The sequence below is a fragment of the Neltuma alba genome, unplaced genomic scaffold (assembly GCF_004799145.2).
Source record: "Neltuma alba isolate B1F8T4 unplaced genomic scaffold, ASM479914v2 tig00012254_pilon, whole genome shotgun sequence".
NCBI classification, from domain to species: Eukaryota; Viridiplantae; Streptophyta; class Magnoliopsida; order Fabales; family Fabaceae; genus Neltuma; species Neltuma alba.
The window spans coordinates 156,833-207,612 of NW_021636780.1; the positions used below are offsets into that span (position 1 = coordinate 156,833).

Below are 50,780 nucleotides of genomic sequence, written 5' to 3' on the forward strand. Positions count from 1 at the left end.
TTTTTTTAGTAATTTATATATATAAAAAGTGCTTCTGATTACAGCTATCCAAACACTTTCACTTCTCAGAATCACTTTTTCACAAAATCTATTCTCCTCGAAATCTATTTTCCAAAAGCTATTCTCCGAACCATGGTTTGGTTTCATCCAAACACCTCCTAAAAAAATTAAAAAAGAAGTTAAATTAGTTATTTATAATAAATAGGTGTTGTATTTCTCAAAATATCCTTACTAATAAAAAATGTTGGTTAAAACTATAATTATTAGAATGACTATCTTAGAAAAAATTGAATAAATATGAGAGACAAAATGAATTGGAGTTTTATATTTAGGATCAACATAAAAGTTAAACGGGATCTTATATTAAGGAGGGAGGTAGTATGTTCTTAACTTTGTAAGAAATTTTTATCCAAAAACATATGTTTGAGAAATTTGGCTTGATTGAAATTTTTTTCTCTCTGGTCAAAAAAAAAAATTCTGAAATTTACTTTCAGGAACAATCTTTAGAGTGTGTTTGGATGAAACCAAACCGTGGTTTGGAAAAGTGATTCTGGAGAATAGATTCTGGATGAAGAATAGATTTTGTAAAAAAGTGATTCTGAGAAGTAAGAGTGTTTGGATAGTTGTTATCAGAAGCACTTTTTATATATACAAATTACTAAAAAAAAGACATAAGTTAATATGATAATTACAGAAAAAATAGATTTTATGATATATTTTAATTTGAAGGAATAAAATTGTTAATAATATGTTTTTTACCAACATAATTAATAATACATAAGATAATATAATTAATAAATAATTAATGTGTATATATATTTATAAAATATAAGATTAAATATATTTATAAAAAAATATGTTTATAAAAAAAATAACAAGATACATATCATATAGGCCCTCACACTCTCCCTTTTTTCTCCAAAAGCAAAAAAAATTTGCTTTTTCCAAAACCATGGTTTTGGTTTTTGGAGGGGGTGTTTGGGTAGATTATTCCCCAAACCATGGTTTGGGGTGTCACCCAAACACACCCTAAATAAAGGAAGCAGAAGTGGTATAGTTGATTCTTCTTTTTTATTATTCTTTTATCTCATTTTTTTTATTCTTTTATCATTTAATCTTATTAACATTTTTTCGCTAATTTAATTTAACATATTTCGATATAATGAACTGATATAAAATTAGGAAGAGTAATATAAACGGAATGAAAAAATTTCTCTTAAGAGCAGGCAAAATCACTCGCCCAGATCTTTAGTCAAACCTTGTTGTATTCAAAAGATTTCAAATGTATCATTAACCAACATAAGCATGCTTCTGCAAAATGTAATACTAGCTAGTACATACTATATTTCAAACAAATCCTGTACTCTACATTTTTATTCACTTTTCCAGAAACTGGTCTGAGCTATACAACTCAACGGCAAACATCTTTTTGTAATCTTTTGATGACATACATATAGCAGGAAGAGCAGACAGCCTTTTTATTTTATAATATGGAGAAATATTATTTTTTACCCAATATATGCTACAAACTTGTCCATCTAATAAAATAATGTAGTATTCTTCATTATGCAATTCCTTTTTCAAAAAAAAAAATCTGCAATTTAACCAGCGGGCTTGCAAGCAACAACACACAAGAAATTTTCTCATAAACATTATCATAGTTGGAACTATGCATTTTCCAAGCCTCTAACAACAGAGATTACAAAGGAATTTAAAAGAAAAAAGGAAGGGACTTCAACTTTGTATACACTTTTCCTACTGGAATTTAGGAAAAACTCCAAATGCATAGCACAGCAATTTTCTCCAACATAATATATATTCACTGGAAAGCTACTAAGAAATAAATAGTCGATGACACGAAATCAATCATATAGATATATTCATATATTTATAGCTCATCAGCTCCAAGAACACATTGATGATTATTCTTTGCCCATGCAACACTCACGTGCTCTTGCCCCTTCATTCTCATGGCCCATGCATCAGACAATGCTTCCCTTTTACCGACGATGTAATTACATTTCAGAAATTCTTCTCCTCTGTTGCAATGTTCAGCAGACCAAAAATGCAGACAGAAATCAGCTTCCATACCTTCCTTCTGATTTCATTGGCTCCAATCTTTTTTAGAAATAACCTATATAGTCGACTATATATGCACCTATATGCTAGGTAACTACTAATATTCAAACTAAGATATAAATATATATTTAAATTGCATCATGGAGATTTTACTCCAATTGTAACTTGACAAGACTATAATATATTTGCTATGATTAATTAACTAAGCTAATTAAGTATCATGCCTAGTTTGCATGAGAAATCTTGGAAGGCCAATTTTAGAACCCAAGTTTTGAACATCTTCTCGAACTTGTTGCCTATATTCCATGAAGCTGAACTTCCTGTACACAGCGGGTTCTGTGCAGCTCGCTATCAATGTGTCGTTGGAAGGACAAAAGAAATAAGCCGTAGAGAACCTCTCCACTCGCATGTTCGTCATTACTCGGTGCTCAACACTCTTATATACTCCATTGCTCCATGCCTGCACCACAATATAAATATATTTATATAAAAGAGACCTCTCGAGTAATCAAGTTTTTCTAACAACGGAATTCATATCAAAGTAAATTGGAAATGTGAGGGCCAAGAAAGTAGGTACCTGGAATAAGTCACCAATGTTGATGATAAGGGCGTCAAGATTTGGTTTAACTGCAATCCATTTGCCATCTTTCACCAGCTGCAACCCTCCGACTTGATCTTGGTGCAATATGGTGAGGAAATCGCTATCAGTGTGAGGCATCAGACCATGAATTTCTGAAAACAAAGGACATGGAGGATATCGGTTCAATCGAAGATAGCAAGTGCTGGGCAAACAATTTTCCTGGAAGAAGTTCGACTTGTGCCCCATCTTCTCTTCCAGAATTTCAGCTAATCTCTGCGCAAGACTTGACACTGTGCTAGCAAACTGTTCTATGGCTGAGCTGTATGCGCATGTATACACCCAAAAAATATTATATTTATGCTTCATATTTACAAATATTACCTAAAAAAGCATTTTGTAAATGGACTGCCATGAAATAATCTTTGTTCACTTATAGCCTGAGGGTAAGTTGGAGTAGATCACACATCACACAACAACTTTCAAAGAAAGTAGCAAAGGCTAATGTACATAAACCATGTGTTATTTTCTCAGTAAAACCAAGTATCCTTGATAAATAAAGGCCTCTATAATTATCCAAATTGAAAACTTATACATTAGGTAATCATTCTATGCTTTTCTCTTCGTTAATGAGCAATTGTCCCTTGTTTAATCATTGGAATAGGTGCCGTTCATATCAGCGAGCGCCGTCCTTTACTAACAAGCTAGGGAATCATTCATCAGAATGACTACAGCCTATTAATCTGTCAGGTTCTTCAGCAGCTTGAGACGTTCACGTGAGGAACAATATGGGGTAGACGAAAAGGAATGATGGAAATGGCAGGCCATGTGTGCATACTGAATTTGTGTAAACAAATTTTGGGGGATGGAGACTTGGAGGAAAGCAAAAAACGTGTAGTATCTGTGTGGCATGTGGGGTTGGTGGGTGTGAATAGTTGCAGAAGCAAAAAAGTCTGATATGGCATATCTTGAGTGCTGTGCTGACGGTGGCACCAGAAATTGACTATACATAGAATCGACTTTTCTAGAGACTGAGTCCAGACAGTGCCCTGTGAAAGCAGAAAGGGTCTCATACTTTCCTGTCTTGAGACTGACACACTTGAGCTGCATAATGTAACCAAGTCTAAAGAAAGAAAAGCACAGATGTGATTCATGTGAACAAGTTGAACCGAACAGGATTACGTTGCATTCTAGCCTGTGTGAATGCTTGAGCCATATGTAATGGCAAAAGACGAAATATGGTAATGTTGGACATTAAAAATAACCAAAAAAGCCAATTGAAGTGGGAATGTCTTGTCTAATGTCTGAGCCCGGGTTCGAACCGGGGACCTCTAGTGTGTGAGACTAGCGTGATAACCAACTACACCACCCAGACAAGTTGAGAGCCTGTGGCCAATATAATTATTTCATTAGCAAAGTAATTAAATCTAACAACCTACATCGAAGAGTAAAAGTGACTTTTCTCCCGTCAAAGAATTCTAGAAACATTGGATGCCAAATGAATTTTGAAAAACCACATGCCAAATTTTTCTTCTATACAAGAAAATGAGTCTAGGGAAATGTCACTCACATAGAGATGACCAGAAAGGAAAACAAGAGAGGAGAAGCCACCCGAACCACCTCCATTCCCTAGCTACTTTAATTCTTTCTGTATATCCTCATTTCTCATAGGGTATGGGACTTGCAGAGAACCCATAATAAGAAAATGAGGTTTTTTTACTTTTTCTTCCTGCTGTTATACTGATGTCCTCCCGGGGCCACTTCCACTTAAAAAATAGACATATCAAAATCTTAACCCCTCCCTATCAAGAGGGGGGACCAATATTATAACCAACACCATGTAACCGAAACTGGATTGGCTTAAATCCTTATACTTTGAAAATGTGATACACATACAAACACACAAACAAATATTATATATTGAGTAAACAATACAAAGAGGCAATTAAAACTGGAGACTATTTTTAATCATGAAGCCATGCTTTTATATATATCCAGAATGAAAGGAAAAGAGCTAAGCATGGTGTTGTTATACCTGAGACTGTTGGATCCAGTTGAACCCAGTATATCAGTAAGAGGAATATGAAAGGCTTCAGACCAAGATAACTGTCGAATGCAGGTAGCAGAAGGCGCTCCCCAACGGTAAGTACCCGCTGAGAAGTTGAAGAACTTGTCTTCCTTCACTTTCTGCGCAAATGGCTGCTTGAACACCTTCTCCTGCTCAACCCTAATCTTCTTGAGAATCTCACTGGAAACCCCATGATTCACCACCTGAAAGAACCCCCACTCCTTTGAAGCCCTAGCTATCTCCGTCTTGCACTCCTCCCTCTCCCTCTCGTCCTCCCCATCCAACCGCCTCAGGTCGATCACCGGAAGCTCCCTCTCCTCCACCACAACACCTCCACCAAGCTCAGCTGCACAGCTAATAAAACTGTCATTAAGGCTTTGGTTCTTCTCGAGGAGGACCTTGTAGGCCTCGTAAAAGGGTGGGTCTGAACTAGATTCCATGCTAGCTTGAGGCTGCAAAAAGAAGAGGGAAGAAGGTGATGAGATTATATAAACGAGTGTGAACAAGGGATTGATGTATAGAGAAAATATAGCAGACAGGGACAAGCACTTTTGGTTGCTTTGTGTCCTCTGTTCATTTCGCCCTTGATGAAAACGTTTCACACTTTGGAGACTAAGGCAGTAAACACGTCTTTATATGTTGAGACAATCGATTCTCTTCGTCTGTTATCTTTTCTGCACTGTGCTTAGTTGTTTTTAGTTACACACCATTGCGTAACATCCACACGCATTTCGAAGGATTTGGTGTAAAAGTTATACAGGAAGCTGTTAAGACCTTGAGGATCCGTGATTTGGTCTTTCTATATATACTATGCGGAAGTTTTTTAAATGTGATCACATGCGATATTTTTATAATAAATGGATAAAAATTTTACTTAAGTATTTCCCCAAAAGAAAAATCTAACTTAAAAATGGGTGCACCAGTAGAAAAAATCTAACAAAAGTGAAATAACATTCATTTCAAATTAATGGTAACAGTGTCTGATAGGATTTTGATTTTAAGTTCTTCCTTTTTGGCCTGAATTCGAATTCTTATTTAAAAATAATTAGCATATATGAAAATAAAATAAATACATACACGACGTCAAATAAATTTAAGTAATTATTTATAATAAGAAGTAAAAAAAAATCCAAATCTAACTACTTTTAATATCTTTGAGCAATGAACTATTTTTTGTATCTTTATTTCCAGATTGTCTCATAAAAACATAATAATTGTATGAACTTTTTTTGCAACTCAATGTATATCACATAACTTTCAAAAGAACACGCTTATTATTATAATTATAAAAAAATAGTAAGAATCTAAATAATTAACTATATACATAACACATACACTCGCATAATGTTTCTTCATCGTGCATATATGGCTTCTGGGGATTAGTTGATATCTGGGAATTCAACTCGGTTGGGTTACCTCCACAAAAGGGAAAAAGTGGAGCCCATTTCTTTGTCATACAAGACCTAGTACATAGGAAAAAGGAAAAAAAATCGAAACTTACGGAAGCAGAATACTTCAATTATTTGCTGAGAAAAGAACCCTTTTAGTATTATATTCCAACATCAGTATTATTTAATTCAAACACGATACCCATTTGAGACTGGCGACTCTTTTCAGTCTACATACATATACCCCTTGTTATGTCGGTGCATATAGATCAAGACACGCACTTCCTTTGACAAATCAAAGTTTACCAGAAATCATAAGCAACCCCACGTCTTTCAATGACTTAATCATCTGAAACTGTCCTATAAGAGATAGTATTCTTTATGCTTTTTGATATGAATCAACTTAGGATGGTCTATGGTGGATGATATGAAGGAAGAGAGAAGATTTGTCTTCATCAAGTTGTGGCAAAACAGTACAAAGAAACCTCGACAAGGCACGGTAACATTAAAGCTGATATTGGAGGCTGAGTCATTCGGACATTTCTATCTTGACATCCCAGAAAAAAAAAACTGTGACTGTTTCGGAAGAGTCTAGATCATTGATCCTTTTTAGTATTTTATTTTCTCACTCCACCTGGATTTCAAACAAATTAAAGCTTTGGCATGTTACATGCAAACCTAGGATCTTCTCCTCATTTCAATCCAGACCCAGATATAAATATATAGACAGTAACGAGTATATCTAATAGCGTACATATCTACATATTTATTCATGATTAGCTTGGTCGTCTAATTAAAAATTACTCTGCTGTTCTCAAAGCAAAAGACAGATGGTATCATATAGTAGAGTTGAAAATATGGATTCTTAAACAAAAGATTTGTTTAGTATTCTCTCTTTCTAGGTTGATCATGTGGTAGGAAACCACATGTATGTTGGAATTTGAGAAGGGTTATTATATGGCAGCAAGCATTACTGAAATTTGAAACGCACAATAAATAAATCTGCGACTGACATTCACATGGTCACATCCCTAGAATCAGATCAGATAGTCAAACCTACTGACTCGATCTGTTGACTTATACATATAATTAATTAATGATCTCTAAAATTCCATCACAGGGACAAATCGAAGCATAATATAACTAAGTGTCCAATATATACTCACTGTAGTTTCTTAATTACTCACCGGATTGAAACTGCTCAACGAGCTATGAGACTCCATCGTCGTGCATCCTTTAACTTGAGAACAGATGGTCTGCATAGTGCACTCACCAGTCCTGCGTATAAAAAGCTTCACTGAAATTTGAAACCAATAGATAAACACAATCTTGTTTACATCATGGAATTTAATGCTATTTATTTTGGATGTCCTTTATCTGACTATACTTGTTTCTTTCACTAGAAACTGAAAAAGACATTTCCATGTCATATATTCTTAGCTTCTTGCAGGAACTTTAGATTTAAGGAGATTATATATATGCTGATGGAGAAATGAAGAATGATAGATACAGAAGATGAAAAGTACATAAATGCAGAATGGTTGGAATTCTAATGAGAAATGCAGAAGATATTAATAGCACTCACCTAGAGAAGAAGAATGATATGAAGTGGGCTTTCAGCTTATTGTGAGAAATTGAGTTAATCTAAAGCATTGGGAGAACAATAATTTATAGGCAGAAAAGCCCATCAATTATTGTCATCACACAGATGTACCTAAGGAAATAGTTGAGGATTGAAAACTTCTGCTCAAGAGAAGGACCACGCGGCTCATGGTGCTATCAGAGAAAAATATTGCAGATTGATTTTTATATTTATGCCAAAAAAATTTCGGCATCAATGATATCTAATTTTTCTTTTTTTTCCCAAGTACAAATAACAGGGGACAGTGAGAAAAGGGCTTGGCGACAAAGGAAGGGATGGAGAAAGAGAGACTTGGAGGAATGAGAACCATACTTCTAGAAGAGTCCTATCTGATTCAATGACAATATGATGAGTGCTGGGTTTACATTGTGTTGTTCAATTTGACAGCAAACTCAACAGAGTTAACCCAGAGTGAAACTAAAATCACATGGGAAGAGAAATACGTACATGGATGTTTAGTACACTGAGAAGCACCAGTGACTCAAGCGTAATCTGTGAGTCCATGTCGGCACAGAAACGTGGCTCCACCTTGGGGGTCACATGCATGTCCTCCTCCTTATTTTTCGTTCGTTAAATTGGTTTGGAATTCAAATCTCTCAGACGTGAGAAGAAGTGAGGCTAATTAGTGCGTAGAGGTTAAATTTTGAAAGTGAGTGAGGATGAGAGAGATTGAGACGAGAGGCATGTGCTTTGCTTACATGAGAAAGGACATGAGAATCAGTCTCAGAGCATAAGCGTCTCAAAATAATGAAAAATATCCCATTGAGGCATTTCATCAATCACCATTGGTCCCTCACTTTGTCCCGACAGTGACTGAACATGTTCATTTTTTTTTAATTTCTTTGGAAAAACCAAGACTTTCCCTGTTACTAGGCATCTTGACTGGCTTGATGCAAATGGTCATCAGCTTTTTGGATTCAAATCCTCTCAGCTGATCAGATTACAAAGTATTATGAAGCCAGAGATCAAGAACAGAGAAAAAATGAGAGTAAATAGTAATATGGTATTCTTTGAAACAGGTGCTAGGATATAAATTCCAAGTTTTATTTTTTGAATTAAAAAGTTATGAGCAAGATGATGCTTTTCTTACAAGAGCACTCTCATACCATTAGATTACGAAAGTCATTGGCTTTCTAATATTGTTTAAGAAAGGTGAAATAAATACGACACTAATAAAGGTAACACTGATTTACATGCAATTCAGCCTCAGAGGAGGGCCCATCTTCGAAAGGATAGGTGTTAAAGCCTACACAAAGAACAGAGGAAATCAGAGTCGGCACTCTGATTGATTTCTTCTTTTTGCACAGTAATGTGAAGGTGAAAATGATAAGATATGCGCTAGACGGTATGAGATGACAAATAGGGTGGCTCGGGCAATGATTAATGAATACGTAGTGACTAGCAAGAAGCTAAGTCTAATAATGGTGTATGATTAAAATTTCTAATCTTTCTCCATCATTGAGACTGGTGAGAGGACCGGGAATCAATGAGGAGGAAGTAAATCTCCACTACAAAAACCTGCGTCTCATATCCTTCTCCTAAACTCATCGTTTTTAGATTCTATTTATAATTGTAATTTTTATATTAAAATTTTATCGATATATATATATATATTGGGAGAATTGCAATTAGGTCACGCTCAAAAGAATTAAATGTAAAAAAATTCCTTAAAATCATAAAATTATTCTGAAGTTCTAAGAAATCTTATTGTAATAAATTCTATTTGTTTAATTTCTAAATTGTTTTTTTTTTTAAGTTTGCATTGACAACTGAAAGAGCAGTTATTGACAACTTAAGGTACAAAGATTGACAACTATGACGACTGGTATTGACAACACATTTTCTCAACACATCACAAAATTTAATGCATAAATTGTCAATACCAGCTGCGATAGTTGTCAATTCTTGCACTTTAAGTTGTTAATGCTTTTTTAGTTGTCAATATAAACTTTAAAAAAAAGAAAGGTAATTTGGTAATTAAACAGATAGAATTTATTGCAAAGAAATCCCTTGGGACTTCAGAGTAATTTTATGATTTCAAGAGATATTTTTGTATTTAATTCCCTTGAGTGGGACTCAATTGCAATTTTCCCATATATATATATATATAAAACATAATCTAAACTAAACCATCTCTATATATTATCTTGTATAAATCTAATAAAAATTTGATGCTGTGATTCTTTTGACTTACAAATTAGTAGTGTTATAATTTTGATATTGACTTACAATCATACTTTGTGTTTTATTGTTTTGTAATCTATAAGGTGTTTGTAATTTTTTTATTTTTGAATGTTAAAATATAAGTCACCCTAAATTTTATTTCCATGGGTTGAAATTTTAGTTATTCATAGTTTATAAATAATATTATTTATTTTACAGACTTTGTTTAGTGGGAAAATATTAAATGAATTCTAAAACTAACTCAATTTTATTCATTAATGTAGGCTTATATTTTTTATAAGTTGCTTTTTAATAAAAAAAATATTTTTTCTATAACAAAAAATTATGTTAAGAGAAGAATACGCATTAACTACAAAATCATTGATTTATTTTTTTAATTCTCTTTTAGTCTAATGTATCATCTTTAATTTTTTTTTGATATTTTCATTTATACAAACCAAGGGAAGAGAAATTCAAAAGGGATTTCACGTCCGTATATATTCATCAACTTGAATATCATATTACATATATAATTTGATATGCACATATACGCTAATGAATGAAGAATTATGAGTAGCACATAATATACTAACGAGTGTAGTGTTCACCGGAAAAAAAAAAGAAAAAGTAATACACTAACGAGTGCATTATTAATAACTTATGGGTAATATAATTTATTGAGAACCTTATTATATACTCCTCCAGTCTTAACGGGAGGAGTATTAATTACTAATTCGATTCTTAATGTAAAACGTAATTAACTAATTTGAGTATATTAGAGATGTCAGTTAAATTAGTAAATATGATATTTTTTTAAACACTTTAATCATCTTTTTTAATTTTTTTTTCTTTCTCCCCTACTTGATTATTTTTAAGGGAATATCAATATGGTTAATTTGAAAAAAAATTAATAAAAATACGAAATAAATCTTACATATATAGTACCAATACCAACTCTCAAATTAAGTCTTAAAGTGAGTAATAGATATGTTAATACTCCTCCGGTCCTTAATATAAAATCTATTTAACTAATTTGATTAGATTAAGAAAGTTAGGTAAGTTAGTTAATTATAAGAAATGCGACACATTTTTCCTAAAACACCATAATCATCTTTTTTAATGTCCCATCTCCCTCTTCTATTTGATTATAGTTGAGAAAGTATACATATGGGTAATTTAGAGAAAACTGATAAATATAAAAAATGAGTCTTATATTTAGAACCAAAACCAACTCAACAATTAGGTCATATATTAAAGACCGGAGGAGTACACTATAAATATGATGGATATTTGAGTCTTGAGAATAGATTGTTGAAGTATGACAAAATGCAGCTAGGTTATTGGTATGAGTTATTAGGACATATATACGTTAAAAAAAAAATACTCTGCAAGCATTTATATATTATTAACGTTTAATTAAATATGTATATATTATTTTCTCTTTTAATTTACTTCTTTAATTTTACTCTATTAATATTGCTAGCATTCTAATTTAATTAGCTTCATTAGCATCTTTAACCCCTCTATAAGAGCTAACAATGCTAATAAAGCTAAGTTAAAGGATTTAGCAAAGAGAACGAAACATGGATGTTAAATTAAAAGTTGAAAAATATAAATACTTATATAATAATTTTTCCAAAATTTCAACTTTTGTATGTACACATATGAAGCAAGTACAAAGGAAGTATAAGAATAATGATATCATAAAATCATAAAAAACATGAAATATAAAAATTCATTCTCTCTAAGCTTCGTGAGGATGCACATTTTTATGTTTTTCATGGTAGGACTTGTCATTTATGTTTAAGGGTTTCTCTTTTGTTTCTTTTTTAATTTTATAGCTCCCTCTCCTGTTATATAATATTGTAAATAACTTTCCTATCTTTTTTCTATTATTATGGTGTTAAATATTTTTATTATTAATATGACTTGGCGTTTCTAAAAAATTGGGAAAAAAAAAAAGAAGAAGAAAGAAAATTGGTGGGGACACCAGGAGAGGAGGGGGCCCACACGAGTTAATACGTTGAATCAAGCCGAAAAGGCGGTTCAGGGAACAGCGGGGAAGAGACACAACATGGAAGTCGGCATATCCTGATAAAAAATCAAAAAAATATGGCGGAATGAAGTGTTAATAAATTATGAATAAATAGAAAAATAGGGAAAGTTTCGTAAAGTGCAGAGAATTGGGGGCCAAAGAAAAAAAAAAAATGATGTCTCTTGCTGAATGCCAACATTAATTGCCGAACCTGCGTACCCTCCTCTTTCATGTTTTATTGTCTGCCCCTCCTCTGTCCACCATACCTTCTACCTCCTCCTATTCTATTCTTCTTGCCGCCCAATTCTTTCCCCTAAATGGATGCTTCATCACAAAAATTAATTGTTTGATTATATTTAAAATTAAAATATGTTTGATTCTTTAAATTTTGACGACGTCGTTGTCTCCCAAGTTTATGCGGTGTGTTTTTTTTTTAATATTAAATATAGGTATCTTTATATTAAAAAGTTGTTCCGGATACTATCATATGTGTTTCTTTCGGTGAACATTCGAGTGATTAGTTTCTTTCACTAACTAGATCGAATTCTCCTCAGTTGTAAAGTATATGTTTAATCTCTTAGTTTTACTGGATTTGGGTTCTTTCCATTTCCCCCTCCATTTACTCTTTATCTTTATATTAATGAATTTTTAGATAATTAAGATTTAAATTTCTACAAAATTACTATTAAAATGTAAAAGAATGAGAACAAATAAATAAGCTTCATTTGTGAAAACTTAAGCTAAGTAGTGTAGACCTATAATTAAGAACAAACTATTTTATAGAAAATTAAATGATAGCCATTATTTGATCCGGGGGTTGAGAATTTGAGGTGGGAAGTGGGGAGGAAGTAAGGGGGGAAAAGGAGAGAAACCAAATTCAATTTTAATATTATTAGTCATATTTAATAAAAAAAAATGTTGACGTAACAAATTTATTATGCATATTACTTTGTAATTAAATGCTGATAAAACATACCTTAAACATTAATTTTTTTGCTATAACTATTTTTTTATATTTTAAAATTTAAACATACTTTATCAACATTTTATTATAAAGTCACTTTGCAAATTTGCTGGGTCAGTATTTCTATTAAATAAGAATAGCGATGATAACATTAAGAAATTAAAAATACAACTTATAAACCTAAAAGACTATAATAATAAAATTTGATATAAATTTAAAAATAAATCAAACATATATACTTTAGCTTATAATAATTCAGCTTTCAGGATTTTGGAAAGCTATATTTTATACTGTTTAAATTCGCTCTAACATAAAGATGCAATTAATAACAGGATCATGCTTGGTTTTCTACCAGAGTGATTTTAAGGTCGCTAATTAGTACTCCAGTTTTAATTATAAAATGTTGTTTATAATCTATAAATGAAGTTTTATAATTAGAACTAAAAATGATATTAATCGTTAATTGGCCAAGAGGTCACCTAGCATTGAAATCTAGCTTTTCTTGTTTAATTAGTAATAACCTTTTCATAATACGCTAGACAGTTGATCGTATTACTTTTTCTTTTTTTTTCCAATACAAATTATAGGTAAGTTATGTTATAACTTGAAAATTATTACATAACACAACTCAAGAAAACATAAACCATAAAGCTCCTGTAAGAGAATTACATGTATCCCACACCTAATTTGATTTTCAAGCAAAGAGTGATTTAACTGCTAGCCATCATATAATAGGTTAGATCGGTCGATTGCATTGCTTTTACTTCTAAGTACAAAAATAATTATTATGAGTTGAAAATTACATAGCACAACTTAGCAGAAACCATAAAATTACAATGAGAAGTCCTGTCTAATCAAGCATAGCAGCTGGGACGAGTTAAAAGTTAAGATATATCTTCATTCATTCACACGATGAGCTTCTTTGGTGAGATAATGGGTACATTTAGTAGTTTTAGCTGATGTGTAGATTAAATTATTCCCCTGGTTTTCTAAGCTAAAACTTGATATAAATTTAAATATATACTATCTTTAGTTCTAATTATAAGATTTTATTTATAATCTATAAATAAAATTTTATAATTAAGATCAGAAATAATATTTTAATTCGTAATATTATCAAAATTATACTAGTGTAAACAAACTGCCTGTGGGGAGGAGGGGAAAAATATTCAAGGGGAAAAAAGGAAAAATAATATGGCGAAGGGAAAGGCGTGGGGAGTGCCACGTGTCGGGAGTATTTAAAAGGAAAAGGGGAATCTTCGAGGACTTCATAATGATTGACCTGTCGCTTCCCTGGCCCCATTTTCCTCCCGATTCCTTCCCCCTGGCCTCTGCCACCTAAATTACTGTTTAATCACTCTTTTCAAAATACAAGAAATACCCCAGTCAATGGCCACAATAATCAATAAACTACGTTAGGTTGTTAAAACTTACAAGTTTAAACAAATTTATAATAAAAATATAAAGGAGAAATCTCCAAAAAAACCTTGGAATATAAAAATTTCAGATTAGGTCCTGAAATTTTGTAAATGACAGAAAGGGTCAATAACCTAATCTTTCATTTATAAAATGAAGAGGAATTGACAACTTTGTCCTCATTTGTATTCATTCACTACGACGATTTAAAGAATCACTATAAGAGTTTAGGCGTTACCTAAATTCGTGTAGAGAATAACTACTCATTTTTTTGTAGTCAGGTACCTTGTTATTAACTATAACTAATCATGTAATTACTAGAACAGCGTAAGCGTTACCTAGATTCGTGTAGAGAATAACTACTCACTTTTTCGTAGTCAGGTACCTTATTATTAACTACAACTAATCATGTAATTATTAGAACAGTGTAAGCGTTACCTAGATTTGTTTAGAGAATAACTACTCACTTTTGCTTAGCTAGGGCAAAATTGTCAATTCTTCTTAATTTTACAAATGACAGATTGGATCATTGACCCTTTCTGTCATTTACAAAATTCCAGGACCCAATCTGAAATTTCTTATATTTCAAAGACTTTTTCTGAAATTTTTCCAAATATAAACTCAAGTAGTCAATTTGTAAGAATTTATTCTTATTAATAAATTAATATTAAAACATATAATTAAATAATTAAAATATAAAAAATTAATTTTATTTAAATATATTTTACACCTAAATAATTGAAATTAAACTCATCAACATTTATAATTTATTATAATTCATATATAAAACACTAAATATAATTAATGAAAAAATTTAGTACAAATTTAAGAACAAATTAACATGATTTTATAAGTTAAAAATTCGGTAAGTAAATTTGTAAATTTAATTGAGTTTGTAGCTAACACGATTTATAAACTAAAAACGTAAAACCATTAATTTAAAAATTCAACTCATGAGTTCAACAATAATACCTGCAGGTATTGCAAAAGTTTTGAACTTTTTTACTTTTTTTTTTTTTTTACCTCTCGTCATCATCACAAATACACACAGATGTGATATTATGTGGATCATTAGAGTTGACAATGAGTTGAGCACACAGATTCAGACCATGAAGTCAAAGGATTGGACGCAAATTTGAATTAAGATTCCACAAAAACTTGAAAGAACCCGATATTTCTTAAACACTTTAGATATAGCTTTATTTTGATTTATGTGAGAACCTTGATTCTACTGTATATTTGATTTCTCGCATGTTTTATTAAAAATAATTTCATTTAATTTATAGAAGTTTTCAATTTAATTTAAAAATTAAAAAAAAACTGAGTCTAAATGAGGTGAAGGGTGTCTAATGCGCCTTATCAATTGTCTGCTGTTCTCCCATAATGACCTTATCTAGTGGCCAGAAATATTTCATTAAAATCAAAACTACGTGGTTTTAGTAAGCACGGGGAAGCTTTATTCTTTTTTTTATTTTAAAAAGAAAACGATTATGAGGGCAAAATATGATGCAAATAAGTTGCAATATGGTAAGAGTATAAGAGACCTCTCTTCCATGATATACTACTCCTCCGATCCTTAATATAAGACCCATTTAACTAATTTGATTAGATTAAGAAAGTTAGGTAAGTTAGTTAATTATAAGAAATGTGACACCCATAATCATTTTTTTTAATATCTCATTTTCCTTTTCTACTTGATTATGGTTGAGAGAATATCTATAGGAGTAATTTAGAGAAAATTGATAAATATGAGAAATGTGTCTTATATTTAGGACTAAAACTAACTCAACAATTAGTCATATATTAAGGAATGGATGAGTAACATTTACAAATGTAGTATTTGAAAAAAAAAAAAACTTACAAATGTATAAGTCCAAACATGCAGACACACAAGCGGGCCCAAACACGCATGGGCCAAATGGGCTATGGGCTAGAAAGAAAAGGCCTTGTACTCGCCACCATGGATAACTTGTTTTAGAATGTTTTATTTCAATGGCAAAAATGGAATGTTCAATTCAATTGAAGGAAATGATTAAAAGTGAAAAATAATACAGACAACTTTATTCAGCTGGTCAAGAACCTATACATGCAGTTCTTGCAATGTTTATTCAAAACTGAACTTTTGGTTGAATTTCCATTAAAAGAGATACTCATATTAGTATTTGATAGTGTTTTGAATAGGACTGTCTTTATTAAAAAGATATTTATGCTTAAAAAAGAACTAAACTCTCAAACTCTATATGTTGCCAAAAAAAAAAATTTATTATAAAAATACTTGAAATTTATTTAAAAATTTAGATGCTGTGCAATTTTTACAACAGCTAAAGATATGTTGCAAGTTGTATCCATTGAATCCAAGTCTTTTTAAGTGAAAAACAAAACCTTCTAAATAGGACCTTTCATCAATTTTCTTTTTTTGTTTTTTGATATCAGGTGAGTTAATAATAACCAACAATTTTGGCCAAAAAAAAAGAAAAAAAAAGCTAAGAATATTAATTAAAGGGAGAATCTCTAAAAAAATATATTTAAATTTTAAAATTTAAAATTAGTCTTATTTACTACACTTTAGTAATAATTAATAAAATTTGAAAAACAAATGACAATATATTTTTATAGTCATTCTTGATTTGAAATTTTAAAATTTTAGAGGTATTGTTTTTGGATTTTCTCTTAATTAAATATGGTTTTCTTACTTGACTTTTTATCAAATTTTGAAATGTTTTAACATTTATTGACTTAAAAGTTAAAACCATTTAAACCCGAAATATGATGTAAAATTATCGATCGAATCAAAATCAAAATCACACAAAAACAACTCAGGCATTCCTTGATAAAAACATTTTACGGGAGCAAAAAATTCCCAAATAAAAACGAAAATGCAATAGATCCGAATTGCGGAGGCCAGCTTCCATTGACCAAAGGAGGAACAGAAGAATCACCAGGCGCCATCTTCTTGTGAGATACATAAGGCACCCGCGATGAACGCGCCACCGGCACCGATTCGGTGGCCGGCATTTTTATTGACTGTAATCCTTTTAGTTGTTATCTCTCCTTCGGAGGCAATCTACTGCGATGAAGATGACTGCTACGATCTACTAGGGTCAGCTCCTCTGCTTCCCAATTAGATGTTCACTTTTCTGGACTTCTACAATCTAGTTGGTTTGCTGTAATCCGCGATTTTAATGTAGGGTTTCTCAGAATGCTAATGCTTCGGAAATCAAGAAAGCTTACTACAAACTCTCGTTGAAATAGTAAGCTGCCGCCATTGTTGTTTTAGCTATTTTCCAGTAATTTCTTGTTTCGCTTCTTGTTTAAATTTTCAAAATTGGCCGTTTTTCATTTTTTGTTTATGTATCAATGCTAATTTCAGTCACCCGGATAAAAACCCTGATCCAGAATCGAGAAAGCTGTTTGTTAAAATTGCCAATGCTTATGAGGTGCGTAGTTCTTGTTTTAAGGCTTTATGTGGTTGTCAATTTTGGCAATCTGAATATGGCAATGATTAGAATGTAGGTTATGATCTCCTTTCAGAAAAGAAAAACTGCGTCTTTAATAAATTAATAAAATTACTCTAAAAGCTAGCAAGTTAAAACGTCTATGTAAATTCCAAGTTACTGCTCATCAATCTCATGTTTCTTGATAAAATGATAGAAATTGAACTTGTTTACAGATTTTGAAGGATGAGGCCACACGAGAACAATATGATTACGCAATTGCACATCCAGAGGAGGTAATTTATCTAAGTTTTCTGACGGCTCCTCCTCTAAATTATCGAAAATGAATGGATATGCATAATGAGCATTGCCATGTTTATTTAATCCATAGATAAGGCAATATATTTCTTAATAATGCATTTTGATATGGCATGAGAAGTACTGGTTGCTTCATTGACATGTATGCTTTAGCCATCTGTCTTGGTTTCCGTGGTTTTTATTCAGGATGTTAAAGAAAATTTTGCCTCAGAAACTAAAGGGCTGACTTGCATTTTGTGTTCTAGAAAGATCTTTATGTGAATATGGAGGTGTCTGACTGACAGATTAAACAGTTGACCATTTCATGTGAAGTAACACGAATATTTTAATAAAGTGATCATAACTTATCCACATGAAAACAGTTTACCACATCTTGAGTGACTTTGAACTTGATTGGATTAGAGTTATTTGGAATTCTGTGCATAAGAAATGCAAAACACTATAACAAATGGACTCTTTATATGCAACAAATTCTCTGCTTATAATTGTTCCTCTGAGTTTACAAATGAAATCAAGTGAGGTACAAATTTTGCTAAGGCGTAGATGTAGAATTTAAATAGTCAGTTGTCTAGGTGCAACATAGGCATACTTCCTCTCTTGCCATTGGTACCTCGGCAGCACCTACATTTTATTTCCCCCCTTTTCTATCATGCGGACAAGCAAGCCATGAGAAGGGGAAGACAGTACTCGCTTAATTGCTTCTTTAGGGTCCAAAAGAAATGCAATTTTAGGTTCCTTGTGTTTTAATTATTTACAAAGTCTGAGTTGAAAATTTTGTTATCGCAGGTGTTTTATAATACTGCACAATACTATCGGGCATATTATGGTCACAAAACGGTGAGTTTTTTATTTTCCACTTTCAGTGGTAACAAGTAACAAATTCAGTTTCAGAATTGCATGAAATTGTTGAATGATCAATCTGGCTTGATTCTGACTTCATATTACTGTCTACTTTTACCTGCCAGGATCCTCGTGCTGTATTGGTTGGCCTTCTTATTATTCTTTCAGGTTTCCAGTACCTAAATCGGTGGACAAGGTATAATCAGGTACCATGATTTTAAGTTTTCAGCTAAATATTTATAACATTTTCTTGATGTGAAATTGTGTGCTGGAATTGCTAAATGTTGATCCAACTATTGCAGCTAGGAAACGTGCATTGTTCCATTCATATAATTATTCATCTATCTTACTCTTTGCTCTAATCTGCCAGCTAAAGGCTCGGGAGCCATGCCTACGATACATCATATCATAGTAGTTGACTCGTGATTTGAATTGTGTATTGAAAGGGCCTTTTTTTTTTTTTTTAAATTATAGATTGTATGAAATTGTACAGTTAAAATGCACATGGAAAAAATATATACCCTAGAGAAGTGTTTGAAGTAATGAACTTAGATCAGTAATTGACAGTATATACATCCAAGTTTGGGTTTTTGATGTATGCATATGGAAACGAGATTCTAGTCAACTGGCTCCAACTTTTTTACCAATATGATTTTCTCTGTTAATTTCATTTGAAAGAAAAAAGGCTATTTGATTAAATCCATGTCATTCAGGTAAGAATTTCTTGTTAATCATCTTTTTCATCAAGCATGTGCTCTGAATTGCTGTTTCTGGCAATTCAAAAGTATGAGTCTAGCTTTTTCCGATTCAACCAGCTATTGATATTGTTTTCTTTTTGAATCTTGTCACATCATGCACTTATCGTGAATTTTGCGTTTTCTATGTATTGTTCCTACTTATGCCATGTGCATTGTGGTAAGGACGTCATTCTCTGTTTGCGGATCCTGTTTTCAAGGCACCTAAGTTAAGCTAGGTTGTATTGTCATAACCCAACTTTCACATTGGCAAATCAATGTTGATAATTTCTCTGTAGCATGCATATCAAAGGAATGCTGGTGTCAGTTCCAACTAGAATTTGTAGTGCGAATTTGTGATGCATGGTAAACTGGTAAAGGCTTAGCATAGTTCAGGGCCATGTGTTTGTATGTCCTTCGGGAGATATCTGCAGCACCTGTTTAGGGATTGATGCATCTGTTTGTATAAAAAGGAATATTTCTGAAAATTGAAACAATAAACTCATTGCACCACTATTTCTTTGTCTCCAGGCTATAGATATGGTCAAGAAGACACCGGCATACAAAAATAGACTGAAGGCATTGGAACTGGAACGCAGTGGAGGAGTTGCCAACAAGAAGAGGACTCAGAAGAATACGGATAAGTATGGTTATTGTCCTTATTTCGTAGAAATAAATATCTGGTCTTGGATGTAATTTCCTTATTTCAACCAAAATGCTTACTGCTTTTGTCATCCATGCAAACTATTAGTTTTCTCTTCTGAATCAATCTTCTTAATACATAAGATTGGACTTTGCTGACCTTATATTTTAAAACCTTTAATGCTGACTAACGCAATGTGAGTCATGTGGGTGTGCAGGAAAATGCAGGAAGACCTTAGCAAAGAACTTGAATTGCAGATAAAGGGAGCTGAGAAACCCGCTGTATGGGAACTTATTGGTGTCCGCTTTATTCTCTTACCTTACACTTTAAGCAAGGTTGAGCTCAAACTCTGCATCTGGAAGCTGAAATTTGAAAAATAAGCATATAGATATTGTTTTTGCTCTAGTTTGATTACAATTTTACAGTATGTGCAATTCCTTCCTGCAAGCTGATCCATGAATTTCAATTATTTTGGTCGATGTTCAAGTATTAATTAGTTTCCTCCTCTATTTAGTTGCTGTTGTGGTCTGGCTGCTGGATTTGGAGATACAAGTTTAAGCAACACCCCTATACTTGGGAAGATGCTTCTTTTCTGACAAGAAGGTCCCTTGGTGTACCCCAGGATGTATGGAGAAGCATGGGTGAGTACAATTTATTTTAGATTGAGCTTTCTTCTGGGGCAGTAAGCAAATGAGTTAATTATTTCATCGTGTTTTGTTTAACAGATGACGGGACAAAGGAAGACCTTGTGTTAAGGCGTTTATGGAAGAAATCAAACCTGGAGAGCTACCTTGCGGAGATGCGTAAAGAATCTAAGCGGAGGAGATAACTTTTTTTGTTGTAGTCTTTCGGATGATGCTTTACTTCTGATGTACGAGCATTTTACTGACGGTGAGGGAGGGTTCAACACAACTGTATTAGCATAATAGTGAAAATTATGATTCTGTTCCTTGTTCTTTTTTTTTTTTTTTGGGGAAATTTTTTTCATTAGAGTGGGGAGGGGTGGGGTGGTAGAGGAGATATCATTTGCTCAACTAAGAAAAAGTTTATTCACATGCATTTGATACAAAAGTTTGATACATGACAATTTTAAAAGATTTGTGTCAATAGATTTAGTTAGTGTCAGTATGAATTAATCCAGTCAATTTTAAAGATTCTATTATTTTTTTTTTATAAAAGTTAATTTAAACATAAATTATATTATTCCATTTGACTTTTATCCAATTTAATTTTTTATAAAAATCAGATTAAAAAAGTTATTTTTATATCACTGATAATCCAAACACACCTTATATTGTTTACATGATATTTAAGGATTTTTTATGGCAAATGGTAAATATTTGCCAACGAAGTGAGATTTTTTATATCTAATTGATGATATCAATACATTAGAATAGATTGAATCAATCATTTCTATTATTAGATTACTGTATTGTCATTATTGATGATTTTTCTTGACAATTTAATTTATTTCTTTACCATATTTATTCAAAAATATTCATTTTCTTGCCAACGTATTCAACAGTATTCATGCATAATGAGAAAACATGTTAATTATATTTTAGGTTTTCAAAATTAATTATAAAAATAAGAATATGGGAAACTTATAAAAATTGACACAGAAGTGTCAAAATTTTGTCAAGTGAATTAAAAATATATTTCTTAAATTTTTATTTTAAGGGAACCGAATAGCGGTTTTGATTGACTTGGGTTTTTGCATCCGGACCGTTAGCAAAACCCCTTCGGAAATTGTTGGGTGACCCGGGTGCCTGCTCTGCTGCGCGGTCTTGTTTCATGCAATCCGAGCTTCATCATGTCTCTGTCGCAGGTCCTTTCTGCATAATGTCGATATTTAGTATCTCGGATGTTGATATTTTCTGTTTGTCTGTAATTTTATGGTGGTTCTTGATTTCGAAGTGTTCGCTTTGATTTGCTTGTGTGAAGGTTGGATATCTGGTTCCACTGAATCAAAATTTAGAGGAAGACACTTCAGTGCCAAAGTTACCCGTTACAGATGGTTCAAACACTATCGGCCGGAACAATATTCCTGTATCGGACAAGAGACTTAGCCGCAAGCACTTGACTTTGACTGCTTCTGCTGATGGGTCTGCTAATTTGGTTGTGGTAGTAATTGAGTTTTGAAGCCTTCATCGGGATTACGTTTCCCCGTTATTTCCTGCATTTTGAAACTGTTTTATTTTTAGCATGACTAGTAGCTGCAAATGTAGGAGGGAACGAATCCAATCGTTGTTAATTCGGGGAATAAAAGAAAGAAGTTGAATTCTCAAGACAAAGCTACAGTTTCCGCTGGAGATATTATAGAATTTATTCCCGGGCATCATCTTTATAAATATGAAGTATTGGGTGGTGAGAAAAAAGTGTCTTCAGTTAGTACTGGTAAAAGATATTCTACTTGTGGAAGGAAGGGTAATGAAGTATCAACTGGAAAAGAAGGTTCTGGCAGGAATTCTGAGGTATTTTCTTTAGCCTTTGTGTGTGTGTGTTCCCCCCGGTTTTTCTTTTTTCTTTTTTTTTTTTTGGGGGGGGGGGGGTTGTTTATGAGTATGGGTATGTTGGTTATGGGATCTTTTCTCTGCTTTCTTGTTTGACTAAAAGTTAAACGCACATTCTTCTGTTTCTTCCCTCTTACGTTCGAAATTGATCATCTTCTATGTTTTGTAGACTCTGCAAAATAGAGTTGAAAGATACGACCAAGAACGAGGAAGAAATGTGGCGGCACATAAATCTAATAGTTCGCAACCCATTGAAGACACTAGTGCAGAGGCCATTCGCCATTTCCATGTCCCTAATCATGAATTGCCTTCAACTTTTCGACTTCTAAGTGTGAAGGGGCTACCACAGTGGGCAAATACATCTTGTGTTTCAATAAATGATGTTATTCAGGTAATGACACTAATATTTTTGAGCACGAGTTGTTCTCTCCTTTTTTCACTGCCCCTCAAAGGATCTCCTTTTGTTGTAATATGTGATAAATCCACTCTTGTGTTGATTCTGTATTAACTTTTAATTTTTAAATTGTTTGTCGAAGAATAATTGTGCAAGACGATTATCTTCAATTTGAGCCCTTTAGCTTGTTTTATAATTGAAATTTCTTAACTGATTTTCTCCCTCATTTTGGGTAGGGTGATATTCGTGTTGCTGTCCTGTCAAATTACATGGTGGATATTGACTGGTTGATACCTGGTGATCTATCTTTTCAGATTGGCCTGTTTACCCGTCCAACTTCCAATTTCTTTTCAGATTGTGCCTGATATTGTTCTGCAGTTCTAGCATATTGGGTTTGACGGTGCAGTTTGGGTTATTCGTTCTTTTCATTTCCCCCCCTCCTTTATTTCTTCCATCACTACATTTATTGGAACCCATTTCCATGTCACATTTGGTAGTGCAGCTAGTTTAGAGCATTCTTGTAGTCAGTTATCTAAAAGGGACAACGTCATGACCAATCTCTCTGTTGCAGCATCAGTATGAAATAATGTCTTTTGAATACTTTTGTGGCTAATCCAATTCCTCTGTGCTTCACTATGCTCTTTACTGTATTTTTTTGGTGCAGCATGTCCAGCACTTTCAAAGATCCCCCATGTGCTCGTTATTCATGGGGAGAGTGATGGCAAGGTGGATTATATGAAGGTTTTTTCTCAGATTTAATAAACTATATCCCTCATTTACAAAATTTGATTTTTTTCCTTTAATGGATAGATGATTGTTATCTGTTACTTTAATTATTATCAGAGAATCAAGCCTGCAAGCTGGATTCTGCACAAACCACCATTGCCAATTTCATTTGGGACACACCACTCAAAGGCCATGATTCTTGTCTACCCTCAGGGAGTGAGAGTTATTGTACATACAGCAAATTTGATTTATGTAGACTGGAATAATAAGAGCCAAGGTTTATGGATGCAAGATTTTCCATGGAAAGATCAAAATAATCCCACCAAAGGATCTGGGTTTGAAAATGATTTGATTGAATATCTCAACGTGTTGAAGGTATTGAATACTTTACATAGTTTACTTCTTCTACAACATGATAGTGTCCCAAGAAAAACTATGGTGCAATCAGATTGATGCGAGCAATTGTCTTGTTCTATCCTTTCAAATTCTGGAAAAATCCATCCTGGCCCATCCCTTTGTCAGGACAAGGCTTTATAATTGAGCATGATTTCCTTTTTTATTAGTTCTGCCTGTGTTTTGTCAAGAACTTGTCACTTATCTTCATACTGTCACAACTATTTGTTTAGTTTTCTAGAGAATGCAATATAGATCTTGACATATCAGGTGGGGACATTATTATTCTGTTGGCACAATGATAGTCTTTGGATCGCAGATATATCATGGTGTAATTTGTGATGCAGTGGCCCGAATTCTCTGTTATGCTACCATCGCTTGGGAACTTCAGTATAAGTCCATCTTTCTTCAAGAAGTTTGATTATAGCAATGCAGTGGTATGTGTTTGAGTTGACGTTTTGAAATTTCTTTCAATGGCCTTTGAAGGATATCCGTAACTTGTGTGGTTGTGTCTCTATTGTACTTGAGCACACATGACGGACTTGATATGTTTTCAGGTCAGATTAGTTGCATCTGTACCTGGATATCATACTGGCACTAGCTTAAAAAGGTGGGGACATATGAAATTGAAGTCACTTCTCCACGACTGTACATTCGATGAAGAGTTCAAGAATTCTCCTATTGTCTATCAGGTACTGTCACACTGTATCCTGAGCTGTATGCTTGTTGAGAGGCAGTTTCCGTGGATGTCAAATAATCAATATTGACCAAGAATTCCTTCCTCTGTTTAGATGTAGAAATCAATGATCAAGAGTTCCATGCTGTTTTGTTTTGTTCGTTCAGTGGATTGCATTCAGCTTATGGCAATTTTTGAATTGTTTTATAATTGATCCCTCCTTGACTGCTGCAATTATTTAGGTTGTTATATGTCGACTGTTAGTTGTTCCTAAAGGGTCTGGGGCTTTTTTAATAAACTTTTCATAGCAGATTTTTAAGCATGGTATCTCTTTCTAATATAGCTAGCCTTGCACTGCAGTTTTCCTCCCTTGGCTCCTTAGATGAAAAGTGGATGACTGAGCTGACATCTTCAATGTCAGCTGGATTTTCAGAAGATAAAGCACCACTTGGCATTGGGAAGCCTCAGATGATATTTCCCACTGTAGAAGATGTTAGGTGCTCTTTAGAGGTCTGGATCAAAATCTTGACGATTGTAGTTTCTGTTATTTTATTTTATCTTTTTTTCTCATCATTTTGATAACTACTCTTTTGTTATTGGGTGATATGCACATCATTTAATCTTTTAGCTGTAGACTATCACATTTGATTGTCATGCCTATCCTTTGGGATCCTGGCCATCTTTTGTTGTGATGCTCGAAAGTGTGAAAGCATAACCCTTCCTTGCTGGGTGATATTCTCGAATCGATTTTGGTTTGTAAAGGATAAAATAACTGAACAAGTTCTATTTTGTTATTTGATTAGTCATTGATAATTGAATTTTTAAATTTGCTTATTGGACAATATCTAATGTGCTTTTATTTCTTCAAAAGGGTTATGCAGCAGGAAGTGCAATCCCTAGTCCTCTGAAGAATGTAGAAAAAGATTTCTTGAAAAAATATTGGGCAAAATGGAAAGCAGATCATACGGGTCGCAGGTAAGGGGTTGATAATAAGCAACAGAAGTCGTTCCTTAAAGTTGTATTTAAATGGAGATTCTTTAGCTGTAAGATTTGATTGAAACTTCTTAAATTCGCTTTTCATCTCTTCTTGGTAGTTGTGATTTAGTTTCTTTGTTTATGATTGTTTGTCTGGGGATCATAAGCATCTTCTGTATCCCTCCTAATTCTTGCGCTTTCTTTGTTTCAGTCGTGCCATGCCCCATATAAAGACTTTTACACGTTATAATGGCCAGAACCTTGCGTGAGAATTCTATCACCCCATTTTTATGATCTTTGAAAGTTTGGTTTCTTGCTGCATTTCTTGGCTATCCATAGCTGATGATGAAATTACCCTCTTCCAAAACAGTTGGTTTTTGTTAACCTCCGCGAACCTCAGTAAAGCAGCCTGGGGAGCTCTCCAGAAAAACAATTCTCAGTTGATGATCCGTTCGTACGAGGTATTTGTCCAAATTTTCCGTACACCAAAAATTCATGATAAACCACTTTCTTCCCATACTTCATTTCTTTAATAGCACTGACACATATTCTTTCGCAGCTAGGAGTGTTGTTTCTCCCATCATTGCTTAAAAGACAAGGTTGTTACTTTTCCTGTACAGATCCCGTTAGTCCATCAGAGGTGGTAAAAAAAAATCCTCGCTTTTTTGGTGCTGTTTCACTATTTAACGAGTAAAAAGTTTGAGTCATTAAAAAAAAAAAATACAGGTTAGTTGCAGGGAACAAGGATCTTCTCAAATGCGCAGAACAAAATTTGTGACCCTGGTTGGGATGACAAGTGAGGCTGCGGATTCATCATCAGAAGTGATTCCGTTACCGGTTCCTTACGAGCTTCCTCCTCAGCCTTACTCTTCTCAAGGTCCTGCTCTATCCTCGCACATTGCAATTTACGGAGAACAATATGGTGTTTTTATGTATAATGGTCACGTTTTTTGACAATCACAAAGATTTCTTGTTTGTTATGGTTGGTACCAATATTGTATTTACATTTTTTTCCCTCGCTTTTTCTTGCAGATGTGCCTTGGTCTTGGGATCGACAATACAGTAAGAAGGATGTCTATGGCAAAGTTTGGCCACAGCTGATTTAATCGTTTGCATATGAAGATCGACGACGTCAAATCATGTAGGCTCTCAGGAGATGCATTCTCGTACTTGACCGTTTGGTGATTTCTTGTTCTTTGTTCTTATATAGATGGAGATGGAAGTAGAAGAGCCATGCAAAATTAAAACTAATTTTTATATTGTGATTATGATAATAATTTATTATTGCCCCTCACTTTATTTTCATTAAGAAAATACACACTTTTCCCCTTTTTAAATTAAAACTAAATTTTCAATTTTCATTATGTTAACCAAACAAGTTCTGAATACCGATACTTCTTATGCACACACACACACACATCACCATTTATTTGAAAAAATATTGGGCGTGTTTTTCTTAAATGGGATCTCTAATTTTATGAACAAATTAACGATTGACTTGTTATATGTTCGTCTCACGGGGTTGCGCCTCTCAGATTTCTGTTTCATGCTTCTGCTTCCAGCTCTGATATCCTTATCCTGACTTTGGTGTAAAGCTGAGCTAGTTAAGACAGCATTCGTATTTACGTTTTGTCAAATTTGTGGACTGATTCTTCGAATTTACCATTTTTATGTTTTGTGCTAAATCCAGTTCTTAACGTAAAAGCTCGTTTAACTATATTATTTTAATCCTAAATATAAGACCCTAATCTATTTTGTCTATCATATTTATCTATTTTTTTTAAGATAGTTCTTATAATAGTAGTTATAGTCCAATATATTTAATTAGCAAGATATTTTAAAAAACACAATACATATTTATTACAAATAACTAATTTAACTAATTTTTTAATATATTCAGATTAGTTAACTAACTTTTATATTAAAGATTTGAGGTAATATTGTAAGATCTATCAACTCGACCTCTTTAAACTGGTGCTAGCTTCACCCTTTGAGTTTAGTTTCTGAGTCAAACTCTCTTTAGACTTATAAAACAGTTTTAACTACTTTAAAAAATTTACATCCCCCTTTTCCCCACATTTAATATGTGTCTCATGTGAGAAATATAAGAATGGCTGGTTGTTAACTTTTAATACCTAGTAAATAGATTTTTTTAAAAAAATTATTAACTATATATTCTGGAAACCAAAAAAGTACTTTATAGTTTTAAGCGAATTATATTACTTCACGAAAATGTTTTATAATTTTAAGCAGACGGAGTATCTCAAAATGATTCAAAATCAAATCCATTAAGTGATGAACCTTTGACGATTAATTTCACTTCCAGGTCGAAATTGTTTTAGAAACTTAATTGTGGGGATTTATGATTCAAAGATACATCTGTATGGACTGTATTTTTGGCCAAGGTTCAACTGTATGCTTATTCCAATCTTGAAAGTACATTTACTTCATGACTTAACCTGGCTAAAAGCCATGACATATACGACAGCAAAATAAAGGATATTATGATTTATGAGGGTTAATTGGCATTAAATTTTCTCTTGACCAAAATTTTGGCATTAAATTAAAATAATTAAATTCTGGTCAAAACATTAAACAATTAATATTGTATATTTATTTAATATTTTGGCCAAATTAATATCGTATATTTACACTACCGACAAAATATAAATTGTTTTCACATTACTCCAAAACGTGAAAATCAAACGAGCATTAAACCATTTTCTGTGTTTAGCCGGCTACTGAGTATTTAACTAGAATTACATTAAATTTTTGGTTTGACCAAAGAATTACATTCAATTGGATCTTTACGTGCAACGCATCTGGATCAGACTGTGCAGTGTGCACATAAATTTGACTACCCTTGCAACTTATACTCAAATTTACTGGCCAATTAATTAAATTAATTGGCCGCTTAATAAATACCATTCAGATGCTTACTCTGTAGGGAGAAATTTTGATCCTTTTTATTTGTCATTTGTATCTTTTTAATGCTTCATTTTCAATTCCGCTCTTATTAATTATAGTAAAAAAGGTGAAAAATAAGAAATACTCGTATGTCAGCATGTGAGAGCAAATATACTAGTATTTAATGTGCTCATGAGTCAAAAATTTCATCTATTCAATGCTCTTCTTGGCATGTGAGAAACTTTTACGAGTGACAAGTAAAATTTTTTATCTATTTAATGCTCTTTTTGATACTTTTCTGATCATATTTATAAGTCACTTCCAACATGTTTCGTACAGACAAAAAAAATCTTAAACCTTATTAACTCTCATTTAAAATTCAATAACTTTTTAACTTTATCCCTATTTAATATACATTACATTTCATGTAAATAAAGTCAACACAATAATAAATAAGATATAAAATTATACATTTATATAAAAAATTTCTCTTAGTCCTATAAATAGGACCAGATGAGTATGTGAGAAACAACTACACATGACAAATAATATACTCCTCCGATCCTTAATATAGGACCTAGTTGTTGAGTTGATTTTGATCCTAGATATAAGGTTTATTTTTCAAATTTATCAATTTTTTTAAATTAACCTTATGGATACTTTAACTATAATCAAGTAGAAGAGGGAGAGAAGATATTAAAGAAGATGATTATGGTATTTTAGGAAAACATGTCATATTTCTTATAATTAATTAACTTCCTAACTTCTTAATCTAATCAAATTAGTTAAATAGATCTTATATTAAGGATTAGAGGAGTACTATGTACATGCATGAGGCAGAACTTAATGGCATTAAATGCGAAAAGTAAATGCAAAAGAATTAAAATCACCACCTATTTAGGCTCTTCGTTAGACAAAATCGGGTATTTGTTACAAACCAGGAAGTAACTAATTTATTAATTCTGTTATACTCATTCAAGTTGCCAAATCTACATTGTTATAAAATCCATATATTAATCTCTGGGCTGTGAATTTAAATAATAAACATGGATTTAATTTTCGAACCCCAGCCAGGAAGACCGTTCATGATCGAAGTATGGTTCTTTGACACCGTTCTTGAGATCAAACAGAAGATTGAAAAATACCAAGGCATTCCCGTCTCGATGCAAACCCTAATCTTCAACGGCCAAACTCTTCCGGACGACGCCGACATCGAGAAATGCGTTCTCCTCAATAACTCTCGCGTTCAGCTCCACATCGCCGCCGATTTCTTCAAGAACCTGCCCGGCAAGATGACGGAGGAGTTTTCTCCCGCGCCATCCACCGTGAAATTCCTCGTCAACGTGAAAACCCCTTCGTCTAAGATGTATACCCTAGAAATGGATGCAAACGACACAGTCTTGAAGCTGAAAGAAAGAATTCAAGAAATCGAGGCCGTGCCGATGAATAACAAGCTAGTGGTCCATTTATCAGGTAATGAATTGCATGATAATCAGATGTTGCGGGATTGTGAGATCTGTGAATACTCTGAGATTGAGGTTAGTTTGAGACCATTGCCTGTTGTGGTACCCGCGACGAGCAATGGCAATAATAGCGGGGGAGGCGGAAGCGGAGGAGGAGGGGGAGGCGGCGGCGGAGGAGGAGGCGGGTCGAAGAAGTTGAGGGTGATGGTTCTGACAAAGTGTGGGAAAAAGAAGATACCAGTGGAAGTGAATCCAAATGATAACGTGGGAGAGCTAAGGAAGGAGCTTCAGAAGTTGCACCAGCGGAATCAACTTCCTCTTCCTTCTGACGGTTATTTCTTCATTTACGGACAGAATGTGATGGACGACGATCAGCCTTTTCGATGGCACCATGTTGCTCAGGGCGACACCATCGAAATCTTCAATGGAAGCGTTACTGGTGGTGCATCTTAGTTCTATCTGCCTATTCTCTTCCTTCTTCAATACACCACACACAGAGATGCAGAGAGTTCCCAGAAACGGGTTGTAATGCATGTTTAGTTTTCTTTTAACTTTGTCAGATTTTGATCTTTTAGGGGAAATTTACCGACGGCTCGCTGATTATTAAGCCATGCATCTAAAATCTCGCACATATATCCCGGGAAGCTCAAACCATTTTCCGTCTTCCGCTAGCATATTAACTTTCAGGCTTGCTTGCAGCTTTAGTCTTTTACCTTCCCTTTATTTTATAGTATGTAAAAAAATCATAAAAATAAAGTTTTTTTTAATCACCCAAATTCAAAATCAGGCATTTAAACTCAAGTAATCCCAAAGCAAATCATAAGTTAAAGACCTAATAGGGTACCTAACAGCTTTACATTCTAATGCTTGCAGGCCGTAGCTGACGTTAAATTAGCTTCTTCTGGGAAACACTTCAAGAGTTGTGCCCCAGTGGATACAGCATCCAATAACTGTTCAATTGGATTCTCGACATGGTCTTCCTCATTATTTTCTCCCTATCATATCATAGTGGCAATATAAAATCGAACAAATCATTATTCATTATTATAATCAAATATTGATTGAGATGCTTGTAGGACGGTTTCCTTGAGAGTAAACGACATTATTAGCACTGCAAGAGAAAGACTGTTTTATTCTTTTGCCTCAAACTAGCAGCTGCGCATTTTATGGAAGACGTCATGGGTGTCTATATATGCTTTAGATCATATCATTCCACGAACATCACGAGTCATTGCTTAGGAATTAGGGTTAAAGAGAAATTGCCAGAACCTAACCCCCTCAACATCGTTGGAAGTCCACTAAAAGGTGAGAATCTAATAATTCAACAGACAAGTATCATCGAGGCGAAAAAATTAGACCTGGAGCAATCACCAATTTGCTGAAAAATGACAGAGGAATTACCTATGGCTTACCTTCATTTAAAAAAAAAAAAAAACTATAGAGGGGCATTTTCATCTTTTAACAATATTCACTCTCCCTTCCACCCTCTCTCTCACAACTTTCACTCATCTTCTGCCTCCTTCTTTATCTTCCCCCACTTCCTTCGCACCACTTCCACACCACTTCTTTATTGTTGGTTCCTTCGCCTCCTTCTGTATTATTGAAGCAAAATTATAATTAGAATCTTTGATAAAGGAATTATCATTCCGGTTTCAAGTAATCTATGGCGTAATGTAAGATGAAGGAGAAGCCTGCAGTGCCCCAATGGCCGCCGATAATTTCAAGACTTTGAATGATTGGGTCATCTACCTGAGCGACGACATTGCCATTGATGACATTTACAGGCAATGTTGCTCAATTTAACGGTAGTGGCGAAGTTGCTCCACTTTTTAATGTTTGCGTTTATTTTTACATCCTTCAAAACTAAATGATGCCAGTCACTCTTTGCACAAAACTTAATTGTTAAAATTGTACTCTAATCCAAATTTAAAAAGACTTTTTTTTTCTTTTTATTTTTTGTCTAGTTCATCATTCTTTCCTAACATTCTTGCGAAAGAAGGTGATAGTGGCCCCAAATGAGGAGGCTGCTGATTAAAAGCACTTTCACATTGTGTACTGAAAAATTTTACAATGGGTGTATTCAATTTCAATGGGCATTTTATACTAATTTTGTTTATATAATATTTTCTTTGAGAATTTTTTTAAGGATATCAGTTCTATGAAAGTTACGTAATCTCGCGCGATTAACAAGGCCTTAATTAACTGTACTTGGAAATCGTCTCTTTGAGGCATGCAACAATGAGAAAAGGACTGATTGAGGGGTGTTTGGAAAGACCCACAAACACTTAAAAAAAATATTTTCATGCAAGTCAAAACAAAACTCTTACAAAATCATTTCTAAAAAACTAATCCAAACATCCCTAAATGACAATCAACAAAAGTAGGAACAAGCACGTCATCACAAGCGAAGAAGTGGGACGTGGCTCCGGAAAGGTGAGGAGGAAGAAGAGGACTATGAGCATTGAGCCGTCTCGGTCAGGTGCCTTTTTTTTTTTTTCTTTTTCCTTCGAAAAAATTTATCAAATACATATAAATTGAGTTAGATGACTTGTTTGTGTGAGAGCAAAAAGATAAAGTCATGTTTTGCAAATAGGAATGGGGGAAAATATCTTTACAACTAGTGTATTCTTATTACTATACACATGTATGCCTCAGATCTATTCATTGGAATTGTAACGCTAATTTTTTAGCATTAATACACGATAAAGGCCAGAGGACAATTACCTTTCGACTGCCTCTAATATCTTTACCTCAGGCTTCTTAATCTTCATTTACTTTCATGTCAAACTCTACTTCCTTGCCGTCTTCTTTTATTGGAAACCTGATGATGAATATAACTTTATATGTTATTTTTAACCATGATCCAAACATCTTACGACTTTGAATTGAAGTGTATTTATATTTCAATTACAAGTTCCTAGATAGAGCTATTTGAACTTTATGTCTTACGTAAAAGATATTATTATGTTCTTTATTTCAAATCGTGTGATCAATCATTAGTGTTACTAGAGCACATACTGGTATTTATATCTAGTCATTTGAAGGTCTCTTTTTATTAGTTTTTATTAGTTTCAATAGTAAAAAATATCGGAGAAAAATCTACATTAAAAATTCTATTGATGAGAAGAGGCTAAACAGTTTTTGAACACAGAAAAGACCAGTACTTAAAAGATTTTCAAATTTTGTACACATTGAACACAGAAAAGACCAGTACTTTAAAGATTTTGCACATTGTGTTCCAGTACAGTAATATAAATCCTTATATCCAATAAAATTTTTAATGAGAACTTTTACTTAGTTTTCCATAAAATATTAATCATGTTTTATATCTAATTAATATATAAAATAATTTGATTATATATAGCACCGACGCAATCATGACCCAATTAGGAGCAATAATTGTGATTCAAGTGGAATTAATTTGACATGATGACCAATCCCTTCCTTTAGAATCATCATCATGGTGTTTAAGGGTTTTGAGTGACCAAACTAAATAAATTTTGTTAGATTAAAAACCAAACCAAACATTATAGATGTAGAATTTTTTTTTTTAGTTTTCTTACCATTTAATCTTCACGTACTTTTTGTTTTGGTTCCAAAGATTGATGCCCCTGAGTCTGTAAGTCATTTTAGGCCTATTAGCCTTTGTAACTTCTGTTATAAAGTGTTTTCTAAGGTCTTAGCCAACAAGATGAAGCATATTTTGCCTAAAATTGTGTCTGAACAGCAGAGGGCTTTTGTTCCTGGGCGTATGATCCAAGATAACATCTTTATAGTTCATGAAGCTTTTCACTTTTTAAAGAGTGGGAAGGGGGACACCTATGACTCAGCTATTAAAATTGATATGAATAAAGCTTATGACCGTGTTGAATGGGACTTCCTTGAGGCTGTTTTATTGAAACTCAATTTTGACAGCAAATGGGTCTCTAAAATTATGAACTGTGTTTCTTCAGTGTCTTTCTCTGTGAAGCTTGAGGGGCGTACAGTGGATTCCTTTCTACCCCAAAGAGGGCTTCGCCAAGGTGACCCTCTTTCTCCATACCTGTTTATTTTAGTAGCTGATGTCTTGTCCCAAATGGTCATGAATCATGTAGAGAGAGGAGACTTGAAGGGTATCTCGATCACTCGCCATTGTCCTGAACTTTCTCATTGTTTTTTTGCGGATGATTCTATTTTCTTCCTAAATGCAACTACTTCTAATTGCCTTGTGTTAAAGAGTATATGGGAAGAGTATTGCTCTGCCTCTAGGCAAAAGATAAATCTTGATAAGTCTTGTGTCTTTGTCTCTTCAAAAGCTACTAATGATATAAAGGTGTCTATTTGTGATTCTTTAGGGATCCCAATGGCTGATTCTCCAAGTAACTACCTTGGTCTTCCTATCTTATGGGGTCGATCAAAGGTGGAAGCTTTGGCATTTGTAAGGGATAGGGTAAGAAAGAGAGTCACTAGCTGGAATAAGCAGTTTCTTTCTCAAGCAGGGAAAGAGACTCTTATAAAAGCAGTAGCCAATGCTGTTCCAACTTATTCAATGGCTTGTTTTCAATATCCCAAGAAAGCTTGTCAAGATTTAGATAGAATTATCTCAGATTTTTGGTGGGGATCTACAGAGAAGGGTAGGAAAATTCATTGGAAATCTTGGGAAATTATGACTAGGGGAAAGATGGATGGAGGTTTGGGTTTTAAGGATTTTCAAAAGTTTAATCTTGCACTTTTAGGCAAACAATGCTGGAGGATTTTAACTGAACCTGATGCTTTATGGGTTCGGGTTCTCAAAGGGATTTATTTTCCTCATTGTACTTTTATGGGTGCCAAGAAAGGAGGGAGAGCCTCTTGGGGTTGGAGTAGTTTACTAGCAGGCAGGAAATTGTTAGAGTCTAATATCTTTTGGCAAATTGGGAATGGAGCTAGAGAAGACTTTTGGAGGGATGCTTGGATCCCAAACCTACCTGATTCCCAAATCCCTAGTGATCTTGCCCCAGATCCTATAGAAAATAGGATAGTGGAGAGTGTTATAGAAGAAGGGTGTTGGAACCTTGAAGAAATCTCCCTTCCTAATCATGTTAAGCAAAAGATTGTTTCGATTAGTATTCCAAATTCTGGTGTAAAGGACAAGGTAAACTGGCTTGGTAGCTCCAATGGTATCTATTTGGTTAAGCTAGGATATAAGTGGCTGAAGCAAAAGGAGACGCATACTGCTGCATCTGGTCCTAGCTCTTCTAGGGTGTTTCCTAAGGAAATTTGGAAGATCATTTGGGAGTTAAAGGTCCAACCAAAGATTAAACATTTTCTCTGGAAAGTCTGTAATAATGCCTTACCTTCTATGGAAGCACTTTTTAAGAGAAAATGTGCTTCAGCTCCTGTTTGCCTACGATGCTGTGAGGGTGTGGAGTCTATTGAGCATTTACTTCTGCTGTGTGAATGGTCTAAAAGGATTTGGTTTGCTAGTCCTCTTTGTTTATGTTTATCTGATTCAACGGTAGATAACTTTGTTGATTGGTTTGTGTCTATTATTAACTTGCTTCATGAGGATGAGTTTGCCCAAGCTCATGTGGCTTACTTGCTTTGGTATATTTGGAAGTCTAGATGCTGTGAATTATATGACCGAAAGGAGCCTAATCTGTCTTGGGTTCTTAGCTCGGCCAGTAAAGCTGTCTTTGATTTTTGGACAGTAAATCTTTGGTTAGAAGCTAAGCAAGAAACTTTGGTTTCCCCTTCTTCCACCTATAAGTGGTCTTTACCACCAAAGGGTGTTTTAAAGCTTAATACTGATGGGGCTTTTTCTGCTACTAACCTTTGTGGTGGTGCTGGTTTTATTCTGCGAAATGATGCAGGTCAGGTTGTACATCTAGGTGCAAAGAAGAATGCAGCATCTTCTCCCTTTCACAGTGAGGCGTTAGCTTTGAGGGAAGCTGTGGATCATGTAGTAGATAAAGAATTGGGTCCTATTTGTGTGGAATCTGATTGCAAGATGCTGGTAGATGCAGTACAAAGGAAAGCATCTTGTCCTGACTGGCGTGCAGGAATTTTGGTTGAAGAACTTGCAGCTGTTTTTGAGAGATGTCAGGAGCTATCTTTGGTCTACATCCCTCGTTCTGGTAATATGGCAGCAGATTGGCTTGCCAAGGAAGCTGTAAAGGGGTTGTTTAGTGGTGGATGGTCCTCTTTCCCCCCAACCCCTCTCCTTAAGATTTTGCAATCTGATGTTCTTGGTAGCTCACAAGATAGATCAGGTGTTGGTTTATTGATGTAAAGACCGTTCTTGCTGATATATGAATGAATTTCTGCTTTTGACCAAAAAAAAAATCTTCACGTACTTTTTTAAAGAAGTGTTTATGTTCAATCTTTTACAATACACATAAGTAAAAATTTGCCAAAAGTTTCGCATATTCTAGGAAGACTTGCCGAACAAAGTCCCCTAATTTGAAGAATATTTCCTAAAGAAAAGGAATGGGTTGGTTAGTATGTTTCGGTTTCTTAGAGATTATTGATATTGAAGAAAGTGATATATGAGGGTAGACTGATGCATGTTATTGTCATACACACACACACACACTATTTTTGTTTGCATGATTGGTTTTTGCTTTTGTTTTACTACCTCCGGTCCTAATTATAAGAGCCAGTTGACTAATTTGAGGAGATTAAGAAAGTAAGTTGACTTAGTTATTTGTCCTAAATAGGTGTTGTCTTTCCTAAAATATCCTTGCTAATCAAGTGTATTGGCTAGAACTATCGTTGTTAGAAGGGCTAATTTGAAAATATATATATGAGAAACAAAGTGGATTGGGATCTTATATTTAGAACCAAAATAAAAGTCAAATAGGATCTGGTAGTATTATTGTGAGAAATTATTTAGGAGAAGAAAATTAACAAGGACTGTTATTGGATTCAGTCAAATGAGACTAGATGGGGTAGTTAAGCTTTTAATACATGAGGTTAAATTCCAGTCTTGCCCTCCAACACTTGCCTTAATTAGCCGTTAAGCAGGAATTGAAGAAGTCTGTGGCCAACAAGGCCCAGGCGCGCATCGGCTCTTTAATACAGACCTGTCACGGCCGCAAGGTACTCCGCATCAGCTCTTTCATTTCTTTCTTCTTTCCTGTTGATTTAGACGAAGCTCTTCTTATGGCTTGTTTTGGGGATGAAAAAAATGAAGCTCTTCTTTAATACACACACAGCTACTAACATATATAAACAAACGCATAATTTCTTTATTATTAATCTATATGTTAACTTACATAAAATAGATCTTTATTTTTTAAGAAATCATATGTTTTCTTTTGCCTTAGATTTTTCTTATCAATCTGTTTCGGCCATATACGTATTAACATTGTTGTGTTGCAGCTAGCTGAGATCATGGGCGTTACTTGTTTGAGAAGGGAAGCCAAACTACTGCAGCAGGACATGAATCGTAGTTTCAGAATCGGAAGCCTGAGCGAGTTAGATGACGATGTTCTTTTACATATTCTTTCATTTCTTCCATTTAAAGAAGCTATTCAAACCAGCATATTATGCAAGAGGTGGCAATATTTATGGACACCAATTTCCATACTAGATTTCACCCAAACAACCGAAAGTGCAGAGGATTTCATGAATTTTATTGGAAGAACATTGTCACTTCGAGGATCATCTAAAATCGCAAAGTTTAAACTCGTAGGCCGCATGAATGCCCTACTTCCTGTTGAAGCATTGGTTTCTGTTGCCGCGCGATGTAACGTCGAAGATTGTGAACTCCATCTCAAACACCTCGAAGTGCCTTTATTCTTCCCTCATAGCTTGCATAATTTAGCAACACTGACCCATGTACACATCGAACGGGCCCATCAGAGGCTTATAGTGCATCCTTCAATTTGCCTGCCAAACCTAAAGACGTTGAAGCTATGCGATGCGGTCTTCTTCGAAGAACAATTAACTCAAGCTCTATTTTCTGGGTGTCCTGTTCTTGAGACCTTACATGCAGAAGATTGTTTTTGGGAAGGTGTGACGACGGTGAGTAAACCACCTGCCAAGCTTCAGAGATTGATCATAGATGAGCCAATGTATCAAAATCCTTATAATCCGGTTGTGGCTGATGAGTTTGTGATTCATGGAGATGGTCTCAGACAGTTCAATTCTACTGGTCATTTCTATTTTGATTACCGCATTTTAAATTCTGCATTGTTGGAAGAGTTGACCGTTGAAGGTAACCTTCCGAATACACATAGAAGAAGCGTTTCAGAATGTCGTTTTTAGCAGCTTGCAGGAAGGATGAGAACCTTTAAGAAAGTTTCTTGGAGGACTTTTTTTTTTTGGGGGGGGGGGTCTATAATGATGCCGTGCGTAAAGGCCGTACCACGTGGAGATATTCTTAGTGTTTCAGTCTTCTGTTTGAATATTATTACAGATTTAACCTTTATTAAATTTAAGGTTCTTTTAATGTTATTTATAAATAATGATTATTTATTCATATACTCCTCCGTTCCTTATTATAAGACCCCATTTGACTTTTTATTTGGTCCTAATTATAAGACCCCAATCCATTTTGTCTCTTATATTTATACATTTTTTTCCAAGATAATCCTTCTAATAATGATAGTTTTAGCCAATATACTTAATTAGCAAGGATATTTTAGGAATGACAACACTTATTTATTATAAATAACCAACTTAAATTACTTCCTTAATCTCCTCAAATAAGTCAATTGGGTCTTATAATTAGGACCGGAGGAGTATTTATTTCGGTAACTTAAAATGTTGACCTTCCTAGTCATATTGGGATTTCAATATTACATTTTTGAGATTTCAATTTAGTACCTTTTTCATCTAATTTTATTTTTTGGTTTCATTTCGTTTACTACAGGCAAATTCTGATCGAAGAAAATGAGATGAACACCCTCGTAGAGTATTGTATTAGACCATGTTTTCTTTGCCGTGAGGGGGTGTTCAGGTATTGTTAACTTATAAAACTCTTGCTATTTTTTGCAATCCCCAGGACATAAAGAGCTCCTTTGTCATAGTATGTATATAATCTGGCTAGGCTTAGGTTCGCAGTACGAATTCAAGCTGCAATCTTAGTGATTCTCTCCTCCTCCACCTCAAAATCAACTAATTTGATATCATATGAATATTACTATTAGGGTTAATATAAACTATGGTCTCTTAAGTTTGTCTTCATTTTTGTTTTGGTCCTTCAAATTTCAAATCATAAGTTTTGATTCCTCAAGTTTCTTTTCATTTAAAATATTAATTCCTATGACCTAATAAAAATTTGGACCATTTTGCCCCTAGAGGGATCAAAACCTATGATTTGAAATTTGAGGGACCAAAACCAAAATGAGAGCAAACTTGAGAGACTAAAGATTATATTAACCCTTACTATTAAATAGCTTATCTTTGTGCCTTTAAATCAACTAATTTGATATTACAAATTCTTGGAATTCATACAGCTTCAGAGAAAGGACAAGAGATGAAAATATGTTCTAACGATTCCACAGTGTTACACCCAAAATATGTAACTGTACGTTCTAGTTAAATATTCATTGGCGGGCCAAAAACAAAATGTTTACACTCAATCTATTCTCCAATTTCCCCCCCCCCCTTTTCTTTTCCATACAATTTAAAAACACCCATGCAAACGTCTCAATGTCATGTTCCAATTTAAGATTTCATCTAAGTATGGAGTGGAATTGACACAAACTAAGAAAAATATTAAAATAAAGTACTAATTCAGGTTATAATAAAACCTAAGGAAAATTAAGAAGGACTTAGAAAAAAATATTTATTGATAAGATTTTTAAAAAAAATAATTATGTATAAGGACCCAACACTAAAATATTAATTTAAAAATACTAAACTACCTTCAACTAAATCCTTATGTTTTCTCCTATCACAAGTCCATATATTCTTTATAATCTCCTTAATTTTTACTAAATTTTTTTATAATCTTTTTCTCATCAATATTTGCAACAAAATTTATTAAAATCAAATCAAAATTATTTATTATTAATTCAAAATATTTTATATGCTAATTGCTAAACACACAATGAAATGAAACTAGTGCTAGCAGTAGTTAATTTTTATCTGTCTTTCTTCCACTTTCAATTGAAATTTCCTCTATTGTTAATCAAATATCTCTTTCTTTAATTTTTTTATTTTACAAATTGTTTTACTATATGTGTGTATATATGCATATATACTAAATTTGAATAAATATATTTTCATTGATTTTAATAAATACAATTAAAACTTTTTATAAATATTTTCCTTAAGTTCATTTTTTAAAATAATAAATAATTAAATAAATAATATTTTCTGAATTATTTTTTATATCTGAAATTTCTGATTCTCTTAAACTTGATACTTTTTTAAATTATTATTTACTTTAATACACAAAAAACAAGATTAATAAAAACAAAAAAAATTACAAAAATTGATAACAAATTAGGAATAGTATTGAGAAAAGGAACTCATTTTTCTGCTTATTTGCTGATTTATGTGAAAGTGATGGATTTATACTTTTAATCTAATATCATTAAAGTATGAAATATGTTAGGCATTATAGTAGTCGGTCTACAAAACATGAAACACATGTGAGATGTGATTAAAAGAAATTTAGAAATTTAAATAGGAGTAGTTTAGTATCTTTGAATTTATATTTTAATGTTTGATCATTCTAAATAATTATAATTTGTAAAATCTTTTTCAATAAATGATATTTTCTCTAGGTCGTTGTCTTTAAATTTTCCTAAAACTGAATGATATCCTATTCAAATATTTTTTACTTAAATACTCTCTTAAGAAGGGGTACGTTTGTCATGGCAAATTAAAATATTAATGAAGGGTAGAACATTGACAAAAACCAACAGTGGAAGAGTCTAGTTCTGTATAAAGATTCGAATCCTTATTCAAAGAGATACCCATATTTTATGTCCGATAATAACTTGAACAGGATTTTCTTTAATAAGAGAATATTAGTACCTATTAAAAAATTGACAAAATAATTAATGCTTCCTTGAAATTCTAAATTGATCGACAGTTATTGTCTTAGTTTTTTTTATAAGAGACAACTAATCCAATCATGTTGATTAAAAAGTTAATTAAAATTAATTAGAGATAATAAATATGAAAAAACTATAATTCTTTTCTCAAAAATACCCTTGTTCTATACCACCAAACAAAAATACCCTTATTCATATGGGAAGATAGAGTATACCATTTTAATCTAGTGGGACCAAATCTCACATATTGAGGGGGGGGGGAGTTAAGACATTTAAAATGTGATTTTTTTCAAATTTATTCTTATTTAATGAGTATTAAAAAAAATTATCCAATTTCTCTCGCTTATTTCTTTCATTTAATTGAGGTAAATTTGGAAAACAATCCATAGGTGGTGAGGAATAGGGTTTTACTCTTTCCCATCCTATTATAAGCAACATTTTCTCTCTGCGACTTGGTGCATGACCCTTTTGAAGAAATAGAAGCAAATTAAACATTGTCCAGTAAGCAAATTTAGAAAACGTCACTTATCAATGTCTAATCAAATAACAAACCAGAAATGTTCAGTTATTTTATTCCGTACAACCAAATCAATTCGGTTCAAGTTTCATAAAGACATGAAACAAAGAAAGATGAAAAGCATAAAATAAATAACTTGGCTATTCACCAATTTTCTGGAAAACAAGAATGCTGGATGTATGGTTTGCTGCCATGATATATCTCAAAGAAGAAATGCTGGAAGTAAAAGCTTTCTTCTCTATCGTGGAAGACACAGTGCATCGACTGCCTTTTCTATTTCTGAACAATCAGTGCATCTAAATTTAACTTGTTATCAAATGGAATTCACTGAACTATTTAATTTTTAGCAACTTAAGTGAATAATATAGAATTTACGTGAAAAAATAGTAAAATACTCATAGTAAGATTTCAAAAATGCCTTGAAAGAAACAAAAGACATGGGAGTAAGGGACAAGTTGGACAATTAAATATTAAATAGATTATAGATATTCAAGTTGTTTTTTGCATTAAAATATTAATTTCTAATTTCTGAGTAAGTAGAAAAATGTATTTTGTTGAATGTGAAACAGATAGAAAAAATAACAGCAGCTAGGAAGGGTTAAGTTTTCACAGTTTCGAGCATCACAAAAAAAAAAAAAAAAAGATTGCCAGACCCCAAAGGATATGTGATAGTCTACGGATGAAAAGTAAATGATGTGCATATTACCCAATAACAGAAGAGTAGTTATTGGAATGATTAAAAAAAAAAGTACTCCTCCCGTCATTAACATAAGACCTAATTAATTAATTTGAGTAAATTAAAAATATTAGTTAAATTAGTTAATATGATATGTTTTTTTTAAACATCCGAAACATTCTGACCTGATTATTATTGGAAAAATATTAATAACTTAATTAAAAAAATTGATAAACATGTGAAATACATTATATATAGAACCAACGTCAAATTTTCAATTAACTCATACATTAAGAAATCGTAAAAATAAAATATAAAAATAGAAACTATAATCGCAAAGGTTTTTTATCTAACCTCTAAATAGCACCTAACATCATCTGCAGTGCAGCAGTGGGAAATATTATCCAGGGCTTCCTAATGCTAAGTGGCATTTTATTTGCCATCCACTTTTCGTCTATATTAAAAAGAGATACCATGCTTAAAAACCTGCGACGAAAAACTTTATATATATATTTAAAAAAAGAAACTCTAGTGCACTTTGATAAGAATGACCAACAGTAGACATATAACAGCCTATACATTTGCTGCAATTGACAAGCAGAGATCAACTCCACAAAAATTCCAAATTGTTATAAGCTGAATCCAATCTAGTAAAAAGAGGGGGGAAAAAAAAAGAAACAGAGTCTGGGACTCAGAACAAGATCCATGACAACTGTCTCACAACAGGATAGAAACTCTAAAGCATAAAATCTTTAATACTCACACACAACATTCACTACAAAAAAACGACTTTAGGTGACGGCTCTCTGTGACGACTTTCTGCAACGACGCTAAAAAGTCACTGCTAACAATAAGACTTTCAGCTGCGACAAAAATGCCTCGTTGAAAGTCAACTCTGTGGTGACTTTTTTTGTCTCCATTGAAAGTATACCTTTCAACGACAACACGAAAAAAGTTACCACTAAAAGTCAACTTTCTGTGATGACTTTTTTTGTCACCGCTAAAAGTATACCGTTGAATATAAGACCTTCAGTGGTGATGTCACCACAAAAGGGTTCACTTTTAGTGGTGACTTTTTAGGATCGTCGTTGAAAGTAAACTTTCAGCGGTGACATTCTAGTGTCACCACTAAAAGTCTTTCAGTTCTCCATTCAGCCTTAGACTTTTAGAAACGACATTAGAAAGTCGCCACAAAAAGTATAATATAATAATATACATTTTATTTTATAACAATAAACAACAAATTCAATCCAGTTAAACGACAAGAAGATTGAACATGAAAGGAGGTGGTCACAAGTTTGAATCTTGAAGAAGACACATTTAACGTGAAAATATTTAGGTAATGACATGACAGGAAGGAATGATGTGGTATGAGAGTGGTAATATAACAATGACGTAGAGGTGGCCAGTGATGACGTGGAGGGTGGCAAGTGATGGCAGGGACGTGGCGGCTAGTGGTGATGACATAGCATCGATAAAGCCAGTTTTTCTTGGGTATCACTTTCGGCGGTGACAAAAAAGTCATCGCTGCAAATCACTTTTGGTGGCATCAGCTTGTCGCTACTAAAATTGTCTTTTAGCGATGATTTTTTTTGTTGCTGGTGAAAGTTTTCAGCCACGATTGTTACAGTAACGACTTTTTAGTGGCGACTAAAAACTTTTAGGGACAACTTTTATACTTTTAGCAGCGACAAAAAGCCAATTTTTTTTTATATTGATTAGTCGCCAACGATCACGACAACAATATTAACAAAGTTAACACCTTGACCAACATCCTGCACACAAAATGATTCAAATTCATCAAATAAATAATCATTGTAAACGTAGGCAGTACCATGTTTAGGTAGAAGGAAGTAAGATTCCTCTTGAATTTTATAAAACTCTTCATCTAAAATGTTCACATTATCATCCATATGTACCTCCACCGTTCTCATCATGTTGTCCTATATTAGGAGTCTCACTCGTAATTTGTCCGACTTACAAATTTGTGAGCTGCTTCCCTCATCTAAATTCTATGGAGTAGGGAAAACCATGATTTCCAAATCTAAGTTTTGAAAATCTTGTAACTTCAACTCATCAGGTAAGACATTCCTATCTGCAAGCATATTCACTTTATGATTATATGAAACTCCTATTTTTCTAATTTTTTCTTCAACTCCAATACAGTATCCTCCTCATAGAAGGTACATGGCACCTTCACATGGAGCCTCCACTACAGTAACTGAGAATCATCCGCAAAAAAAATTACAATATACAAATATGTTGCTGTCTTTAAGAAGTTTTTTCTTGACATTATAAAGTGTCTATATTGCAACAAGAATAAAAAATAGGATATCAAACACAGAAAAAATTATATGATCATAATAAATTATAATATTTAAATAATTTTGACATTAGAACAAGTAATATCAATTTTAGTGGTATCAGAAATAGCATATCAAGTATAAAGAAATTAAACCAAAAATTTTAACATCACACAAAATATCATCATAGGTATTAGACACACAATGGCATTAGGTACAGGGATATAAAAAGTAACGGTATCAGACAAAGTAGTATTAGCATAACATAGAATAATATTAGGTATAATAATATCAAAAATAGTGGTATCAAACAAAATGGTAGAGTTCTTAACATTAAAGAAGGAACTAATGAGAAAATAAACATTAAATGAAATTGATACTACCCAAAGGCAAGATAATTGAGATTTTTTTTGTACTTTATCTAAAATTTTTATCTTATCATCTGCATATCTCTACTATTTTCATCATTTTTTCATTGATGATGAGTATCACCCATCATGTCTCTAACTTATATTTCTATTAGCTGCTTCCCTTCTCTAAGGAAACATTATTTTTGTATTTAAATTTTAAAAATCATGTAACTTCAGCTCATTAAATAACACATACCTAGCTACAATTGCATTTACTCTATGATTATATCAAACTTTCATTTTTTGAATCTTCTCCTTTAACTCTAATACAACATCATCCTCATAGAAAACAACAATAATTGTCATAAGATGAAAATCTTCAATGCTTCACTCACAATCTTGATCTTATCAATTGAGATTGAAACATGAGCATCTGTAATTGTAACCTCTTCAACCACTACTATGACTTCATCATCTTTTATTTGTGTGTGGTGAATACTTCACATAGATAAGTATCACTACAAAATAATGTGTATTTTCCAACAATTAAATTATGACTTTTCTAGTGGTTTTAACTGCTACAAACAACCTTTACAGCAGTTAGAAAAACTGCTAGAAAATCATGTGTAAGAAACAGTTTTCTAGCTATTAAAGGAATCACTACACAGTATAGTCAAAACGTCAAAAATTTTAGTTGTTCCATTAACTGCTAGAAAAAACAAGAATGCGACGAATTTTCTAGCGGTTCAAAACCACTAGAAAATTTTCACAGAACCGCTAGAAAGTTGTGTATGAAATTTTATTTTGTTGGGAAACGAAATTTTTCAATTGGCGCCAAACCTTTCTAGCTGTTATTAACTGCTAGAAATTTGGCGCCAAATGGACCAAATTTAAATTTTGTGAAATTTTTTTTGCCTTTTTTATTTTCCTAACGGTTTCTGAACCACTACAAAAATTCATTCCAGGAAAAAAATAAAATTCAAAATTTTTATTTTTATAAAATATAATATCATTAATTAAAAAATCATTAAATAGATTATATTAGAGAATTATGTTAATATGTATATTTACTAATGTATTACATGTTATATATTTAAATTTTGTGATATATAATAAGTAATTAAATTATAATTGTGTCAAATGAATTTAATTTAATAAGATAGTTGAATTGGAGATGGGATAGTTTCTAGTATTGAACCTTAACTTTTATATTGAAAAGTGGTTGAATTAGTTGAGGAAAGTATGACAACTATAAAGAAGAAAAAACTGAAAGAAAAAGATAAATAATTATGTTAGTAAATTATAAATAAAGATAAATAAAAAAAATAAGATTTATAAAATGAATATCATCTTACCATATAAATAAGAGAGAGAAACTGCTGTATGAGAGAGCAAGAAGAAATGAGAGAATTATAAAGAAGAAGAGAGGAAGGAAAAGAAATGAGATAAATGAATAAGGAGGTGAAATGATATTTATAGAGATCAGCAAGAATTTTCTAACGATTGTCTACTATTTGAAGTGGTTTTTATATCTTTTCTAGCGGTTCTATAACCGTTACAAATTGCAATTTTTATATTTTTAAAAAACTGAACCAAATTTAAAGGTAACGGTAAGAATTTTCTAGTAGTTAATAACTGCTAGAAATGTTGAGGTCAGAGGAAAATTTGAATTTGAAAGTAAGAGGGTAACAGTAAGAATTTTCTAGCGGTTAATAACCGCTAGAAATTGTCAACTAGGAGGGAAATTTGAATTTTAAATTTTAAAATTTCTTGCAACATTTGTAACGATTTCATGAAAATCTTTGGAAATTTTCATGAAATTTTTAGCAGTTCATGGCAACCGCTAGAAATTTTGATGAAATTTCTAACAGCTTCAAGGACAAGCGCTAGAAAATTTGATGAAATTTCTAGCGGTTTTATGAAAAACACTAGAAATTTGTAGCGCTGCCCTTGCATGCAACCACATGTCAAGACTGCTCAGGAAAAATAAATTATTTCCTGGAAACTGCTAGAAACTTTGATAAAATTTTTAACAGTTTTTAAACCACTAGAAAATACAACATTTTCTAGTGGTTTCAACAACAAAACCGCTAGAAATTAAACGCTGAAAATATATCGCTAGCTTCACGTCATATTTATTTATATACAACTGAAGTCTATTCATTCAGTGATGTCACCTAATAAAGAGATCTTGCGCTTCGAATTGGTGCAAAACTAGTCTCAAGGTTGAATTTCTCCAAAGCTTCTTACTTTTTTCTATCAAACAATAACTTTTTTTTTTTTACATGTAATAATACATCATGATTAACTAGCAAGACTCCCATTGTTTGGAATCGTTGTTTCAAGTTGAACACGATGTCATTCTCGTCTACCACCATCAATGGTATTTCTACATTTATTTCAATTTTCTCCTTCAGTGTCAATTTAGTCGAAGGATGTTCAAGATAGTAGTACTTAGGATTCATGTTTAAGAAACAATGCATCATAGTTAAGTCGTTAGACAACTCTTTTCCTTTGAATACCAATCTCTACTTTCAAAATGAAATATTTACCCTATCCATAATTTTTCGCTTAATGTTTTGGATTCTATCCATACGCCCTACCTTAAATTCAAATGAACGTTTAACTTTTGAATCATAATCAATGCATAAAAAATACACACTGCAGTAGAGTCATTAAGAGTGAATCAAAGCAACACACAAAATTCATATTTTCAACAGTGTTATTTTTCAAAGACTTTTTGCCCCGAAAGAACATAAACACGTGTAAATTAAGCAGAAGTTCTCATTAAAAATTTTTTATTGGACATTTAAGGATTTAAATTAGAGTATTGGAACACAATGTGTACATAATCTTCAAATTACGAGTCCTTTCAGTGTTTGAAAAGTTTTTCAGCTCTTTCTCATTGATAAAATTTTTAATGTGATTTTTATCTGATTTTTCCATGATTTTATTCTAGTCATTTTGTGATCCTCTTTTTTTTTTGGTAAGTTAATTTTTTTACACAAAAAGCTTATAGAAGAGCCTCCTTGCAAGTTGCAATAAACAAAAAGGTTTAGCCGGCCCAGCGATGGTGACGGTGGGCCCAGTAACTCCAAAATATCTCTGGCACTTCTAACGCCGTTATAACGCTGTGAATCAATTACCTCAAGTCTTGTTTGATGCGGTCGCTCCGTCATAACGATGACCTTTCCCTTTAAGAAAAATAATTAGTGGTTGGATTCAAAAGTTGGAGTGCGGGACGTCTCGTTTGGTTCCAAAGGGTGCCGTGTCAAAATTATCATTCAACACCTTTGTACACGCGTGACATTATTATTGGAAGAAGCACCCCATTCCCGCCCCTAAGTCGGTCGCCTCTTTTCTCTATAAAAGAAGGCCCAACCCTCCCCTTTCTTTCACAATCTGTTTTATTTTGCGTTCAAGAGAAAACCCTACCAAGATCAAAACTCTCCAAGGTTTGTTTTCTCTCCCGATCTCTTACTGTTATGCTCCTTTAGGTGTTTTTTCTTCTCTTTTATTGTCGCCGTATGAAGTTGTTGATCGGATTGTGGAGCTTTTAACTGGGGTCGGATTATTTCGAACGGAGACGTTATTCATAATTGTTCTTTCAACCTTTTCGTTTAGATGCGTATTTATACGTTTCTGTGATGACTGTGGGAATGGTGTTGATGTTTCTTATTTGTAGTTGAGTTTGCCTACGGGATCGGCTGATTAAACAGACAAGGGCAGAATTCTGTCGAAAATTTTCAATTTTCGCGTCTGTCTTTCGATTTGCTCATGACATACTCCATCTTTTTAAATAAGCTTTAGCAATAGTGGTTTCTTTCGTCTGTTCGTGTGATCTGATTCTGTCTTGAAGGCTGTCAGTGAAAATTCTTTTCTGAACATCTGCGGATCTTTTTACGAAAGATTTCGATTTTGAGTTGGTCTTTCCTTTGTTTGGAGAATCGTTTCAATTCGGGTTTTGTTAATTGTATATCGTTTTAGTTATTTCATGAGATCTGGTCATGTAGTCTGATCTTATATATTTTTCGTGATGTAGATGCAAATCTTCGTCAAGACCCTTACTGGGAAGACCATCACTCTCGAAGTCGAGAGTTCAGATACCATAGACAATGTTAAGGCAAAGATTCAAGACAAGGAAGGGATCCCACCAGACCAGCAGCGACTGATTTTTGCGGGTAAGCAGCTTGAGGACGGACGCACCCTTGCTGACTATAACATCCAAAAGGAATCGACTCTCCACCTCGTGCTCCGTTTACGTGGTGGCATGCAGATCTTTGTCAAGACTCTCACCGGTAAGACCATCACCCTTGAGGTGGAGAGCTCTGACACCATAGACAATGTCAAGGCTAAGATTCAAGACAAGGAGGGCATTCCACCAGACCAGCAGAGGCTGATCTTCGCTGGAAAGCAACTTGAGGATGGTCGTACCTTGGCTGACTACAACATCCAAAAGGAATCCACCCTTCACCTTGTGCTCCGACTCCGTGGAGGCATGCAGATCTTTGTTAAGACCCTTACTGGCAAGACTATCACCCTTGAGGTGGAGAGTTCTGACACCATTGACAACGTGAAAGCCAAGATCCAAGATAAGGAAGGGATCCCTCCAGACCAGCAAAGGCTAATCTTTGCCGGGAAGCAGCTTGAGGATGGCCGTACCCTGGCTGATTACAACATCCAAAAAGAGTCCACCCTCCACCTTGTGCTCCGTCTTCGGGGAGGAATGCAAATTTTTGTCAAGACTTTGACTGGCAAGACCATTACCCTAGAGGTGGAAAGTTCTGACACTATTGATAACGTCAAGGCAAAGATCCAGGACAAAGAGGGAATCCCACCAGACCAACAAAGGCTTATCTTCGCTGGTAAACAGCTTGAGGATGGCCGAACGTTGGCTGACTATAACATCCAGAAGGAGTCAACTCTTCATCTTGTTCTGCGTCTCCGTGGTGGTATGCAGATTTTTGTTAAGACCCTTACTGGCAAGACTATTACTTTGGAGGTTGAGAGCTCTGACACAATTGACAACGTTAAGGCAAAGATCCAAGATAAGGAAGGCATTCCCCCTGATCAGCAGAGGTTGATTTTCGCTGGAAAGCAGCTGGAAGATGGACGCACGTTGGCTGACTATAACATTCAGAAGGAGTCCACCCTTCACCTTGTGCTTCGTCTCAGGGGAGGTATGCAGATCTTTGTGAAGACCTTGACAGGCAAAACCATTACTCTGGAGGTCGAGAGTTCGGATACCATTGACAATGTGAAGGCAAAAATCCAGGACAAGGAGGGAATTCCTCCGGACCAGCAAAGATTGATCTTTGCTGGGAAGCAGTTGGAGGATGGAAGAACCCTTGCGGACTACAACATCCAGAAGGAGTCCACCCTTCACCTTGTCCTCCGTCTTCGTGGAGGATTCTGAAATGTTCAGGGCTACTTTGTTTGGTCAGTTTCAGTGTTGGTTGTGGTCTGCGACCGACAGAACTTGTTTATGTGTGGGTCTATGGTGGCCCTTTAAATAACTTGGTTGTGTTTCCTTTTGGACTCTGAATATCCCAGTCAGTACTTCCCATTTGCTGTAATATCCATCGTTTGTTATAATATCCCAGTCAGTATTTC

At 33.6% G+C, this 50,780-nt stretch overlaps 6 protein-coding genes and 1 non-coding gene across 11 annotated transcripts in view; 5 read left to right on the forward strand and 2 right to left on the reverse strand.

Moving 5' to 3' along the window:
- Window positions 1–1,633: 1,633 nt before the first annotated feature.
- Window positions 1,634–8,222, reverse strand: LOC114725474 (gibberellin 2-beta-dioxygenase 8-like). Of its 3 annotated transcripts, none has more exons than XM_028911991.1 (5): window positions 8,202–8,222; window positions 7,300–7,390; window positions 4,692–5,176; window positions 2,657–2,978; window positions 1,634–2,539 (listed from the first exon to the last, which is right to left on the reverse strand). In XM_028911991.1, coding segments are annotated over exons 1-5 (1,149 nt in total). In that variant the 5' UTR covers window positions 8,204–8,222; the 3' UTR covers window positions 1,634–2,290. The 3 variants fall into 3 exon arrangements, with proteins under 3 accessions (XP_028767824.1, XP_028767825.1, XP_028767826.1); XM_028911992.1 differs by lacking the exon at window positions 8,202–8,222 and adding an exon at window positions 7,698–7,755; XM_028911993.1 differs by lacking the exons at window positions 7,300–7,390; window positions 8,202–8,222 and adding an exon at window positions 5,274–5,498.
- On the reverse strand, window positions 3,958–4,031 carry TRNAV-CAC (transfer RNA valine (anticodon CAC)). The gene has a single exon. It is a non-coding gene; the product is annotated as a tRNA-Val (tRNA).
- Window positions 8,223–17,234: 9,012 nt separating the features above from the next.
- Window positions 17,235–21,396, forward strand: LOC114725475 (chaperone protein dnaJ 50). Its single transcript, XM_028911994.1, has 10 exons — window positions 17,235–17,432; window positions 17,521–17,583; window positions 17,703–17,769; window positions 18,003–18,062; window positions 18,871–18,921; window positions 19,050–19,130; window positions 20,190–20,302; window positions 20,519–20,636; window positions 20,816–20,942; window positions 21,027–21,396. The coding sequence occupies exons 1-10, from the start codon at window positions 17,311–17,313 to the stop codon at window positions 21,128–21,130; spliced, it is 906 nt and encodes a 301-aa protein (XP_028767827.1). The 5' UTR covers window positions 17,235–17,310; the 3' UTR covers window positions 21,131–21,396.
- A 632-nt stretch (window positions 21,397–22,028) lies between these two features.
- Window positions 22,029–27,315, forward strand: LOC114725473 (tyrosyl-DNA phosphodiesterase 1). Of its 3 annotated transcripts, none has more exons than XM_028911988.1 (16): window positions 22,029–22,129; window positions 22,246–22,425; window positions 22,530–22,775; window positions 22,984–23,205; window positions 23,445–23,505; window positions 23,873–23,949; window positions 24,052–24,309; window positions 24,675–24,764; window positions 24,885–25,019; window positions 25,364–25,513; window positions 25,875–25,978; window positions 26,190–26,243; window positions 26,349–26,439; window positions 26,538–26,618; window positions 26,705–26,855; window positions 27,011–27,283. In XM_028911988.1, exons 1-16 carry the CDS (start codon window positions 22,115–22,117, stop codon window positions 27,082–27,084), a joined length of 1,989 nt encoding a protein of 662 aa, XP_028767821.1. In that variant the 5' UTR covers window positions 22,029–22,114; the 3' UTR covers window positions 27,085–27,283. The 3 variants fall into 3 exon arrangements, with proteins under 3 accessions (XP_028767821.1, XP_028767822.1, XP_028767823.1); XM_028911989.1 differs by having other exon boundaries at window positions 23,873–23,934; XM_028911990.1 differs by lacking the exon at window positions 25,364–25,513 and having other exon boundaries at window positions 27,011–27,315.
- Window positions 27,316–29,931: 2,616 nt separating this feature from the next.
- Window positions 29,932–30,801, forward strand: LOC114725492 (ubiquitin domain-containing protein 7SL RNA1-like). The gene has a single exon (XM_028912009.1). The coding sequence runs from the start codon at window positions 29,932–29,934 to the stop codon at window positions 30,799–30,801; it is 870 nt and encodes a 289-aa protein (XP_028767842.1).
- A 6,900-nt stretch (window positions 30,802–37,701) lies between these two features.
- LOC114725493 (F-box/LRR-repeat protein At4g14103-like) lies at window positions 37,702–38,577 on the forward strand. The gene has a single exon (XM_028912011.1). It carries the CDS (start codon window positions 37,702–37,704, stop codon window positions 38,575–38,577), a length of 876 nt encoding a protein of 291 aa, XP_028767844.1.
- Window positions 38,578–48,525: 9,948 nt separating this feature from the next.
- Window positions 48,526–50,780, forward strand: part of LOC114725471 (polyubiquitin) — a 2,293-nt gene continuing 38 nt past the window's right edge. Inside the window, exons 1-2 of the mRNA XM_028911986.1 lie at window positions 48,526–48,622; window positions 49,210–50,780. The exon at window positions 49,210–50,780 is cut by the window's right edge and continues 38 nt beyond it. Of these exons, the coding sequence (XP_028767819.1) occupies window positions 49,210–50,583 (1,374 nt within the window). The 5' untranslated portion in view covers window positions 48,526–48,622 and the 3' untranslated portion in view covers window positions 50,584–50,780. The remainder of the gene's footprint in view (window positions 48,623–49,209) is intronic.

What these genes read in the sequence shown, in the direction of transcription:
- LOC114725474 (XM_028911991.1), bottom strand. An exon ending in CGTTGAGCAGTTTCAATCCG is followed by an intron (nt 5,177 to 7,299) that starts GTGAGTAATTAA and finishes TTCTTTTTGCAG; the next exon opens with CCTCAAGCTAGCATGGAATC. An exon ending in ACATTGGTGACTTATTCCAG is followed by an intron (nt 2,540 to 2,656) that starts GTACCTACTTTC and finishes ATTGTGGTGCAG; the next exon opens with GCATGGAGCAATGGAGTATA.
- LOC114725475 (XM_028911994.1), top strand. Translation starts at nt 17,311, where the DNA reads ATGAACGCGCCACCGGCACCGATTCGGTGGCCGGCATTTTTATTGACT. An exon ending in AAATTGCCAATGCTTATGAG is followed by an intron (nt 17,770 to 18,002) that starts GTGCGTAGTTCT and finishes ACTTGTTTACAG; the next exon opens with ATTTTGAAGGATGAGGCCAC. An exon ending in GGATGTATGGAGAAGCATGG is followed by an intron (nt 20,943 to 21,026) that starts GTGAGTACAATT and finishes TTTGTTTAACAG; the next exon opens with ATGACGGGACAAAGGAAGAC.
- LOC114725473 (XM_028911988.1), top strand. An exon ending in TTGATTATAGCAATGCAGTG is followed by an intron (nt 24,765 to 24,884) that starts GTATGTGTTTGA and finishes ATATGTTTTCAG; the next exon opens with GTCAGATTAGTTGCATCTGT. An exon ending in TGATGATCCGTTCGTACGAG is followed by an intron (nt 26,440 to 26,537) that starts GTATTTGTCCAA and finishes ATTCTTTCGCAG; the next exon opens with CTAGGAGTGTTGTTTCTCCC.
- LOC114725492 (XM_028912009.1), top strand. Translation starts at nt 29,932, where the DNA reads ATGGATTTAATTTTCGAACCCCAGCCAGGAAGACCGTTCATGATCGAA.
- LOC114725493 (XM_028912011.1), top strand. Translation starts at nt 37,702, where the DNA reads ATGGGCGTTACTTGTTTGAGAAGGGAAGCCAAACTACTGCAGCAGGAC.